General features: G+C 35.4%; 4 protein-coding genes across 4 annotated transcripts; 3 read left to right on the forward strand and 1 right to left on the reverse strand.

Moving 5' to 3' along the window:
* Window positions 1–2,255: 2,255 nt before the first annotated feature.
* Window positions 2,256–4,309, reverse strand: LOC126719395 (uncharacterized). The gene is made up of 2 exons (XM_050421952.1): window positions 3,384–4,309; window positions 2,256–2,688 (listed from the first exon to the last, which is right to left on the reverse strand). The coding sequence occupies exons 1-2, from the start codon at window positions 4,307–4,309 to the stop codon at window positions 2,256–2,258; spliced, it is 1,359 nt and encodes a 452-aa protein (XP_050277909.1).
* Window positions 4,310–18,272: 13,963 nt separating this feature from the next.
* On the forward strand, window positions 18,273–27,075 carry LOC126719396 (uncharacterized). Its single transcript, XM_050421954.1, has 3 exons — window positions 18,273–18,919; window positions 21,986–22,575; window positions 26,947–27,075. The coding sequence occupies exons 1-3, from the start codon at window positions 18,304–18,306 to the stop codon at window positions 27,073–27,075; spliced, it is 1,335 nt and encodes a 444-aa protein (XP_050277911.1). The 5' UTR covers window positions 18,273–18,303.
* Window positions 27,076–42,853: 15,778 nt separating this feature from the next.
* Window positions 42,854–43,330, forward strand: LOC126719397 (ankyrin repeat-containing protein At5g02620-like). Its single transcript, XM_050421955.1, has one exon. It carries the CDS (start codon window positions 42,854–42,856, stop codon window positions 43,328–43,330), a length of 477 nt encoding a protein of 158 aa, XP_050277912.1.
* A 7,324-nt stretch (window positions 43,331–50,654) lies between these two features.
* LOC126719398 (ankyrin repeat-containing protein ITN1-like) lies at window positions 50,655–59,585 on the forward strand. The gene is made up of 2 exons (XM_050421956.1): window positions 50,655–50,975; window positions 59,076–59,585. The coding sequence occupies exons 1-2, from the start codon at window positions 50,655–50,657 to the stop codon at window positions 59,583–59,585; spliced, it is 831 nt and encodes a 276-aa protein (XP_050277913.1).
* The last annotated feature ends 12,504 nt before the right edge of the window (window positions 59,586–72,089 follow it).

Below are 72,089 nucleotides of genomic sequence, written 5' to 3' on the forward strand. Positions count from 1 at the left end.
ATAATGTGAAGGACAAACCTCCAAAAGACAACACATCTCCAAAAGACACTACTCCTGGATGAGACACACCTATAGCCAACTTCAATATAACAGCAATGACAATATTTACAACTATCACCTTTCCAGCAGCATTTTAAGTTCTTGGTGGATACGAGGACAAAATGGGTTTGGCAATTTTATGCAAGAAAAAAACACTTAAGAACCTTTCTGATATTTGATTGTTTGGCCTTTGGTACCTCGGCCATGATAATGTGCATCCACTTTGCGTTTACAATTTTTCCAAAAATAAAATATCCCTGCGTCACCCACTATGTAGAAATATCAGAGATTTGATGAAATGGAAAATTGTAGAATCAATTAATTAGAAAAAGGATTACAAAGGGTATATATACAAGTTGTACAGAGGAAGCTATTCTCTAACTGCAAGAATAGAAAATAACTAACAGACGTGCCTATCTACAGCTGTAACTAACTAACACATGTGCTACCACTTACTGATGCTTAAACATTCTACTAAACTACAAGCCATATATACACTGTACAATTAGGAACTTCTGTCGTGTACTCCTTAACTAATTCTGCAGCTCCATCTCTATTTTCTGGTCAAGTCAGTGAGGCTTTACTGCTCTTGTTACTTGTTGCTACCTTCATTCGGATACTCCCCCTCAAGAGCAGCTGCTGTATGTATGTTTATCATTCCCATTTTGCAAAAAAGGTTAGAAAATTGATTGAACTTCAGTGACTTAGTGAGCATATCTGCTAATTGACAATGAGTTCTAACATGGTTTAGCTTAATAACCTTCTCCAAAACCTTATCCCTGACCACATGGCAATCAATTTCGATATGCTTTGTCCTCTCATGAAAAACTGGGTTAGAACCAATGTGCAATGCTGCCTGGCTGTCACAAAATAATAAAGCCCCTTTATTGTGCTCTACCCCAATGTCTCTAAGGAAGTACAAAATCCACACTATTTCACATGTTTCCACTGCCATGGACCTGTATTCAGCTTTTGCTGAAGACCTGGAGACTGGATTGCTTCTTTAACTTCCAAGACAACAAAGAATCTCCAATGAAGATGCTATACCCTATCACAGGCCTTCTAGTATTAGGGCATGAGGCCTAATCAGCATCTGCAATTCCCTTCAAGTGAATTTCTGTACTAGAAGAAAACAAGAGTCCCTTTTCCTGGTTCATTCTTCAAATACTGTAGAATTCTGTATGCTGCATCTAGGTGTGGTTTCCTTGGCTTAGACATATATTGACTAAGTTTATGGACAGCAAATGTGATGTCAGGCCTGGTGATTGTCAAATACAAAAGCTTGCCTATCAGTCTTCTATAGCTACTTGGATCCTTGAGCTCTTCACCCTCAAACTTGCTCAATCTAAGATTTTGCTCCATTGGTGTCTTGGCAGGTTTATAGCTAAGTAATCTAGCATCACTTAGGACTTCAAGTGTATATTTTCTTTGGCAAAGTGCTATTCCTTTGTCTGATCTAGCCACCTCCAAACCAAGAAAATATTTCAAATCACCTAAATCCTTTAACTTGAACATTTGATCCAATAGAACCTTGAACTTGTCTATCTCATCTTTGTCATTGCAAGATATTAAAACATCATCCACATATACTAAAAGAATCATAAAAGTATGTCCTTGCTGTCTTGTGAAAAGAGAGTAATTTGCCTTGGATTAAGTGAAGCCAAGCTAAATCAAAATGCTAGATCCTAGCTATGAAACCCCTATGGAAGAGCCATATAAACCTCTTCATTGAGATCACCATGCAAGAAGACATTGTTCACATTCAATTGACTTAAAAACCAGCCCTTGACTGCTGCCACAGTATGAAGAACCTTGATAGAGTTTTAATGTAGTCTATTCCTTCTTTTTGAGTAAACCTTTTAGCCCCTAGCCTTGCCTTGTATCTTTCAATTGAACCATCTGCTTTGTATTTGATTTTGCAAACCCATTTACACCTTATAGGTTTCTTATCAGCAAGTAGTGGGTGCTGCTATTTCAGCAGCCTTGGCCTCTTGCCATTTGGGTTTAGAAATAGCTTAATAATAGAAAGTAGGTTCAACAATGGAAGAAATGGAACAACAGAAACATTTGTAAGAAGGAGAAAGATGCTGATAAGAAAAATGAGAAGACAAAGGATGCGAGGTACTTGATTGGAGAGGTTGCGCAGTGGAAAGGGATGATACTTGATTGAAGTGGTATGCCTGGAGGTATGATGGCTATTTAACAGGTATGGAGGACTATCTAAGAGGAATATGATCAACAACAGGCTCAGGGGGTTCTTCTGGTACATCATCAAGAAATTCATCATCAAGTTCATGATGAACTTGAATAATTGAGTCTTGAGAAGTAATAGAAGAGTGAGGACTTGATAAAAGAGTGTCATCAAAGGTGGAAGAGATAGCAGGAACATAAGGCAAAGGCAATGAAGAACTTGATTTAGAATTGGATGATAGTGAAGCATAAGGAAAAATAGATTCATGGAAAACAACATCTTTTGAAATGAAAACAGTATGGGATTCAAGATAAAAAAGCTTATATCCTCTCACATTGAAAGGATAACCAATGAAACCACATTTTCTAGCTCTTGCAGAAATTTTATTCCTGGTTTGAGCAATGGTGGAGGCAAAATACAAATAGCCAAACACCTTGAGGTGACTATAATTTGGTGACCTTTTTAAAAGAAGATCAAAAGAAGTTTTGTTATTCAACAGAGGTGAAGGTAATCTATTGATTAGGTAAGCTGCTATTAAGCTACTATCAAAAGAACTGGATTGGAAGGTGAGATTGAATTTGTAAAGCTCTAGCTATGGATAGAAGGTGCTGATATTTCCTCTCCACAATAGAATTTTGTTGTGGTGTGCAAACACAGCTATGTTGATAAATAATACCATTAGAATGAAGAAAATCTGGCATATCAAATTATTTGGCATTTTCAGTTCTTATAGCTTTGATTTTGAGTGCAAATTGAGTGTGAACCATAATGTAAAAAGATTGAATTAACTGCCTAACTTCATATTTGGACTTTATTAAAAATAACCATGTTGCTCTGGTTGCATCATCAACCACAGTTAAGAAGTATTTGAAGCCATCTAAAGTAGGAGTAGAATAAGGTCCCCACACCATCCATATGAACCAAATCAAAAGGACAATCACTGATCTTATTATTGAAAGGAAAAAGCAATCTTTTTAGTTTTGCCATAGGACAAACTTGACATTCTTTATTAGAAGAAAATTGCAAAGAAGGGATTACATGACTCAAAGCATGAAGTTTAGGATCAGAAGGATGACCTAACCTTGCTTGCCAAAGAAAATAAGAATTACAATGAGAAATAGCTGTTGAAAAAGGATGAAACACAACATCTAACTTGTGAGCAACCAAGAAATCAGTAAGAGATGAACTGGGAGTATTTTGAAGACTCTCACACTGCAACAAGTACAATCCGTAAATTGCTTGCCCCACTCCAATCGTTTTCCAAGAGGTAAGGTCTTGAGCGATTGTACTAATAGATGAAAGGTTGAAAGTAAAAGATGGAACACAAAGAACATTCTTGATAATAAGGGAAGAAGATAAAACAACAGTTCCTATATGTGTTACTTGTGCTGATTCCCCATTAGGCAATTGTACCAAAGACTGTGTAGTAGCAGTTATTTTGGTTAACAAATGCATAGAACATACAAAGTGATTAGTGGCACCAGTATCCAAAACCCAAGTATTTCTACCATAAGCCCTTTTGTTAACCACTTGTGCAGAAAAGACACTATGAGAAAAATCAATACTTGTCATTGTAGTATTAGAAGAAATAGCCACATTAGCCATTGGAGCTTCTTTCACTTGGGGTGTTGATTTCAATGCTAACAACTGTTGATGTTGGCCAGGAATAAAACCAGGATGATTGTGAAATGGAGAAGCAAGGGGTAGTGATTGTTGAGCTTGACCTGAGGACACTTGATGTGCCATTGAAGGCTTGTTCTTGAACTTGAAACCAAGTGGAAATCCATGCAATTTATAACATTTATTAGCAGTATGACCTAGCTTGCCACAATGTGTACACCTTAACATATCCTTCCCTTTAGCATTGTGATTACTTGCAGAATTAGTGGTGAAGTTTTGACCTTTTGCTGCAAGAATAGTGGATTCAGCACGAGTACCTGCACCACCAGTCACAGTTCTTTGCACCTCTTCTTGAATTAACAAGGCATATACCTTATTAAGAGAGGGGAGAGGATCCATTAGGAACACCTGAGTTCTCACTTGGGAGAAAGAATCATTCACACCCATCAAGAACTTCATTACTGATTCTCTAACTTGTAACTGAGTCAGCCTCTTATTGACATTGCAGACACATTTTCCACAAGTACATGAAGGGAAAGGACTATAACTTTGCAAATGATCCTGAAGTACTTTAAGTTGAGTAAAGAAATCAGTAATAGAAACTTCACCATGGTGCAATTCTGCTATCTGCTTTTGCAGATTGAAGATTCTTGGGCCATTCTTCTGGGAAAACCTATCTCTCAAATCATTCCAGAATTCCAGGGCCGTGTCTTCATACACAATGCTAGCCTAGATCTTGGGAGACACTGAATTGGTCAACCATGTCCCAACCATGTTATCATACCTAATCCAAGCTTGAGTGGCTGAGTGAGTCGACACCAACGGAGATGACAAAGTCAGAATGCCATCATTGAATCCCAACTTGTTCTTTGTAAGCAAAGCTTTTCTAACAGATCAAGCCCAGGTTGGGTAATTCTCATTCCCTGTCAATGGTTGAGTCACGAGTAGTGCTGGTGCTTTCTCCATGATGCAAAAATAGATCATCCATTGGTGAATCTTGTGAGGAAGTAACAATTGCAGGAACAATTGTATCAATAGAAGCCATTGTTGAAAGGAAAAATTTATTTGAAAGAAAGGAAATAGGAAACAGATTAAAGATTGAAAAGAAATTTTGATGAACTGGAAGAACCCTAGATGGAAGAATTAGGGAAATCTAGAGCTTTAGCTTTGATACATTAACAGAGATTTGATGAAATGGAAAATTCCAGAATCAATTAATTAGAAAAGGATTACAAAGGGTATTTATACAAGCTGTACAAAGGAAGATAGTCTCTAATTGCAAGAACAGGAAATATCTAATACACATGTGCCTATCTACAACTGTAACTAACTAACACACTTGCTACCACTTACTGATGCTTAAACATTCTGCTTAACTACAAGTGGTAAATACACTGTACAATTAGGAACTTCTGTTGTTTACTCAACTAATTCTGCAGCTCCATCTCTATTTCTGGTCAAGTTAGTGAGGCTCTGCTGCTCTTGTTGCTTGTTGCTGCCTTCATTCTAATAAGAAATGATACAAGTGCCGTTAGTTGAATTTTCAATTTTTTGGATGATCGTAGCCTTTTATGGGGGCATACATGCAGTCTTGGATGAGGATGATCCTTCAAACCTTGCTTCTTGTGTTAAGCTTTATTTAGTGATTTCCATTCTATTCCCCTTATTTCTGATTTTTTTTTTTACAAATTATACAGTTAAGTTTTAGATTTTTGGCTACATTTATTTTGTCAAAACAAAATGTTTTAAGGGTTGTTTAAAATAGTTTCGTTTGTATTGATATGAACCAAGAAGCAAAATTTAATTAATCAAGCTTAGGAACAATCGCTAAAGCAAAATAATTTTCATTCAAAGAGAGAGTTAAGACAGAAAGTTCGTGTGACATTCGCTCAATACTGTGAAGCATAGTACCACTAAGTCTACTTTTGAGTCTAAACGACTTGTAGCAAGGCTATAGGAATAGCCTAAACCATATGTAGTTTAGGAGGCATGAAGCTAAGTGGAGTTTTTTTTTTTTTTTGAGAAATAGCTAAGTGGAATTACTTGTTGATTAGTTATTAAGTCAGTACGCGTGTCATTATCTGATTAGAGTTGTTATGTATCTATAAATATTCATCTTGTATCAAATTCTTCATGATCATCCTCACTTTGTCTTTCTCACTAGGACGATTAGGCATCTTGGAAGCTTTTCCTCTCCATCTCATCAGAGAATAAAAAAAAGACTCATTGTTCAACTGCTTTGTAGTTTCGAAGTCTCTAAGACTCACATCCAATTGAATATTGTATGAATATTATTGTGCACAAAGGCTTCAGTCATCTTGTTCCAATCATTCATCTTAGTGTTTGCCAATGAGAGATATTATTGTAGGGCTATACCACTAAGAGTTCGAGGGAAACACAAAATGATTTGCTCATTAATTAGACCTAGAGGTAGACATGGCAAAATGGGTCAGAATTTTCTGACCCGACTCAAAAAATATCCGACCTGAACCCGATTTTTTTGACCCAAAACAAAAACGGGTTGACCCGTGACTCGACCCGTGTTTTTTGCAGGTCAACCTGACTTGACCCGACCTGAACCCGAACCATTTTTTTTAAAAACTTAATTTTTTTTTGGGTAAAAAAATAGTAAAATTAAGACAATGTTGGTTTTATTGTTTATTGTGAGCTTTAAGGAAACAATTGATACATTTACATAACTGCATACAAATTAATTGAAAGATAAATGGTTGAGCATTTTGTAATGAGTAAAGATTTTTAGATATCAAATAGTAAAGTGCATGCCAATATAATCTGGTTATAGTAGAGTTAAAAACATAGATTTAAAATTGTAAATATGTGTGAGAAACATTCACAAATGTGAAAATGGTTAAGCCAAAGTATTAAATCAGCATAAATTATGAATGCTTAGATATATTTTTTAACAATTTATGTCCAAAATAAACGGCTTTTCAAAATAAATTATGATATTTCCTAGAGTGTGTGTTGCTTAACAATGATATGATATTCATAAAAGAAACCATGTATAAATAACTAAGCAATCAAACTTTAATGTATATCTCAATTGAAATAGAGTGTCAACCACAATTGATAATAAATTATAAAATTAATTTTCAAGATTGCAAATTTCTTATATGTTTTTACTGTTTATCAAATGAGTTATCTAATAAGTCATTTGTAATTTTGTTTTATATTTTGGAATGTTGATATTGTGTAGAAATAAAACTTGTGTATTTGTTTTACTTATCTTTGTGTTATTTTATTTTAGATAGCAATGTTAGGATTTGTATAATTTTAAAATTATTGAATAAGTATTGATAAGTTTAACTGAGTTCATTCTTGATATAAGTGGTGAATTCAAAATAATGCATTTTACATCAAGTAATTTGTTGCATAACTTTCCAAATGGCAATACATGTTGTTTTCTTTATAATTAAAAAAAAAAAAATTCATGTGAAAAATACGGGTCAACTCGACCTGACCCGTAACTTGATTGACCCAAACCCATTTTTAACCCGCTTAAAATGACCATTTTTTGACCCGTGACCTGTTTGACCCACAATCCGATTGACCTGACCCAACCCCGACCTGACCCGCTTTTTTTGCCATGTCTACCTAGAGGCTTCATGGCAAGAACATATTCCTTCAGATGATTCTTGGGATTTCTAGTACCATTAAAAGAATCCACCTTTGGTATCTTGAACTTTGGGAGGAGTTGGATATCGGGAAAGAGACACAATCCCTCCATACCTTGGGACCTCTTAAGCATACCTTTCATCTTCTCAATTTCTTGATTCATCTCTTTGGGTTATTTTGACTGTTTTTTCTTCTTAGGTTCCTTATTGATCTTAGCCTCTTTTTCCTCAAAAAAAAAAAAGAAAAAAAAAATCATCATCATCAAAGATAGAGTCTTCATCTTGGGTTTCTTCAATTGCTTTCTTTTTATTTCCTTGAGCCTTCTCAAGATGGTGAAGTCTCTCAATGATAGAAGTAGTCACCCTTGTCATCATTTCTTCCATCTTCTTCAAAGTATCTTGGTCACTTGATACCATTTGGTCAACACAAATAAGATCGGTTCTTATGAGGTGATTATTTAAGGTTCGAGACCAAGAGGGTTGTATAAGATTCTTTTTAGGAGCAATGATGGGTCACCTACAAGAGATTTATCCTTATGAGAGACATGTCATGAAGATCAACAACAATAAATTTTACATTCAATTCCCACTTGACCATGCCCCTAGAATGAGAACATAAAGATTAGACAAGACCCAACAAAGATAAGACCCAGAAGGATGAAACTTGAAGACGCAACAAGGAAGAAGCTAAAAAGTGACAAACCTTGACAAAACATGGACCTAATGCCCTTAGAAAAGACAAGAATGGACCCATGGCCTAAATGAAGGACAAGATAAGGTAACAATCCTAGACGACGCGACATGGGCCTAAGGCCCCAAAATGTAAACAAGGAAAACTCAAAGCCTAGACCAAATTGGGTCTTTTGGGCCACTTACTTATATGCATAGGTTTGCATACCAGATTATGGGTCCAAAGTTTGGGTATAGCTTGGGAAGGTGTTAGATACCTAAAACCATTCGACTTGTGGGCCGGCCTCCATTATGTGTTGATAGATTATATTTAATTAGTTTATTAAGAGAGCCATAATCTTTAACATAAACATATATCATGCTCTTAAGAAAATAACACACACGCAACATGTTAAATATCACACAATAACTAAAAAGGAAACACATTAAAATCACAATAAAATATATACTAAAAAGGAAAAGATAACAATTAAAAAAAAAAAAAGGAAAAATATCACAAATAAAGCAAACATAGCAAAAAATACTTTAAAAAAAAAAGGAAAAAAAAAAGCATGATTAATTTGCCAAAATAAAAAATCAAAGTCAAATAGATCTAAAAAACATGTGAAAAACAATTAATTAATTAAAATAAGAGAATTTTCCCAAATCTGGGTTCAGGATGCATACGCATACTTAACTAGGCGTATGCATGTTTGAAAACAAGCACACGCATACTCGAGACGCATCCTAACACAAAAACTGGAAGAAATCACATTTTAATTGAATCAATTACATACATGAGTCTAAATCAAAGAGAAAAATAAGATAAACAATAAATATACACAAATAACTACATCATAGTCATACTAATATCATATAAAAAAAAACATCACAATCATCAAACAAAGCACATGTGAAAACTTCTATATGTTAGAACATATTCACTTGAAATCTAGAAGCATGAACAAAAGAAAATACTAAACACAAAGCAAATTAAATCACAAGGTCAGATTTAACAACATCAAGAAAACATCAAAATCATTAAACTTAAACAAGAACAAACTTATAAATAAACTAAAACAAGAGATTCATGTGATTCCTAGTTAGCAAATTGAGAAATCATGGAAAGAAAACTCACCTTGTTTTAGAATCACAAATTTAGAGTTTTTTTTAACTGACCCCTTAGTGCCTACAACAAAAATATTAGATTGAGGAAACAAAGGAATTAATGAACACAATAGTTTAGGTTAATCACAACTCAAGAACAAATTATATCGAAGGAGTTTTGAAAACAATCTTGAAAACTAGTTTCTACCTAAGTAAACTACTAAAAAATTGTTTTGAATCATGTCAAGAAAACGTTCTAGCTGTTGTGTTTCAGTTTTGAAAATAGAGAATAGGGTTTAGAAAAGATGGAGGCACTCTTTCTAGATAGGGTTTGGATTGGAGACATAAGGTGAGTATTTATACGTTAAAATTAGGGTTTTCAGGGCTTTTTTAAGGCCTTTGAATGTTCCCAAGGGTCTAGGGGCTAGCCCCTATCAAAGAATTATGTTTTAGGGGTTCAAAACTCAAGTTTTGAACACCTGGGAACAAGCCTACATACGTAGGTTTCGTGCATGCGTACGCATGCTTTCCAAAAACCCTAATTTCAACTTTACTTTTGGTTCAATTTCAAACGGTCATAAATCACTCAATTTAAATCTAAATTAGGCAAAATTTGTGTTCATATTGGATCCCAGGATGTATACTCTCCAATGAAACAAACTTCGCTCAAACATTCTTTGTGGATCAAAAGTTATGGTCAAAAGAGTGAGAAAATGTCATTTTTTAGCATCGTTTTCAAAGCGATTTGACCACTTGTTAGTTGTGATTACTTCTAAACTATTGTGAATTCTTTAATTATCCTTGGTTAACATATGTCAAGCTCATCATTGGGGCCGGGGACCAAAGGTTTTTAACTGGTACAAAATGAGGTATCTACATGTGTCCCCATTTTATGCATCTACCTGTTTTAGGGATCGATCCATGCGATGCGTGATAATTGATAATTTTTTTGTAATTGTAATATAACGTATAATTGATTTTCTATAATTTGTTGAAGATAATTTTTTTTCCTAAAAATTAAACAATTTCTAAAATTATTTTTCATCTTTCCATCCCTACTAATATATCATTCTATTATTTTTGGTGTAGTGTTTGTTTGATATGCTTTCTTAATCAGCAGTTCCATATTATTTGAAATTATGTTATAGTGAGCTATGTTTCTCCTTTTTTTTTCTCTACAACTAAACAATAATAATAGAAATTACATAAGAAATCAAGTTAGAAATTTTTAAAATATCTTTTTTAACATTACATTTAACCTTATTTATTATGCAAATCATCAACCAGTAAATATAAGATAATGGTAACAAACGTTACAAATGAGATCATTAAAAAATGATAAAACTAATTAGCCACTACCTCGCATCTAAAGAAGTAGAATATATAGAGTTTAATTTAAGATATATGTAAAGATTCACATTAAAAAAAAAGTATATGTAAAGGAGAGAAAATATAAATAATCAATGGTAAAATCAAATAATTGATAGACACATTCAAATGCATAGCCAATATTGTGTTTTGATATAAATTCAAATTCTGACTTCCAAAATAGTTAAGTATTAACTCAAACAAAAATCAAACCAAAGTTATAAAGGGGAGAGAGACTACTTGTATTAGGGAACTAAAAAATACAACACCAAATTGTATTAATCTAAAATAGAGTTATAAAAAAAACACAATGTTTCATTGACCTAAGGTAGAGTTGCAAGAAATAATAAAAAATCAAGAAAGAGAATAATCATTTTTTCAAGAGAGAATGTGAGAGATTTTTGGGGTCAAATTTAATGCAATTGGCTAATCCTTTGACGAAATGCACTTTACTTATAATTGGGTAGATCTAAGTTGGGTTTAATACATAAAGAAATATGTTGTTCAAGCATATCAAGTGTTTGTATTAAAAGATATGAAGATTGATCCAAGAAACAAATGAAGAAAAGCTGTTCATTAAGTCTCGACAGATAACTCAACAGATGACTGCTATCGAGACTTAATATGAAGCTCGATAGATGGCTCAACATTCCTCAATTTATCGAGAATTACGATTTTAGAATTTCCAGTTCTAAAATTCGGCTCAAGCTTATGTATTTGTTTAGGGTTTCTTTTTTCACAACCCTAGATATGTATAAGGCTTATTTTAAGAGCCGTCACACACGGATACAGAGATCAAGAGATTTATTTTTGTCTATGAGAAGTTACTATGTTTGTACGCCGTAGGGTTTTGTAAGCAAGTGCTTCCTGATCTTCATTGTTGATGAAGTGAAGAACTTTGCAGCCAACAACATCATTCAAGTTGTTAGAGTTAGTCATGTACTAGGATCCGCGCAAAGGTTTAGTCACAGATTGGAGATTTATGCATCAAGGGAAAGAAGGCTACTCTAAGTTCAAGTTCAATTGGGTATTGAAGCAAAGGTTCAACTGTAGGTTGGTATTTTGGGATAGGCGTGGGTAGTGGTAAGATTCCTTATACTTGTAAACGCTTGATTGTTGATTAGTAGATTCTTGGGAATAGTGACCTTAAAATCACCCGGTGTGATTTTTTCTTTGCGAAAGGTTTTTCCTATTTGTCAACAAATCACCGTGTCAATTTAATTTTTGCTGCATTTAGTTTTATTGGTGATTTGTTGGTGCCTCCACAATTTGCATGCAATTTAACCAAATTAATCAACTTGGATAATTGAATTAATTAACCGGGGTCAAGCCATCTTAACCCAACAGAGATAATAAAAAATTTATAGAAATTAAATTAGATGAGAAGAAAAAGAGTTAAAAGATATGGTAATAAACACCAAATTATTATAGTCATGCTATGTAATAGAATAACACTATTGTAATAGAATAACACTATTGTAAAATACAAGGCAAACACCAAATTATTTTGTGTTGGCTTTAATTCTGTGCCAAATTTGATTGTAATTATGTTCAATCATGTTTACCCTGTATTTTATGTGGGATTTTATTGTAAGGGTTGTGTGTGAGAGAAAGTGTGAAGACTCAAGCTCTTATTGAAGACCAAGTGGATTTCACGAGAAGATTCACGAGAAGCTATATTGCGAAGTGAGCCATGTGCAGAGCATATGACTGGAATGCGAAGAGTCATGACAGCTGGTTTTCGCGAGTAATTCACAGTTAAGGCCTTCATGCGAAACATTTTGTTTTGCTATTTTGTAATATGTGCTCTACCATGTCTTCACCCACACTATTTATACTCTCATTACCCACATAATGTAAGGAGTGCTTTTCAGAGAGAAAACCCTAGAATTTATCCTTGAGAGATTGAGATTGTCGTACTCACAATCATCTACACAATCCTTTGTAGTTTTCCTTTACTCCTACCTCTTCATATCCATATCCTTAAGAGGTTGATAGCCTAAACACTTACCACACCCAATCTGAGTGTAAAGTGAGGTTTCGGTGCTGCTGGAAAGCATTGGAAGAAGCCAAGCATTGGCAGATGCAATTGGGCTAAATTGCGTGATCCGGAAAGCTAGAGAAGACAGTGCTTTGTCAAGTTAGTTGGTAGCAGGAGCGTACATGGGGTAGACTAGGCTTGGAAGGTATTTTGTTATTCGTGTACTCCAACTTATTCTCTAGTGGATCGATTTACCGCTTGGAGGGAGGCGAAGAGGGCTTTCGCTGAGTTCTTCGGTTTCCTCTTCGATAACACGTCTCGGTGTTATCTTGTGTTTGCATCCTTCTTCCCTACTCTTTTAGCTTTCATTTTATTGTTGATATTTGATGAATATGGCTTAGAGTAGTTTTATTGTTTGTCTGCTCGCATTTACTCTTATTCCGCACTTAATTTAAGTTAGAGTAAAAATAACCGAGCCGTAACTTTTAATTAGGGGTCTAAACAAGTTCTTGTGTTTTCACACAATTTCGAGCTTTCAACTATATTTGTATATACTAACTTTATAATGCAATAGGATAACATCTATGAAATAAAAGAAAAGAAAAAAGATAACAACTTAAAAAACACAAAACTAAATCACATCAACTCAAAGTAGAGTTCTAAAGAACACAAAATTTAATCAACCTAAAATAGAGATGCAAGATAAAAGAATCCACCAAAAAATGAAAAAAGAAAAAAAAAGAAAAAAAAGAACAGAGAGAGAGAGTATTTTCATAAGATTACAATTTTTATTTTATTCATGATGATAACAATTTAGTATGCGCGTTCATTTGGTCACCATTCAAGTTTACAAATTATGATTGCTGCTTGTTAAATTATCACAGAAGTTGTATTTTTCGTTTGTCTACTATGACCCGTATCATGAGATTCAACTCTGGCATTTTTGCAACTCTTTGTGGATAGGGGAAATAGCTCTAATCAGATATCATCACTTTTCTTGGCTTTATTGTTTTATTTATTTAAATGTTATGGTTCACGTCATGTTAACTAACTTTTTATAAAAAAAAAAAAAATCTAGTGCTTTATGTTAGATTAACATATGTGAAATATCCCATAAAAAAAAAAAAAACTAATATGAAATAATCATTAGATAATGTTGTTTAAGCATTATTTCATTAAAAGCATAAGATAGAAAGTTATTGAGGGTGCACAAAATTACATAAAAGTAACATTTTAAAAAACTGGAAGGATGGAAAAAGAATTTTTGGTATATTAGGGAGATGAAAACCAAACTTCCCACAAGAACGAAAATGATATTTTTGCCTAAACAATAGGATTATACTTTCATGATATCTCGTTTGATTCAATTCTAACCCTCAGGATCGAGCAATCATTTTAAAGAGAATTGAAATATCTAAATTGTGGTCCAATATTTACTTTGATTGGAGAGTTAGTTCTTCTCATTAAGTTGGTCAAACCTAGATAAAACTTAGTCAAACGCCAAATTTGCAATAAAATTTTCCTGGTTTTGCCTAATTTGTCCCATTCTCTCCGATTCAATACATTTGAACATAATTGGTTCCTTTGGTTGGCCTTCTATATAGAAATTAAATAGAGCCTAAGCACTACATTTCCAGACTTAAGCATGGATAAATCCATTGCCGAGCCTACTAACAATCCTCTGATGTAGTTTCTTTCTTTTCTCAAATGTCTATGGATCAAGGTACCCTTCTTTATTAGATTGGGTTACTCCGCTGGATTTATTAAAAGGCCGATACCTATAACCTACTTTTTAAAGTAGATAAATCCCTCTAGCGATTGACCCAATCATTTGAAACTGGGTTGAACCAGATCAGCTGGGTTGGTCATGTTTAAATGGTTAGGGACTAGGCCTATATCCTCTAATGACTAATGTACTTGATATCTTTAACATAAATAGGTTAGAGGCTTGACAAAAGCTCCTCACGAGTTAACCTAATGGCATGAAGAAGTCTCCCCCCCCCCCCCCCCCCCCCCCCCCCGCCGCCGCCGCCGCCGCCGCCGTCCTCTTAGGTCACTTCAATAGAACACTAATAAGTGTTGTCTTTTCCTTTTTAAAATTATATAGCATATAATTCATTTATTATATCCCTTACTTGAATTCCTTGATATAGAAATTTTCTTTTCCTTCTTCAATTTCTTTAGAATGTGATTCCTTTAGTATATCTCTTACTTGAATTGCTTAACACAATATGTTCCTAACTCTTGTACTTCCTTCTTACTATTTTAACTTTAAGTCACTTCCACTTTTTATTTTTTATTTTTATATTCTTTTGTAGATGTATACATTAATTGGAGAGATCACTAATAATAATTTTTCTTTTCCTTATTTAAATTCTTTAGTATACATAGTTCCTTTATTATATCCCCTTACTTGAATTTCTTGATATAAGATTTTTTTTTCTTTTTTAATTCTTTAGAACATAGTTGCTTTTAGTATATCCCTTACTTTACTTGAAAATAAAAAAGCATATCACTTACTTGAACTCCTTAACATAATGTGCCGGTTTGGTTTGGACGTTTTACTGCGTTCAGCATTTGCGTTTTGGGCATGGGACACACACTACAGTAAATGCGTCCTTCTTCCTTTTTTTTTTTTTTTTTTTGTTTGTTTGTTTGTTTGTTTGTTTGTTTTCACGCGTTTCAGAGTGATGCGGCTACTGTTCATGCACTGTTGCATGAATAGTAATCGTAAATGTTGACTTTTCTATGAAGAACAGTGATTTGTGCACTGTTCACGAACCCACAAATTTCACTTTTCAGCAATTTTTTTATTAAAAATGGGTCTCACGGTATTATTCATACATTTAAAAAATATTTTGTTACAGTGTTTTCAATTTCAGCAAAAATAAGCTCAATCCAAACAGACCCAATATGTTCCTAGCTTGTACTTCATTCTTACTATTTTAAGGTACTTTTACCTTTTGATTTTGATTTATATTCTTTAGAACACAACACACACACACACACACACACACACAACATTGATATTTGGTGGTGGGGAATTTGAATTTTGAACACTAGATGACTATTGAAAATATCACTAATAAAAAATTTTCATTTCCCTTATTAAATTCTTTAGTACATAGTTCCTTTATTATATCTCTTACTTGAATTCCTTGATATAAGAATTTTATTTTTATTTTTATATTGTTTAGAACATAGTTTTTAGTAGGTTCTAGACTTCTAGTTAGTTCAATCCGTAAAATCTCTTATCATCAAATAAAAGATCTAGTATTCAAACTCCGCATATACTACAAACTGATTGGTGTCTTGGCCTAATGATAAGGAACAATAATCATAGAGGGGACACTATAAGTTGAATTCTATCATATCTATTAAAAAAAAAAAACATTGCTCCTTTAGTATATTCCTTACTTGAATTCTTTAATATAATATATTCCTAGCTTATACTTCCTTCTTACTATTTTAGGTCATTTCTAATAAAGAAATCGATAATTAATAGTTCAATGATTTGAAGCATAAATGTCTCTATTAAAAGGACAAAACTTAGGTACAATACTTAGATGTTGTTTCTTAGGTTCCCCTTTTAAGATTTAGTCATGTGGCTTTTTTCTCATGGGATGGAAGTATATTTTTAGAAGTACAGCCACATAACTGAATATTAAGCGAGCAACTTAAAAAATAACACATAAATATTATACCTAAGTTTTTGCCTATATTAAAATATCAGAAGATACTAATTGAACTTTAAAGCTCTTGACATATTCTTTATTAGTACATAATTCCTTTATTACATCCCCTTACTTGAATTTCTTAATATAATAAGTTTCTTGCTTGTACGTTATTCGCATAAGTTACTTGATCATAACACTAACAAGAATTTTTCTTTTCCTTTCTCGATGCCTTAATATAGCATGATTCTAGCTTGTACTTCTTTATTACTAAACTATTGTCAATAAATTTAAACCGTTTCCTTAGATAATATACAGATGGTAAGGAAGGTTGGAATACCAACAAGCTTGCGCTAGCGGAACAAAATCATATTTATTCAAGTAAGAGCTCTTGTTCTTTTATTTTGTTTATCTTTATTCTTTTCTTGCATAGAGCTTTCAATTGGAGATAAACTGCAAAATACTGTTAGATTATTTATTTATTTATTTTTTTTTTCAATAGTAAAATTGGTTGTCAGCCTAGCAATTCTTCATGAGTCGTTTGTTCCGAACCCAATCAAATGTTTGATACCAAAGATGCCCACTACGCAAGTAGATGCCCATTTTAATTGCCTACTAGTTTGTAATGCCTATATGCTAATGGACACATAAAAAAACAATTAATATATACTCAATCATCGTTGTTATTTTTCTTCTTTTTAATTCGATTGTTGGAAGAACAAGTGTACTTGTTCGAACCCTAAGTGTCCCCATTAAAACTATCAATTGAGCTATAAGACTCTTGGCATTATTTTAGCTTTTGTGGAAATGAAAAAATAAAATTAAAAAGTAACATTTTATTGAAAAAGGAAATTCAGGTTCTTGGGTCAGATTGACTGTCAAGTGATTGTTGAATATTTTGTATATCCAAACTGGTTGTAATACAAATTTGATCCCAATTTAGAAGTGGAAGAATATTTTTTATTCCAACTATGTAAGTGAAAAAGTGTTATTATATCTTTAGTAGTTGAAGAAGGTGGGGACTGGGGAGAGTGTTCTACAAAAGAAATTTTTTTTCCATTAAATCAAATAAAAATAAAATAACATATGGCCAAAGTTGTGTGCATTCTTTTAGGTCCAATACATTAGGTTTTTTAATTAAATTTAAATATATTGTTGTATTAATTTTAATTATCCTTGAAAAATATAATATTGGTTGTACTTTATTGGTTAATGCAAACATATGTTTAATCAACAACAACAAAAGACAATAATGACGTTTTTTGAATTTAATTGGAAAACTTTTTTTTTTAGAAAGAACTTAATTGGGAAACCTAACATATAACGTTGAAGAAACTTTACCTACGTTTTGCCTATAAGTAATAAATAAGTTAAATATATGATTAATTCTATGCTCAGATTTGTCTAACTGCAACATAATTAAGTTCTCAAGTTATACAGGGATTAGTGATTACTAATCTAATTGGAATTTGAGAATTTGATTTGAACGCTTAATGATCACAGTTTCTATTCAGCGTCCAATGGTAAATTCCTGGCATGGCCTCAATAGTGCCAGAACGCTTTTGCAGTCTCAATAAGAGATGGGCCACGAGCAATATAGGTCTGAAGAGAACCATAAAGAAAGTAATTAAATACAAAACCCCTTGCATGCTAGTTTTATATGTTAGTCATTGACAAATCAATCCGCAAATTCATCGAGGCTTTGCATGCATGTTGGTTAACAGAAAGGCTGTTTATCGCAAAAAGATACTGGTTTCTATATAGTTTATAAGAAAATTAACTTCTAGGAAAGTCAAGGCTTTTTAAATTTTACTATTTAGTCTTTTTGCTAGCTGCCCACATAATTTGTGAACATGTCACATTAAATCCTAATAGAATCTAAATAATCTGACCAAGATATAAATCCATAATATGATATTATAAGATTTATTGATTAGCTGATTGCCATATATTTATTAATGTTAAAGTTATCTTTAGGAAAAGACGTCACTCTTGAGATTCAAGAATCAGCTTGCAGCAATGGACGCTGAACTTTTCAATTCTGCAATTTCTGGGAATGAAATTAGCTTTGCTTCAAATCCCGAGCAGTTGACAGCGGGGAGGAACTCTGTTCTTCACGTGGCAGCAAAATCTGGAAATGTGCACGTCATGGAGAAGGTCCTTGATTGGAAACCACCACTTTTGTATATGACAAATTCCAAAGGAAACACTGCACTACATATTACAGCAAGCTTAGGGCATTATAACTCGACAAAGCTGCTAATAACTTTTGCAAAAGGCCAAGAAGTTGAAATGAAAATGGAGCTACTAAGGAATCAAAATCTGGAGCAGAATACAGCACTGCATGAGGCTATAAGATATGATCATTACAACATTGTGGAGTTACTAATTCAGGAAGACCCAGGGTTGACTTTGATTACAAATAATGCTGGGGAATCCCCTCTCTTCCTAGCAGTGGATCGAAGATTTTATAAAATTGCTCTTCACATCATAGATACGCCAGGGGATCACCTCCCTTCCTATAAGGGAAGAAAAAGCAAGAATGTCTTGCATGCAGCTGTCATTAATCGCGCAAAAAGTGGTAATTATCTTGAACTAAATCTTTTGAAGTTTTCTATTCCTTTTTTGTTTTTTAGATGAGCTCTACTAAATTTAGCCAAAGAAGTTTAGGCTGATTATACTTATTATCTTATACAACATATATGACATACAAGCAGAATTTTCTGTGCTCAGCAATCCACTCTATGTTCTAACATTACTCCCTACCACTCAATATACAAATTTTGCATAGCATGAAATCTTCTATTGAATAAAGAAATGGAAATTATTCAACTGATTAGCTTAAGTGTAGCACTTTCTATATGTCCTATTGAGAACAATTTGGTATGCCTATGTTAGGTTTTAAATATTTAGTCTTAAATGTTTAGGTTCTAAATATGGGTATGTTGGCAAACCGAGAACAAAAACTTTTCTAGGATTAAATCTTAGGGTTTTTGAAGTGTTTTATACCTTGCTCAAGTTTATACAAGTCAAAATTCAAGAACATACAAGCTACAAAAAGGAGAATTCAAAAACTAAAGAGCTTGATCGATCGAAAGAGAGCTTCAACTGATTGAACTGCGATTTTGTAGATTTTTAAATTAGGCCTAACAGTTCGCGAAACGTTTAGGTTTTGAGTCCAACACTGCTAGATATAAAAGGAAAATCCTAATACACATTTTTCAAGTCTTAAGAGTTACTCCTGTGAAATATGTGAGGTTCTATAACCTTCTAACTCTACAAGCACCTACTAGAGATCAAATTCACATTGCTAGTACCCATCGCAGATAATTTTTTTAATATTTTTAATTATTTTTAATTTTAAATATCTACTGAAAATATCATTATGGATCAGATTTTTCCTTTTAAAAAAAATATAATAAAGAGATAGAAGAATAGAAAAATAAATTAAATATGATCAAATAGAGTCTCTTCTTAATTTCTTACTAGAAATATTAAAAATACAACAAAGTATTTAATTGGAAATATCACAAATGAACAAGAAATTCATCAAAAAGAGTTTGAAGATAATGAGATAATATAATAAATTCATAACAATGAATTATAACAATTTTGAAACATGTGGGGTAATTCTACTGTACCCCCTTACCCCCTTTTGGGGAATACGGTAGCCACTAGTAGGCAACCTGTCATACGAACACAAATGTAAATGATTATATTTGTACATTTAATTTCCATTCTCTTGGTGCCAGGATTCAACAGTGCAAGCTTTACCAATCACACCCAAGTTTCCAGAAATACTACCTACAATTTATTGTCCAGCCATGAAATAGATACTAAAAAAAAAATTCTGCTGATTTTCTAAAGTTTATCTACTAGTAGTAACTCAAAATCTACTTTGTCTATGATACCTCATCTCAAATGCATTCATATCAATTTGCACAAAATTTAGGTTGCAATTCATAATTGTAACATGTATCAATTGTGTTTGACAAATAACCCATATATAAATTAGTGACCACAGAGCTATTTCTACAGTACAGATGCAAAAAACAAAACCCAAATCAGCAAAAGAAACCAAAACCCAGAATTAAGCGATTACAACAGAAGATGAAAGGAACCCATATATGAAAATAAATAAATAAATAAAATAGAGTGAAAGAAGAGAGAGAACCTGGGCGAAGTCGATAATGAAGTGCCTGAAATTGGGATGCAAGCTAGCCTCCTTCTTAAGCCGATTGGCAATGGGTTTATAAATGGTTTTGAGAGCGAGGGTTCCCAACTTCACCACTGGGTTCTTTGGAAAACACCCAAAGAACCCACCATGGAATCCCACTGAAATTGAACCCACATGCAAACCCAAACAATACAAACATCAATAACAGAGAAGTGATAAAGAACTGGGGGGAGGAAAAAGAATCGGACAACGCGTAAGGAAAAAAACTGATAGAAGACCATCAGAATTTTATTTTATTTTGTTTATATACGCTGACTTGCTTTAACCAGTGACCGGTATCTAATAAAATTAAATTAACGGTCAAGATCATAACAACATTAAGTTGATGGTTCAGATTTAGTAGGGTTTTTTTTTTTGGAGTGAGACTCTGATAATAGCTTTTTATTATCAGACCAAGATACAAATTAGTTTTTGGTGTAGGCGAAGATTGAACTGCAGATCTCTTATACAACTATCAAGACTTTACCAGTTGAGTTAACTGGAACTCACAAGTTCAAATTTAGCTGGATACTTTACTAAAAAAAAAATATTACCGTAGAATGACCCTGAAACATGTATTATAACAAATCTTGATTACATAAAGAACATAGACCTTTTTTTTGTTGTTCAAATACATTTATTGCTTTTTGAACTTTACTCAGTACTTCTTATAGTTGTTTTAATATATGCTTTTTAAAGAAAAAAAAATTTAAAAATGAAAAAAATCATAATTGAGATTGATAGTGTCCCAAGAATTTAAGTGGATTAGTTATATTTTCAAATGAAAAGGAGATGGTAACAAAACCTAAATACAAAAAACAAATTTGAAAATTTGCATCTCAAAAGTAAGAAGAATGTAATTTTTAAATTAAAAATTATATTCAAGAAAGTTATATAAATTTTATTTAATTAAATTATTCTTTCACTTTCAAATTATAATTTTTTTTAAATTCTTTCTTATATTTATTGAATCGTTATAAAATTATATCCCGAATATATTTTGCCATGCACAATTTCAATTTTCATGTGCAGAATTATTTTTTTGATCAGTAATTGTATATCAATTTGTGTTCGTAGTATAAAAATAAGCTGGATTCTACAGAAAAGCAATTAATATCGTCTAGTGAAATTGACACCAAGGTTATATCCCTATCCTATCAATAAAAAGGGAATGTAAAATATAAAAAAGTTTTACCCTATGAAATCTGGTGTCTTGATGAATTGAAAAGATTCTAAAAAAAATCACCGCACATCCTTGGTGCGATGATCACTCCACAAGTATAAGTACTTGTGGGATGTGGGGGCAAGGGACGTGATTCAAGTCTCCAAGAGGGAGCTTCACACATATATACACTTAGACTAGGTTAGAGTAGAATTCTATTTGTTAAAAAAAAAAAAAAAAAAAAATATTTTCAACTATTCATCATCAACACATGCTATCTTTAACTAACTCGTAACAACATGATTTTTCCTCTCTCTTTATAGATTTTGTGCACAAGATGTTGGAAAATTTTCCAGATGCAAGTTTGGAAGCGGATGACTCTGGCTGGATTCCTCTTCATTATGCTGCACATTTTGGCAATGTAGATGTTGTCGAACAATTTTTGCAAAAAAATAATTCCATTGCTTACAAAAAGGACAATGAAGGGATGTGTGCTCTCCACATTTCGGCTAGGGAAGGAAATGAGGGTGTAATGAGAACAATCATTAAAATATGTCCAGATACTTGTGAATTGTTGGACGACAAACATAGGACAGCTCTTCATCTTGCTGTGGAAAGTGGAAGGATAAATGCGGTGAAACTTTTCCTAGAGACGGTAGCTTTTCAGGATCTCATAAATGAGCAAGATAAAAAAGGAAACACGCCTTTGCATCTTGCTGCTTTGCATCTAGATACTTATTCTCGAGTTCTTTTGTCTATTGTTCTTTTGAGTCCAGCTCCCAGCTATGTGCATTATAAAATATTAAAGATTCTTGCACACGACAGGAGAATTGACAAGTGGACTAGGAACGAGGAAGGGATGACCACCGCTCACATTATTCAATCAAATAACCAGCTTCTATGGTTTCAAAAGGTAAGCCTGGTAAAACTATTCCTAGTGAATATATATTGATTAAAAAAATATTTATATATTTTGAAAAAATAATATACTCATAGTTAGTTTAATTAATAAAGTCTTTTATCATTAAATAAAAAAGTAATATATACCGTATTAGTTTTTAAATTTGATTTTTTTTTCTTTTTTTTTTTTGAGTTTGTAAATTTGAAAACTATGGATTAATTTGTGATGGAGCTATATAAAAGAATGATTTTAATTAGAAATAAACTGATGATGCCGAAAATCGTCAGTAAGCCGCACAATCCTCCCGTGATCAAGATAACACCTGCACAACATAGAACAAGAAGACCTTAGGAGAGTACCAGTGTGGTACCGGCCAAAGACCCTCTGAAGGTTAAGTTAGAGAACTTCTCACAGCTCTAGAATGCCAGAACTGGGGTGAATTATGCGTACCTTTGCTTTCTGAGGGCTTTTGGTTTTTATAGTAGTCTAAAACCGACCTTTGTTTCTTGGCAAAGAATATGTTTCCTTGTGAGGAAGATCCTCATAAATATACATATTTTGTGAGATTCTTCCCATATAGGGATCTCGTTGACTAGGGTTAATCGTAGGGCGCAAGATATTTCCATTTAGGGTTGCTTGGGGACCTCCTAGCCATGTAGGTGACACGTGGCTTTTGTATCCATCCCCTCCTGCTTGCTAAGGTGGAATCCGTCCACCACAGAGGATCCATCTGTCATACCCTATCTCATACGTCAATTTCGGTTGGCCTTAGGAGAACAGATCCGTCTACTCTATTTTGGTCCTCTCCAGCTGGCCCCTCACTTTGAGAGTTTGTCACTTTATTTGGTAGACGGGTTCTTAGAGTGACGGTATGATTCAACCCTTGGGGAATGCATCTTGATTGACAGCCTAACCTAGTGTATTTCATGCACTAAGGACACGTGTCGCATTGATCAATGGCTAACTACTCGAATTGATGCATCCCTTTGTCTTCCATGCCATTTTCTCTATATATATATGCCATCTTCCCCTCTCATTTTTCACTTTTCATTGCGAATTTCTAACCAGAGCACTACCATCTTCTTATTGCTAGCACGTATACTGTCCACTTGGTGCGACCGTCTTCCAAGCTTTCTCCATCGGCTTTCTTTCATCATTAACTTGTAATGTGCCCTGCTTTTTATACTTTATTTTTTGCTTCCCTTTGCATGTCCATCCATTATGTAGATCCTGTAGAGTCTTAGGGTTTATCCATGACGTGTAGGTGATAGATGTCTAGTGTGGCGTCGAGTGACCAGTCGTGTGTCTGCGATAGGGCGGGCTACGATGAGGTGTACCTGTCAAGTCAAAACGACTCCGGCACCTCTTCTGATGAACGAAGTCCGTCATCCAATTCACCTTCCTCGGAAGTGGATGGGGACGTAGACATAGACGGGTCAAAGGATGACTCAAGCGACCAGATGGCTAGTGCTGAACCCCCAACTCAATCCGTCATAGGTCCTGATGGCCTTAGGGAATTCATTATCCTTCCATTGTGGATGATAAATGACTTTAGGTCCACAATCAAGCAAAAACATTTTGACACACTTAGAGAAAAATTCCAGATTCCCGTTAACATACCAATCTGTCTGTTAGGATTAGTGCCCTTAAATCCTATTGTATGATATTATGTATGACATTATGTATGACTTAATGTTGTGATTAATAAAGTTGCTTTATTATTATTTAAAATGATGGTAATATGAATATTTGGACATTATCATATAGTCCATGAGATGCATAGTATGTGATTTATGTGAAAAGTTACAGAAGATATAAATTACAGGTTCTTTGCAAACTCAAAATTTTAGTTCATAGTCGGTGATGAAATTGGGCATTTCATCTGTGAAGACTATAATATATCAATTAAGATGATTTGTCTTGATCATGGAAGTAGAGATTTCTAGTTGATATGTTTTAAGAGTTAAGACATATTGAATTGGACCACTGTGAGATTTATTATTCTCCTAACGACTGTCAAATGAATAATAAATCTCACGACTTCTTTTTACATGAATTCTTAATCCTGAGAGAATAATGGACCTGATCATGAAGTGTAGGTTGCTTTGATATATCATGAGTGAGATTTAAAGTTACGGTCAAAACCTCAGTATTTAGGTAGCCACATTTAGTGTTGATGGAATATATATTCTCAAGATGGAATTCATAGTCTCTTAACGGAGATATAAAATATTCCCTTGAGATAAGTTTAATGGGTTTGTTATTCAAAATGTTAGGCCTAACTACTTTAGTAAATATATATTCTCAAGATGGAATTCATAGTCTCTTAACGGAGATATAAAATATTCCCTTGAGATAAGTTTAATGGGTTTGTTATTCAAAATGTTAGGCCTAACTACTTTAGTAAATAGTTACTAAAGTATATATTTATGAAATTGGATTTCATAAATATGTGATGAATAATTTAAAGGATTAAACCGGGTACTCAAGGATTAAGATGTAGTAATTTACAAAGTGGCAGTCAATATTCATGACTTTGTATTACTACGAATATTTTATGAAGGGGTTGCATTTACAATAAAGTTTTGGGATATAATTTATTAATAAGATCTAGAGTGTAATTATATTTATTTAGTGGTATTAAATATAATTAATGGTAACTCTGGACTTGTCAAGAGTTGATAGAAAAGCCCAAAACCCGTTGGAGCTAGTGTCTTATTTGTTCCCTTTTGGTACCACTCCAACCCACATACTAAAGCCCAATTGGAAAGGCCCAAAAGGCTAGCCCAATTAGATAATCAGTTATAAGGAGAGCAATATACATAATTTTTGTAAGAACATGAAATGGTTTTGTATGTGAGGGTTAGACACTCTCTCATTCTCCCTTGAGCAAATTCATAGAAACTAATTGAGAGACCACACTTCTTAGGCATTAGTGGAATTAAAGTGAAGATTGAAAGTGTTGTCAAGAACTTTTGATCTTTGGTTTTGAAATTAACCATACCAAGGTACTCTCTTATTCTTGAATTCTGAAATTTACATAGTACATGTTATCAATTACGAATGAAGTAGATCCGTTAATTTTCCGCTGCATATATTTTGTATGTGATACAAACATGTATTTTTCCAACACCGTCTACCTCACAAGTCCGAAAAATGCTACTACAAGGGTGTGGATGACGTCGGGGTATACGAGCAAATGCTTAAGGTAGGGCTAAGGTTCCTATTAAGCGCTCTTCACCGTCACCTTCTCCAATATCTGGCATTGGCCATCACCCAGATCTCTCCTAATGCCTGAAAGGTCTTCCTCAGTGTAGAGGTCTTGTATGGAGTCCTTTCAAAGGGGGCGCGCAGGATGACGGTGGAGGATTTCTTTCACTGCTACTATCCGTCCGAGATCGTCCAGTCTAAGGGAATGTATAGCTTCTTGCCAAGGAAATCATCTCTTAGGCTAGTTTGTGAGATCCCTGACTCCAACAGGAATTGGAAGAGTCGAATTTTTTTCCTTGAAGGGGACAACTAGATGTGCCATCCTAACGACCAGGAGTTTATGCCAGTTGACAAGACTTGGGGAATAATGCCCTCGTTTGGTATGTGTTCGTCGGTCCTTCAATTTTTCTTTATCATTGCTTGTTTCACATAATGTTCTAACCGTCTCCTTTCGCAGCTCGAGACTGTCCAAAGGTTACTCTTGAGTGGTGGAGTTTTCTAGAACAGATCTTTAGGATCGAATTAAAGGAGAGAACTTGGGTGAAGCTTGTTACCTTGGATACTCTCCGCTGGTATTACGAGGGACCTAAGCCCACTGAAGCCGCCCGTCGCTATGATCGTTTAGCTCGCCAACGTAAGTCCATCACATCTTTTATTATTTTATTTATAGTAACTTTACCTAACTTCTATTTTGGTCCGTCTTAATCAAGAATGGAGGACGGGAAGAGGAGAGCCTACATTAAGCAGCAGGCAGTTGCAAGGAAGAGGGAAGGAATGGGTACATCCAACCTATCTAGCCATCTGATAAAAATGACCGTCCACCTAAAAAGTCCAAGGTGGTGAAAGAGCCTGTCGTGGCTATTCCTGCTGAAGGGAAGCTTCCTCCCCCACCCGTCCATAGGAAAGGCAAGGGCTTGATGACGGGTCAAGTTCCTGGTGATGAAATACGCCCGTCGTTCTTCATAAGGATCCCAAGTACGCTTTAAAGCAGCTCTCGTCCATCCTCACAAGTAAAGACTATGAGGACTTGGGCAACCATTCTATTGAGGCCATGGGGGAGACAAGCCTCTTTAGCTTGGCTCAAGTTCGTTTCCGTCTGCCATTTCTTTCCGTCATGCTGTTTGTTCATTAATTTATGATGTAGAAACTAACCTTGTTATTGGATGCCTGTAGGGGGTGCTCAGGATGAAGGGCCTGATGGACTGCTGCTTGTCCCAGGCGATGGTGGTGGATCGTGTGAGGGCTAGGGCAGAGGCGTTGGAGGACGAGCCCGGTGAGTTGAAGGCCTGGAAGGCCGTCTAGGAGAAGAAATTTTACCTGACGAAGAGGCTCCTAGAAGAGGCGGAGGAGCCAGCAGAGGCACTGAAAAAAGTTCTTTAGGACATGGAGGATGAAATCACCAAGTCCAAGAAGCTGCTCTATCAAGCTAAGGATGACACAATTAAGGAGTACCGTGACTCCGACGCCCTTCTATCCGAGCTAGGAGGTTTCTTCACTGACGGCTTGGACGATTGCCTCCGTCAGGTTAAGGCTTCCTTCCCAGACCTGGACCTATCTCATATCACCATTGACACCGAAGGCCAAACTTCAGCCCGTTCGATTGAATCAGAGGGAACCGAAGATCTTTTTGCTGATGATGTCAATCTTGACCCTCCAGTTGATGGGGAAGCCATTCTTGCTAACCATGAAAAATCCATTGAGGATGGTACCTGTCTGCTTAAAGATGTGTAGGTTGAAGACAAGAATGAAGAGCCCCCCCCCCCCCCCCCGGTCCAGTAGTTTTTTTTTTGTCCCCTCTGTTTGCTTTATAATATTTTGGTTATATGCTTGACAATGTATACTTGCAATATTTATCCATCCATTTTGGACTTACACATGTATGTTTTCTTTATGATGAGCCTATGCAAGTCTCAGTTATTGCTCTAGAATGAGCTTGTCCACTATTCTAGACTTTTAATGGAGATAAGTCATCCTTACAGGATGAGCTCGTCTGATTTTTTGGACTTAGTAAAATGAAAACAATCCCTTCAAGAATCTGTCCACTCTATAGACTTTGTAATACAAATCACCCCTTTAGGATGAATCCATCCACTTTGTGGACTTATAAATTTGTTCTCATCTCTTTTGGACGAACCCATCCATTCTATGTACTTAGTGAATACGAATCATCCTAGGGTGAATCCGTCCACTATTCTAGACTTTACAAATACAAATCATCCCTTCAGGATGAATTCGTCCACTCCGTGGACTTGGTAAATACAAATCATCCTTTAAGGATGAATCCGTCCACTCCGTGGACTTGGTAAGTACAAATCATCCCTTTAGGATGAATCCATCCACTTCGTGGACTTGGTAAGTACAAATCATCCTTTTAGGATGAATCCGTCCACTCCGTGGACTTGGTAACTACAAATCATCCCTTTAGGATGAACCCGTCCACTATGTGGACTTGGTAAGTACAAATCATCCCTTTAGGATGAAGTCATCCACTTTGTGGACTTGGTGAATACAAATCATCCTTTTAGGATGAGCCTGTCCACTTTTGATAATAATAATAATGTAGAAATGTAGATAACATACACACGGAATTTCTAAATAACTCCTCTTATTGTGAAAAATTCGCGGATAAAAATTGTCTTTTGAAAAAACAAAAAAATTGCCCTTCGGGCTTAAAAGAAACTGTAGATAATAGAAATTAAGCTAAAAGGAAATAAACTGGAAATGAGAAGTGTCGTCGCCCCTGCTACTGTCTACTGGTAGTACTTCTTAAGGTGCTCTGAGTTCCATGGGTGATGCAACTTTTGTCCATCCAGTGTCTCCAGGTGGTAGGTTCTTTTCCTATACCATGATGCTATTCTATATGGTCCTTCACAGTTAGGTCCTAGCTTCCCCTAGGAGGTGTCTTTTGTGGCGCCCATCACCTTTCTTAAGACGAGATCTCTAACCTGGAAGTCCATGTGTCTGACTTTGGATTTGTAGTGTTTGGCCATGAGGTTCTAGTACCATGCTATTCTTTGTTTAGCCGTTGTTCTGACTTCGTCCACCAGATCAAGCTGTATGCGTAAAGCTTCGTCATTCTTGCCCTCGTCATGGTTCTCTATTCTGTAGCTTGTAAGTCCAACTTCAGCCAGGATGACCGCCTCACTTCCATATGCTAGTCGAAATGGTGTCTTCCCTATAGGCGTTCTTGCTGTAGCCTGTATGCCCATAAAACACTTGGTAGTTCGTCCGGCCATATACCCTTTGCCCTCTTGAGCTAAGTCTTGATGATTTTGAGCAAAGATCAGTACGTGACCTCAACTTGTCCATTGGCTTGAGGGTGGGCGGGCGATGAGTAGTGTTTCTTAATCCTTAATTGCGAGCAAAAATTTCTGAATTCGTCGTTGTAGAACTACTTTCTGTTGTCTGAGACAAGCACTCTGGGTATACCGTACCTGTAAATGATGTTCTTCCATACGAAGCTTCATACATTCTTCTCCGTGATGGTGGCCAAGGATTCAGCTTCTATCCATTTGGTGAAGTAGTCAATACCACTACTAGGAATTTCAACTATCTAACCATTGTTGGGAAGGGGCCCATGATATCTGTGAGAGACCGTGCCCCTGGCCCCCTTTTTTAGGATGTTGGGCTAAACTCACGTGAATGGGTGAAATCATGTTATTGCCTCTCAAAATGGAGGTTCGACTAGTTATATTTTCCCTTTTAGATTAAGGGTTTTACAATGTAGTCGCCGCTTATTTAATTATTGGGATAAATAAGAAAACCAAAATTGAAAAATTTCTCATTTTATTAATTTTCAATTGAATATACATTGATCATAGGAAAATTACATGATTTTGGTCCTAGATACAATCTAAGAGAAAGTAAATAACTTTGTTTCCTAATTACAATTTAAAAATTAAAAATTACAAGGACAAACATTGGTCTATCAACCCTTGATCTAAGTTTGGAGGCTATGTTACAAGGTGGAAAGGTGTTAGGCACCCACCTTGCCCGGTGAAATCGGTCTTCTAGATTATGGTAGCCAACATTCATATCACATCATTCAATATGTTATCAATCAATTTGCATGTTGAATTTAAAGTGTGTGCATGTGATAAACCCTAATTCATTTTATTAAGCATTTCATTTGGGTTGAAAAATAAATTCTAGTGAATGTGTGTGGATTGTGATATCCTAGATTCAAGAATCTGAAAGAATTATTAAACAAACATGTTTTTCATATTTTTGATGTGGATTTAAGATTAAAACTAGTGTTATGCATGAACATGTGATGAACAACCAAGAACATGTGAAGAACATTTAAGAACAATTAAGAGCACTCAAACATATTCAAGGGAATTTAAATAATTGCTATCATGCTTTAATCTTAAACTCTCATCATGGTAACACAAAAACCAATTAGGGAAAAAGATTATACTTTCATGCAAGATCCATATGGTAGAGGAGGAGACTCTTGAAGGAAGTCCTAAGGGTGGAGGAAAAGAAGAGTTAGGAGAGGAAAAGTGAGTCTCACTTAATACCTTGAGTCTCAAGAAGACCAAGATATGACAAGACTACTCAACTTCTTAGAACTCAAGAGAGGAGAAGAGAGGGGGGTTTTTGTCTCGTGTCTTGGAATGAAGAAGATGAGGGGTTTATATAGTAGTGGTGGAGGAATTATGAATGGAAGGCCATTTAATGAGGGTTGACAAAGAAGCAGACCTCATTTTAGCTTTTGGGGAAATTTGGTGCATTAAATGTGGAGATTGGTGAGAGTGAGGAGCAAGCGAAATTCAGTTTTCTCGTAGATACTGTAACAGCCTATAGAGCCAACTTCAAAAATCCATCTTACTCAATTCTGATCGGAATTGTCTCATTCTTGAGTCCTGGATGTTTAGTTTCTGGGAAAATTAACCTTATTCACAGATTCAAAATATTCTGAGAGATATCGATGAAATGGTGAGCAAAGGTCATTTGTTAGAAAATTATTTCAGCACAATTAACATTAATAGGTCCCAAATTAGCTCCCAATTAACACTAAATGGCTCAAATCACTCTCATTTTAGACTTAATTGGTTCCAAATTTACCCTAATTAAAAGATAATTGCACAAATTACTCATTGAATAATTAACGTTTATCTATCTAATTAATTAGGTGTATGCAACCTCAGCATAAAATGTAGTCCTAACCAATCAAATTATGACACATCATTAATCTAAAATTAATTATAATTATAACAAATTGGAATCAATTGTTCATAATCACATATAGTCGGACTCAATTTGTGATAGTGCATCTCAGCCATTAAAACTTGATTTGATGATAACTTTCAATTTGATGGTCCAATTAGGGCTTATGACCAGTCGATTTGGTCGTTATAACATCAGAATCATTTTGGTGAAGTGAGAATAAGGGCTAGTGACTAGAATCAAGATACATATTTCCAAGGCGAAATTACTCTTTTACCCTCCATGTGAGGTTAAATGAGGGTTGCAAAATGAGGTGTCAACAATATCTAACCCCCATTGAGCGAATGGCCATAGGGCAGTTATTGGGGTGAGCTCCTCTGTCGGTTGCCTGATGAGGTTGCCAAATCTCTGACACTTGTCTCAAGTTTTGACGTATGCATAGGCATCCTTCTACATGGTTGGCCAGTAGTATTCTGCCCGGATTAATTTATGCACCAACGATCGTGATCCAGAGTGGTTTCCGCAGACTCCTTCGTGGACTTCTCTCATGACATAGTCTGCCTCTTCAGGGATAAGGCACCTTAGGTACGGTTGAGAGAAGCCTCTCTTATATAGAACGTCTTTAATCAGAACGAAGCGTGCTACTTGAACCTTCAATCTCCTTGCAACCTCCTTGTCGTCAGGTAGCACGCTGTCCTTTAGGTAGGAGGTTATTAGTGTCGTCCAATAGTACCCAGAACCTATCTCCTACACACCGAAGCCGTCTATTACTGGTGAAATTTGAACAAAGGATAATACCTGACCGGGGGTGAGCATGTGCTCCGTTGAAGCAGCTTTAGTAAATCAGTCGACATGCTCGTTCTCCTCCCTTAGGATTTGAACAATCTTTACTTGGAGATTGCTAACTTGATCCTTCACCTGTTAGAGGTACTTCCTCATCCATTCGTTCTTGCATTTATAGTCACCATTAACTTGACTGGTTACTACTTGGGAATCGCAGTATACGACCATATTTTCAACTCCTGCCGCTTGGCAAGGTCCAGCTCCGCTATCAAGGCTTCGTATTCTGCTTTGTTATTGGTTGTAGGGAATTCAAGACGGACCATGCTTTCAAACTTATCTCCTATGGGCTGTGGAGTACCACACCAACTCCACCTGCTTGCCTATTAGAGGATCCGTCTATGTGGATGCTCCATGGTAGGCTTTCTTCTGCCCCCTAGCCTTCCACGAGAGTGAATTCTGCGATGAAGTCAGCGACTACTTGCCCCTTTATAGTTGTGTGCGGTCGATACTATATGTTGAATTCGCTTAACTCGACTACCTATAGTGCCATTCGTCCTGCGGCTTCAGGGTTGCTCATTACTCTACGCAAGGGCTTATCCGTCAGGACGACCATAGTGTGTGCCTGGAAATACGACTTGAGCTTTCGTGTTGCAGTTACTAACACGAAAGCAAGCTTTTCCATCAGGGGGTATTTCTCTTCTGCTCTTCAAAATACTCGGCTTGTGAAGTACATGGGCTTTTGCACCCTATCCTCTTCTCTGATCAAAGTCGCATTGACAGCGGCTAGGGAGACGGCTAGATATAGGAATAGTTCTTCCCTTGGCTTAGACAGCTTAGTAATGGCGAAGAAGAAAGATATGCTTTCAGATCTTCAAATGCTTGCTGGCACTCGGTCGCCCATTCAAATGACTTCTTCAATGTGCGGAAGAAAGGTAGGCACTTATCCGTTGCTCTTGAGACAAACCTGTTTAATGCAGCTACTTTGCTGTTCAAGCTCTGTACCTCCTTGACCGTCTTTGGCGGAGCTAACTCCATTATGGCCTATATCTTTTCCGGGTTGACCTCAATACCCATATGGGATACCATGAATCCCAGAAACTTTCTTACCATCACCCCGAATGCACACTTGCTTGGATTTAGTTTCATGTTGTAAGACCAAAGGGTGTCGAAGGTCTCTTGGAGGTCACTCAAGTGGTCATCCTCTCGTATGCTTTTTACCAGCATGTAGTCCAAGTAAATTACACATTCCTTCCAATCTGATGAGCGAACATTCTATTCATCAGCCTTTGGTATGTGGCGCCCGCGTTCTTGAGTTCGAACGACATTACTTTGTAGCAAAAGAGACCCTGGCTAGTAAAAAATGAAGTCTTCTCTTGATCAGCCTCATTCAGTTTGATTTGGTTGTAGCCAAAGAATGCATCCATGAAGCTTAGCAACTGGTGTCTTGCAGTTGAGTCTACCAAGATGTCAATCCGCAGGAGAGGATAGCTGCCCTTAGGGTAGGCCTTATTTAGGTCCATGAAATCTACATACATCCTCCACTTTCCGTTGGCTTTCTTGACCATCACCACATTGGCCAGCCAGTCGGGGTAGTACACTTCTCGTATAAAGTTGGCTTCTTGTAATTTGCGAACCTCTTCTGCGATGGCTTTGTCTCACTCCTATGCGAACACCCGTTTTTTCTGCCGGATGGGAGAGAAAGAGGGCAATACATTCAACTTATGGACTATGATTGATGGATCAATTCCGAGCATGTCCTCATGGCTCCAGGTGAATATATCCTGGTTTTCCCTTAGAAACGTTGTGAGTACTTGACGCATTGGTTGGCTAGCCAAAGTGCCTATCCTGGTTGTTCGTTCAGGCCTAGAATCATCAAGGAGTACTTCTTCCAATCCTTCCACTGGTTTTGCTATTATTCGTTGTTCTTCTATACACATAGTCTGCAAATGATCATCCATTTCTAGCATGGCAATGTAGCGTTCGCGTGCCGCCACTTATTCCCCCCATACTTCTCCTACTCCATACTCTGTGGGAAACTTGATCATCAAATGGTAGGTTGAGGTTACGACCTTCCATGAATTCAAAGTATGGCGACCCAATATGGCATTGTACGCGGATGAACAATCAATAGCCAGGAATGTGACATCCTTGGTGATCTGCTGAGGGTAATCACTGATTGTGACTGGCAGGGTGGCCGCTCTTAGGGGATGCACCTTTGTTCCTCCGAATTCTACGAGTGGTACGTTGGTTGGAATCAAACGTTCTCTCCTTATCCTCATCTGTTGGAATGTCGGATAGTATAGGATATTGGCAAAGCTCCCGTTGTCCACAAAGACTTGGTGTGTGTTGTAATCCCCTACACGTATGCTGACTACAAGTGCATCGTCGTGTGGGTGATGAAGACGTTGTGCATCTTCCTCCGTGAACCCAATTACGGGGTTGTCGATTCGTGCTATCTTTGGGATGTATCCTATCAGCTGGATGTTTTAAACCATTCGTAGGTAGGTCTTGCATGCCTTCTTGGAAGAATTGGAAGTTGCACTGCCCCCTATAATCATACTTATGTCTCCCATCTTTGAGACGTATACTATCAGCTGAATGTTTTGAACCATCCGTAGGTAGGTCTTGCGTGTCTACTTGGAAGAACTGGAAGTTGCACTACCCCCTATAATCATCCTTATGTCTCCCAAAGGTGGCCTAAGGCACTCGTTTTCTCTTCGAGCAGGCTGTTCTTGGGGCCGTTCTATCCCTTCCTTACTGATGAATGTTTGCAACTTCTCTTGCCTGATGAGAGAGTCTATCTGCTGCTTTAAGTCATAACACTCGAACGTATTGTGCCCGTGATTGTGGTGGAAACGGCAGTACTTGTCTCTAGATCTTGCTAGGGTCTCCCTTCAACTTATCAGGGAATGTCAGGGCTCCTTCGTCCTTGATCTACATCAGGACTTGATCAATCGGGGTGTTCAGAGGGGTAAAGCTTGTGAATCTTCCGGTGGGAGGCTTGGAGCATCTATCTTCCCTTCTATCTCCTGTCCTTGCTACCTTTCGCCCCTTGTCCTGTCGTGCTTCCTCCTATCTCTCTCTCTCTTTTTGGACTTCTCTTCCTGAGCTAGCTACGTGTCTTCCACATTTATGTACTTAGTAGCCCTGTAGAGCACATCTGACATGGTTTTTAGGTCATTCTTATACAAGGAAAATAGAAACTTACCCTTCCGTAGCCTATTTGTGAATGTGGCCACGAGTATCTTGTCATCAGCTTCATTAATTGAGAGTGCTTCCTTGTTAAAACGGGCTATGTAACCTCAGCGTCTCATCCTCTCGTTGCTTAATGCTCATGAGGAATGCAGTGGACTTCTTATACCTGTGCCCTTCGATAAAGTGTGAGGCAAACTGGGCGCTTAACTCCTTAAAGGTACCAATGGAATTGGGCGTCAACTTGTTGAACCAAATCCTTACAGGGCCTTTCAGCGTAGTGGGGAAGGCCCTGCACATAATCTCGTTTGCCATTCCTTGCAGGTGCATCAAAGTCTTGAAGGACTCCAAGTGATCTAGAGGGTCCTTAGATCCGTCGTAGCTTTCCACCTAAGGCATATGGAATTTTGGTGGAAGGGGGAACGACGTAACGGATGCGGTGAATGGAGAATCAGTTCGATGGACCAAGTCATTGAGGTCGCTAGACACCCGTCCTTTGAGGGCATTCATCATGAAGTCCATCCGTTCCTTCATCATCTACATCTCCGCAACTATGTGAGGTGGAGCCGTATCTGTGGCGGATGGGCAGCTTGTATCCTATCACTCTTGTCTGCTTGGGGCGTTGCTGCCTTCCGGCCCCTCTTGGTTCCTTCTTTCACTGCTGGTTCCTCCCTGGTCCTTTTCCTGGGTGTTTAGCGTTGCATTCTTCTGGTGCAGCTACTCCTCTAGGTCATGATTCTGCTTGGTGAGGCGTTCCACTGCTGTTGTGAGGGTTTGAACCTGTCTCTCCAAGGTAGTGGTGCGTGGTTCGTCACCTTGATTGTTAATGGTTGTTGCCATCGAACGAGTAAGTACCATGCAACTTTTTTGTCCAAGAAGCGGTAAGTATGGCCAAATTTCTTTCCCACGGACGGTGCCAACTGATGATGACAAAAATCGTCAGTAAGTCGCACAGTCCTTGCGTGATCAAGACAATACTTGCACAACACAGAACAAGAAGACCTTAGGAGAGTACCGGTGTGGTACCGGCCAAAGACCCTCCGAAGGTAAGTTAGAGAACTTCTCACAACTCTAGAATGCTAGAACTGGGGTGAATTATGCGTACCTTTGCTTTCTGAGGGCTTTTGGTTTTTATAGTAGTCTAAAACCGACCTTTGTTTCTTGGTGAAGAAGATGTTTCCTTGTGAGGAAGATCCTCATAAATATACATATTTTGTGATATTCTTCCCATATAGAGATCTCGTTGACTAGGGTTAATCGTAGGGCGTAAGATATTACCATTTAGGGTTGTTTGGAGACCTCCTAACCATGTAGGCGACACATGACTTCTGTATCTGTCCTCTCCTGCTTGCTAAGGTGGAATCCGTCCACCATAGAGGATCCGTCTGTCATACCCTATCTCATCCGTTGATTCCGGTTGGCCTTAGGAGAAGAGATCCGTCTACTCTATTCTAGTCCTCTCCATAAACATATAACACAAAATGTAAAATATATAAGATAAGGATTTAGTCCAATGTAGTGGGCTTGTTGAGATGTGAATACATGAAAGATATTTGACACATGTCAACATCTAAATAGATCCAATCTAATGCATAAAAGCACTAGACTTCAAAAATATATATTCTAATATATACATTAATATTTGGCTTGGTAAATGAAATCTATATAAATATTTATTTATGAATTATATATATTTTTTGTTTATTTATTTTGCTTACAAATAATTGGGAGAGTCTGATTGGAATCAATATTGTCTTCAGGGAGAGAATCAAGCATGTCATTGAACTGCATGACCTTGTCCATATGGACTGAAATCTTTTGACTTTAAATATTCTTTCGTGCAAGAAAACATCTGAACCTGATAATAAAAATAAGGCGGGGTTGACCGCTTGAGGGATCCCACTCCCAACCATGCATGTCCCAGGACTACAATAAAAAAAAATTGCAATTTCAGGTATTAGTCAGTGACATTTCCTTCTCAACGCTTGCAGAAAATAATTATGAAAACGTGTAATTTGGAAGGAGTAGATGACGGCCAGACTCCGAAAGAAGTGCAGACTCTCGAGAACAAAGGCGCGTCTATGGCTACAGATGACCAGGAGAACATTTACAAATTCAGTTTAACGTCAATAACAATCATTACAACTGTCACCTACGCAGCAGCCTTCCAACTGCCTGGCGGATACGACAGTAATACGGGCATGCCAGTTTTAAGAAATCACCCAGCCTTTTGGTTCTTTCTGGTATTTAATTCACTCTCCTTTGCTTGCTCAGCTGCCGTAATGTTCATCCACTACCTAAAGAATTCGGAAACAAATAAGAAGACCAGACCAAGATTTGAAATTTTGCTAAAATATTTAACTTATTTGTCCATTTACTTTATGCTCATTGCCTATATTGGGAGCATGTTAGAAATCGTGATCGGATCCAAAGTTCATTCGCAGTCAAGTGCCCCTCCCCCAAAATAATGAAAGCCAAATTGATTTATTCACCATTATGAAAATTTGTATACAAACAATATAATTTGGAAATAAATTAGTGTATCTAATTGTTGAATTATTTCTTTTATTTATCCGTGAATTTTAACTTTAGAAAAAAAAAAAAATCCAAAAATCGTTTATTCATGTAATTAGGGGTGTCCTCGGGTCGGGTTTGTGTCTAACCCAGAACCGACCCGCTCACATCAGGTGGGACGTTGAACGACCCGCCGCTGACCGCTGACAACCTCGGTTCAAGCCGGATCGGGCTTCGGTGGACAACGGTCGAGTCGGTCGAAGTTAGAGTGAGTTTTAACCTCCAGATCTTCGCCGGAAATAGCCAAATCTTCGCCGGATCTTGCCGAATCTTCTCTGGATCTTCGTTGGATCTGCTGATTTTTCTTTAGATCTGTGCGACAACCACGGGATCGAAGCAAGAAAGACCACCTCAAGCCCAGATTTGAACGAGAACTTCCATCTCATCGCCGGATCTTCACCGTATCTTCACTGGATCTTCGTCGGATCTGTTGATTTTTCTTCGGATCTGTGTGACAACCATGGGATCGAAGCAAAAAACACCACCTTAAGCCCAGATTTGAGCAAAAACTTCCATCTCATCGCCGGATCCAACCAAAAACTACCAAATCTTCATTGGATCTGAGTGGATCTAGGTAGATCCGGTCTTCTTTCACGGGATTCGTCGGTCGGACCGGGTTCATCGGGTTTTGGAGAAGAAAACCCGCCATCCAACCCGTCGGAATCGGTTTTTCGTGGCGAAGACCTGCTGCCGACCGTCATTGGTGTCGGGTCGGTTGGTTTTTGGAACGGCCCGAGCGGTTTGGGTGGGTGGGTCGGTTTTCGGTTTCTGGTGGACAGCCCTACATGTAATGAAAATCCTTAATATATATTATAATGATTATGTTATCTTCTTATGAGTTATTTATATTAAATATCTCTTAGTATATATTTACGCAAATTTTAGGTTAAAATACATATTATAATCATTTTTGCATCCTTAGGTTTCATTTTATTATGCCAAATGGCTTGTAGTTGAATTGACACATCCTCATGTATAAAGTGCTTGGGGGTTTAGGGGGGAAAGAGTTTGAGCTGTGGGGTTAGTAGCATATTGTAATTATCTCTCAAAAAAAAAGTTTCTTTTTATTATTTTAGTCTTTGAAGTCCTTCCAAGTACTCTAATAACTGTTCAAAAAAATATTATCTTATAATGCAAATTTGTTTAATATGTTCAAAATTTAGTTTACAGAAAACTAGCCTTGCCCAGTAACAACACCCTTCCCCATAAAGAAAATCCGCAATAGCTCGTGAGTATTCCAAAAGTATTGTGTTTGTAGCTCTATTTTATCAATAATGAGTTTGTTGATAACCTTTCAACGCCTTCTTAATTGGGACAGAGCTACTTAAAGATCGAGGGGCGCCATGGCCCCCCAAGAAATTTTTTTTATAAAGCAAATTTAATAGTCTATATATTTTGTAATGGTTTTGAATTTGAACCCAATAAAATCCATCTTGCCCCTAACATAATTCTCAGCGTCTTAAACAATAAATTATCCCAATCACACTATAAAAAACGCGGGCTATAGCCGCATTTGAAAGTGTCTTTAGTTGCGTTTTTGTGATAGGGCCTATAGCCACGTTTAAAAAACGCAGCTATAGGTCCAGCTGAATAATTTTTTTTAAAAGGATGACCTATAGCTACGTTTTTTAAAACGCGGCAATAGGTGAAGTCTATAGCCGTGATTGTAAGTATCTTTAGCTGCGTTTTTGTGATAGGGCCCATGGCCGCATTTAAAAAACGCAGCTATAGTTCTAGCCGAATAAATTTTTTTGGAGGACAAAACGCAGCTATAGGTACCACAAAAAAAAAAAAAAAAAAAAAAAAAAAAAAAAAAAAAAAAAAGAAAAAGAAGAAAAGGATGGCCTGAGATATATAGCCATATTGAATTTTTTTCTAGGAGGACCTATAGCCGTGTTTTTAAAAACGCGGCTAGAGGTACCACACAAAAAGGATGGCCCGAGATATGTAGTCGTATAGAATTTCTTTTAGGAGGACCTATAAAAATGTGGCTATAGGTAATATATTTTTTAAAAGAAGGACCTATAGCCGCGTTTTTAAAAACGCGGCTATAGGTAACACACAAAAATGGTGGCCTGAGATATTTTTTATGGGGACCTATAGCCTTGTTTTCAGGGGACCTATAGGTAACAACCAAAAAAAAAAAAAAAAAAGGATGGCCTGACCCCCCACCTACCGCATTTGCTCCCAGCCACTCAATTCAAAATATCTCTTTTCACTCTTTGGTTGGCCACACATCTCTCTTTTATCTTCTTTTCTTTTCTTTTTCTCTCAACACAATGCACACACTCATCCTCTACCTCACTGTTCCGCCGGTACACTCCGCACCACCATATACTTCATTTTTCTAGCAAGGATCATTGAAAACTTCATAGGAAAAGCTAAGGCTCACTCATTTCTACTATTTGAGGTAAAAAATTTCTAATCTTTTTATGGGTATTATACTTTTGCTAGAGGTTATTTTTTATCAAAGCTTTAATAACAAAACCTATGTGATTTATGAGCATTGGGAGTAATATTTGTGTTTATATGTATGGGTTTTACATTAGTGTAATTATTTGATTTTGAATTTTTTGGATCTATGCTTGAATTTGTGCTATTGTGTTGTTGATATTATGCTTATGTTTAAATGGGTTTGTGTTCTTGAGCTTGTTCTTTTGTGTTTCTAAGCTTGTGCTTTTGTGTTCCTTGAACGGATTTAGTGTTAAATTTGGGTTGGTTTTGTTGAATGAGAGGAGATTCATGGATTTGTGTTCTTATATTTTGGAGCACGTTGTGTTTGTATTGTGTGTATGTTGTGTTTGATTTTGAATTTTCTGGGTGTGTTTTTATTGTGAGTATTTTGTGTTTGATTTTGAATTTTCTGGGTGTGTTTGTATTGTGAGTATGTTGTGTTCGATTTTGAATTTTCTGGGTTTGTGTTTGATTTTGAATTTTTTGGATTTGTGTTCAATTTTGAATTTTCTGGGGAAAAAAAAAAACTAGAATTAAAAAAAAAAAAAAAACTATAGTCGCGTTTTAAAAAACGCGGCTATAGGTCCGAAGCTATAACCACGGTTATAAACGCGGCTCAAAGCTGGTCTGTAGCCACGTTTTTTAGAAACGTGGCTATAGGTCTGACCTTTAGCTGCGGTTACAAAAACCCGGCTATAGGCCTATTGCCGCGCTGTTTAGGCTGGGTTTGTAAACGCGGCTATAGACCCCTTTTTTTTGTAGTGTCAACCGAATAAGATATTAGCTCAAACAACAAAATAAATACCCTTAAAAAAATTTCTTTAGTAATTCATAATTTCTCTAAACTCTAATTCCCACTCATTTCTTTTTAAGTTTGTTTGCTCTCTCTCTCTCTCTATTTTGTTTGAGCTCTCTAACTAAGCTATCTAAATTTTTTTACTTAAAATAATTGAAGTTGTGCTTTTAAAAAGTTACGGAGCAAGGTGGGGGTTGCTTTGTTGAAGAACAATTCATAAATTCAAGATTTTTTTGTCTTTTAATTTAGAATATCAAAGTGACAGTTTGAATATATACACTGTTTTAACTTAGACTTAGTTAGTGGTATACTTAGCAATTAGATAATAAAATTAAAAAGCAACACCCCACTAGTCATAACACACTATACATTGTTCAATGGTTGCTGCGCATAGCACACTCCACCTTCTCATCAACAATAGTGGTTATAAAAACCATATGCCGTCGACCTTCACCCTCATACTCACTTTACAAAAAAGACGAGTTATAGCAGTGGTTTTTTTTTTTTTTTTTTTTTTTTTTTTTTTTTTTTTTTTGTAATGCTTACAAAAAACGCTATTAAAGAGGGTTTATTGTAGTGAATTTTCAAATGCTACTATAAGTCTCTTTGTAATAGTGGTTTTTTGGTAACCACTAAAATATACTCTCCTTTTCTTTTCTTTTTGTTCTCTTTTTTTTTTTTTTTTTTTTGGTAGCGGTTTCCCAGTCACCACTATAAAAATCATTGCTATAAAACAATACTGCTGCCAAAAAAGATTTTTTTTTTTTTGTAGTAATTATTTTAAATTGCTTCTATAAGTTTGTGTTTATTTATTATTGATTTTTATTCTCACTTCTCTCTCCTCTCTCCTCTCTCCTCTCTCCTCTTTGACTCTCTCTCTATTATTTTATATTATTTTATTATGTGGTATGTAAAATTAAGAAATGAGACATTGGATGTATTTTTAAATGAGTTATAGTAAAATAGATAAAATAGCTTTTTAGAGTATTGTAAGGACTCAATTTGTAACGATCCCAAACTCGTATTGGGTTCGAACGCTAAATGCCCAAACAATAAGTTTGTAGAGCGTGGATATAAAAGAACTAGATTAACTTCAAAAGAAAAACGATTAAACTTAACGTTTCTAGATGGATTAATACAAATATTACGATCAATTTATCCTTGAAACAAGCTAAGTTCTTTATTTCATAAGATTTTCTTCTAAGTCTCACTTGTTTAGAAGTTCCCATCCCCCCTCTCAATGCATTCTTCTATATTATATACTGCCATCTTGGTGTCATCTTCACCACACACGTGTAGGTTGGATTTGGGGGATCCATTCCTATCCCATCCAACACTTCCTGGAACCTTCAACCAGCAGCTGTAAGGCTGCTTCATCACTGTTTAGGCATCACCTCCACATTAATGTAGCCAGAGAGTTGGTTGAAAGGCAATTAATGCGGAGGCAGCAGTTGTTAAAGATATTTTTTTATCTTTTCTTTCTTACCCTTGGCCCCAAGTCCCACCTTTAGTGGTAATGCAATTTCGAAGTGCGTTTGTGACAATACGACATTCAAGTTGTCCTCGGACACATATTGCCGAGAAGGATTTTGTCCTCGGACGAATACTGGACCCATCTCATATGATATCTACCTCTCTTTTCATTTGGTTCCCCTTATAACCTTATGTGGGCCTCCTCGGATAATTTAACATCCTCGGATGGGCCACAGGCCCAGTTAACACGGTTTTAATAATTATTGATTAACTGGCCCCCACAAGTATAAAATATGTATTTTTTTTAAAAACTCATATGTGAATGCTCTTAACAAGAAGGTTGTTTGACACAAAAGATACTGATTCTTGAATTAGTTATGATCAGAAAATTGACTTCGAGGAAAGTGAAGGAATTTTAAATTTTACTATTTTTTTTTCCCTGGCTACCCATTTCATTTGTGAACATGTCGCATTAAATCCTTATATCCTTATAGAATTTAAATGGTTTAACCAAGATATAAACTCATCATATGATATTATAAGATTCATTGATTTGCTGATTACCGTATATTTATAAACTTTAAGTTATCTTTGGAAACATGGTCACTGTTAAGATTCAGGAGGAAGCTAGAAACAATGGATGAACTGTTCAATGCCGCAATTCCTGGGAATGTTAGTTTCTTTGAAGAACCTACGGGTAAGGATTTCATTCTCGAGCAGGAGACAGAGAGGGGGAACTCTATTCTTCACTTGGCAGCGAAATCTAGAAAGGTGCAGTTCATGAAAAAAGTCCTCGATTTGCAGCGTTCACTTTTGCTTCTGACAAATTGCAATGGCAACACTGCACTACATATTGCAGCAAGATTAGGGCATTTGGACATGATAGAGCTGTTAATAACTACTTGTGCAGAAGAACAAGAAGCTGCAGAGAAATTCTTGCTACTAAGAAAGAGAAATTTGGAGGAAAATACTGCACTGCATGAGGCTATAAGAAATAATTATTATGACATTGTGAAGTTACTAATTTGGGAAGACCCAGAGTTGGCTTCGTTTACAAATAAAGCAGGGGAATCCCCTCTCTTTTTAGCAGTGGATCAAGAATTTTTCATGTAAGGTTGAATTTATTCAACCATCTAATTGGCTTTATTCCGTGCCAAATTTGCTTGTATTTCAGCATTTAGTAACCCTGTATTTAGGTGGGTTTGTTGTAAGGGTAGTGAGTGAGATAGAGTGAAGTTTGCTCAAGAGTGTGCAAGAAAACAGAGACTCGCGGCTTGGCCTCGCGGCTGCAAGCCGCCAAACGCAGCACACGTGCCACGCATGCCGGAAGGTGAACAGTCATGCCAGCTGGAGCACTATAGGACAAAACAGGACAACTGGCCATACGATTATCTCGCGACTGGATCTCGCGACTCAGTTAAGTCGCGAGGTCAAGCCGCGAGCGACCCCTGTTTTGTAAAACCTGACGTTTCACATTCCTCTCACACTCTAATATAAATACCCCTTTTACCCACGATTGTAAGAGAGCTTCCAGAGAGAATTTTGAGAGAGAAACCCTAAAGAAAAACAAGATTGATTCACCAACAATCTATACATTAGAGTCTCTTCAAATTCCTCAACTCTCTTTCTCTCCATTGTCAAATCCTTGAGAGACATTTTACCAAACCTTGTTCTCACCATATTCATCACTGTGAGTGGGCTGTTTGGATTTCTGGGAAGCAGTTAGGAAGGAACCAATCTACATTGGTTGATGTTATGGTCTAGTAGCGGAATCCGGGAAGCTAGAAAAGAAAAAGGTTCGGCGCAACCTCGTTGGAGCAAGAAGCTTGGAGGGCTTAGGTGCACTGGGTAGACTAGGCTTGGAGGGTCTTTTGCTGTCCATGTATCCCAACTACATTTTCTAGTGGATTGATTACCGCTTGGAGGGCGGCGGAGAGGTTTTACGCCGAGGGCTTTGGTTTCCTCTTCGATAACACATCGCGTGTTGTTTTTGTGTTTGCATCTTCCTTCCCTTTTATCTTTGCCTTATTTTCTGCTGTGGATGTCATTTATAATTGGCTTAGATTGATTTCCAATTCTGTTTATAGCTTATGTTAATTTTCCGCACACTAGTTGTTTGACATAATGCTTGAATTGGTTAAGTTGTAATTTGGGGGTCTAAACGTTCAAGGGTGTTTATACACATATTTGAACTTTCATTTCAAAATTGCTCATCACATTATAGATACCGTTCCAAAATGCTTCTATGGGGGAAGGAACAACATGAATGTCTCGCATGCAGCTGTCATTCGCTACCAAACTAGTAAGTAAATTCAACTATTATACCTCCAAAAGTAAGTTCGTTTGTTTTTTGGTTTTTTGTTATTATAATTTTTTTTAAAAAAATTTATTTGGATGAGTTCTATACTTTTATTGAGCCAAAGAAGTAGGCTGATAATAATTACACAACAGACAACAAACAATCAGAAATTGTTGTTCTAAAAAATCCACTCTAGCATTACTTCCAATTTATCTTATACAAATCTGCATAGCATGAAATCTTCTATTGACTAAAGGGAAATGGGACTATTCTTGAGCTGGCTATTCTAAGTATATCATCTTCTATTATAGCATGTGTAAGGTTGAATTTTATCAACCATCTTGTTGGCTTTATTTCGTGCCAAATTTGCTTGTATTTTAGCAATTAGTAACCCTGTATTTAGGTGGGTATCATATAAGGGTAGCGAGTGAGAAAGTGTGAAGAAATGCTCAAGATTGTGCAAGGATGCAGAGACTCGCGACTGGACTCGTGACTAGCAAGCCGCCAAAGTTGGCACACGTGTGGAGCATGCAGGGGAGCTGAAGATTCATGCCAGTTGTTGCACTACAGGACAAAAGTCCCAGGCTGGCCAGGCTGTTAGCTCGTGACTTGAACTTATGACTTAGCCCAGTTGCGAGGTCAAGTTGCCAGACCACCTATTTTGTAAAAACTGACTTTTCACATTCCTTCTCACCCTACTATATATATATATATATCCTTATATCCACGATATTCAAAGAGCTTCCAGAGAGAATTTTGAGAGAGAAACTTTAGAGAAAAACAAGATTGATTCATCCACAATCTTTACATAGAGACTCTTCAAATTCCTCTACTCTCTTCATCTCCATTGTCAAATCCTTGAGAGGTACATTACCAAAACCTTTTTTCACCATACTCATATATGTGAGAAGACCATTTGGTGTTTGAGAAGCAGTTAAGAAGGGACCAATTTCATATTGGTTGATGCTATGGTCAAGTAGCGAAATCTAGCAAGCTAAAGAAGAAATATGTTCGGCATAATCTCGTTAGAGTAGGAGCTTGGAGGGTTTAGGTACATTGGGTAAATTAGACTTGGAGGGTCTTCTGTTGTTCATATATCCCAACTATATTCTTTAGTGGATTGTTTACTGCTTGGAGGGTAGCGGAGAGGTTTTACGCCGAGGGCTTCGGTTTCCTCTTCGATAACACATCGAGTGTTGTCCTTGTGTTTGCAACTCTCTTCCCTTAATCTTTTCCATTTAAGTTTTGCTATGTATGTGATTTTATTTGGTTTAGATTGTTTATCAATTCTGTATTAAGCTTATATTCATATTCCGCACATTAATTGTTTGATATTAAGCTTGAATTGATAATTTGTATAATGGGGGTCTAAACGTTCAAGGTGTTTTACACACTGACTGAACTTTCAGCATGGAATCTCTAACTATCATGTAACTTATTCTCAGTCCAGCCTAGCTAGAGAAAATTCTAGCTCTCATTTGACTTGTATATAGGGACCAAGCTAGGGTTTCGTATTATAGGAGAATGAGATTTATAGAAATATTTAAGAATAAATTAATACTTTTTTTTTTTTTTTTTTACAAGATAGAAATTCTACTCTACCATAATCTAAGTGTACATGTATGTGAAACTCCTTCTTGGAGACTTGAACCCCAACCTTAACCCTTATAAGCCACAAACACTTATACTTGTGGAGTGACCATCGCACCAAGGGTGTGCGCTAGTAGAATAAATTAATACTTAAAAAATAAAACCAACATCAATTTATTGTTAAAAACAATATATAAATAGAATAAAAGACACAACAATTATATTTTAACACATTTCAAAAGCTAGAAGATGGTTAACTTCTTCAATTAGGTATCACCACTTAAGTTTAGGTATTACTTAATTAACTAAACAAAATAAAATAATTAAGAGGGGGCTGTAAGTGAGCATTAGTTGGCCATTTAAGAATCTCTTTGTACTAACTTAATTCTTGAGAGGGAATTATGTATATTTGAAAGTATAAACATTTAATTTTAACTATACATACTTATAAAACAAATATTTAAATATACATTTTTTTAATACAAAATAAAAATTCTACTCTAAGTTAATCTAAATATATATGTGTGTGAAATTCTCTTTTGGTGTCCACCACGTGATAAATATACAACTTAATATATGAAAATTATATATATATATATTTATATTGTTAGGTTCTAAATATTTAGATTAAATGTTTAGAATCATGTTTGTGTTGTGTTGGCAAACCGAGAGCAAAACATGTCTAGTCTAAGTGTTTAGGCAATGCTTAAATAAGTGTGTTTCAAGATTTGAAGTCCAGCTGATCGCAAAAAATGAAAAGTCATGTTTTGCCTTTCTCAACTGATCGAGAATTAGACCCGATCGATCAAAAATCATAGACATAGTTTTTCTGCAAATTTTTAAAGAGGCCCAAGCCCGTATAAATGTTTAGGGTTTCACTTAAACTTCTCTACATATAAAAGGAAAACCCTAATCACGTTTTTGTAGAGAGAAGAAGACTTTTGTGTTACTTTTTATGAGATTTGAGAGGTTCTGTACCTTCTAACTACACAAGATTCTACTGAAGCTTAAACTTCATTCAAGGATTGGTAGAACTAGTTGTTGCATCAAGATCAACAAGAAAAGGTGATCTGAAACCTTTGAGTGGAGTCTTAAAGTCACAAGCAAGGGTGTGCTTGTGTTGCTGTTAATCCAAGAAGAGAAGGAGTCCGTGAATTCGGATCTTGCACGTGGTCGTGTCAGTAAGTTATTACATGAGGTAACATTAGATTTAGGGTTAAATCTTTTGTAAAAGTTTCGATTATCTTATAGTGGATTTGGTTTACCTTGAGGATAGTTAGGTTAAATTCTCCCAAGGTTTTTACTTTGAAACGGTTAGTTTCATTGGTTTTCCTAGGTAATCATATTGTGGTGTTATTTATTTTTTTGCATATTTGCATGATATGATTTATCTGTGTTTAACCTAGAACTGAAATTTAATCTAAGTAATCACTTGGTTAATATATTAGATTAAACAATTTGTTTAAAGAGTCTAAACGTACTCTCATATATATATATATATAAACTTAGGGGCCATTGGCCGCCCGTGGGCGCAAAGAACTCTCAGTCTAAATGTGGCTGTCTCTGCTTGTATATTCGCGTAATATTCAACTTCCTGCTTTTGGATATCACGTTCAGTTTTCTTTTGAGCCTGTCAAGCAGACATGTCCTAATGTGGGCCATTCTTGGTTGACTAGACTACAGAAAATGTTTTGAATTTGTCTATTGCATGGTAATTACCTTCACACAACATATATATATATATATATATATATATATATAAATATAAATAAAAAAATAAAAAAAACCCACAATTATTATAATAGTAAGAGAAGGAATAGAAAATAAAAAAAGATATATGAAAGAAAAAGCCAAATTTATTGATAACAAAAGCTGTTATTTGATGGGTAGCGTGAGAAAATTTTCAATATTATTCTCACAAAAACTGTTATTTGTTAACTGTTAATTACTTGGTTGTTTTGTTTCGGGCAGGATTCGTTACTAGACTTTTATTCGTTGAGGAGCATCTGTTTTTTCCCATTTGCAAAGATGTATTTTTCTGGCTGAATAAACACGAATATCGCCAGAAAAATAAGATGTATTTGTATACTTCTTCTCATTGTTTTTTAGAGTATCTATTTGTTAGAATATAGGCTGAGATCTGGGCTAGGCCCATTATAAGTTTTTTTTTTTTTTTGGGTCGAGACTCCTACTTTACTTGCACAATCAAAGGGCAACTCTATACTAATAAGGAATAAGATGAAAAATATGAGTGAAATTTTTGTTATTGGTAGCCCTGCACTCATAATGTGTGTATCAATAGGCCACTCCACTAAAATTTCACACCATTTAAATTATAATACTACCCTCCATCCCATTTTATGTGGCATGTTTAGAAAATTCAACTATTTAAATTGTTTTTTACATAAAAGGCAAAATGTAGGTATAGTATTTAGGTACTATTCTTTGGGTTTTTCTTTTAAATTTAAGTACATGGCTATTTAACTAAAAATACACTTCCATTACATTAAAAAAGAAAAAAAAAGCAACATAGCAGAATTTTAAGAAATGAATTTAATTAAAGAACAGCACCTATAGTACTATATCTAAGTTTTGTCTTTATATAGAATGGTATAAGTTTTCAAAACTACCATCCTTAATATAAATTTTAGTGAGAGAAGAGTATTGACCTCTAAATAAAGTGGAGAAAATGTTAGGAAATTTTTTCATTGACTTTTCAAAAAGGAATTTAGTTTTGGGACATTCCAAAATGGAATAAAAACCAAATAATTTGGGATGAAGGAAGTATGATTCTTTCATAGCATCATAGTTAGGGTTTAGATGTGTGTGTGTGTGCAGTGCCACCATCCAATAACGTCAATATTGTTGTTGTTAACAATGTTCATTCCACATCTCATCTTCTAATGTTTGTTTCAAGTCTCCACCTACAGTATATTACTCAAACAAGTTAATGCCAATCTAGAAATTGTTGTAAAAAATAGCGCAACACTTTTTCCAAAATGGTACACTCGAATCGAATTGAGTTTTCACTCGGACTAGTGTTGACAAGGTGTTTCGTACGTAGGTTTTGGAGTTTAGTCTAAACTTTTGGTATGCGTTCGTAATTGGCATCTCTACAGGGCTTAAAATGAAGTTTCTCATCCTAATTGAGTTGTTCAAGATGGCTCGAATTACACTTTTTAGGCCCAATGTATAAGCCCTTTAAATAACTTGGGTTATGCATTACGCAAAAAAAAAAAAGTTTGTTAAATAACCCACCGAGTTTTTTTTATTATTTTTTATATGAAAAAGAAAAACCCACCGAGTTAGGAGTTTAAATTTTCTTTCATACTTTTTCTGCTTTACTATATACTCCACAGATAAAACATACCACATGTTCATCTATTTTATTAAATGTTAAATTTATGTCTTCTATTATTTCAATTACTTAAATATGACTCCCGAGTTAGACAATAAGATACAAAATTGTCTCATTGATTGGCATAGCAATAATTATTAATACCTATGCCAAAACTTGAGAGAGAGAGAGAGAGTGCAAATTGAGAGAGAGAAAGCTCTCATTAAATTGAATTTGTAATCTTACAACTTTGTTTTATACAACAAACCTACAGTTGGATCGGGAAAACAAACAATGAAGCATAAATTGAGGTTTGAATTACAAAACTATTGTGCACTTTTTGTGTGACGGTCACTCCATAAATATAAGTACTTGTAGGTTATGGGAGGCAAGGACTAGGGTTCAAGTTTTCAGGAGAAACTTTACACACATATATACTTAGATTAGGCTAAAATAAAATTTATATCTTGTATTAAAAAAAAAAAAAATTACAACCACGTCCACTATAACAAAGAGAACCAATAAAATAATGACGTGTATATATAAATTAAGAAACAAAACGACATCGTTGCACTGTTTTTTGCTATCTTTCTCCGTTCTCTTGAATTCTCATTGCAGACACTCTACAGACAGCAACTAGGACCACAAATGCTTCCAATCTTTTGTAATAACCTAGTTTTGCAATACATTGATTCCCAAATATATATTCCCTGTATAATTTCAATTTGCATGTGCATAGTATTTTGATCAGTAATTATATATCAATTTGCGCTCGTAGTAAAAAGTAGTGTTGATTTTGCAAAACATCGAATGTTGTCTAGTGAAAAACTAGGCTGTATCGTTTCATAAAAATAAGGAATGTAAAATATACAATTTGTTTACCTGATGAAGTCTTGATTAATCGAAATGTGAAACCAAAGAACCCAACAATATTTGAACGTATTCATCATCAACACATGCTAACTTTAGCTAACCTATAATATGTTTCTCCCTCTCTTTGCAGATTTCCTGCGCAAGATATTTGACAAATTTCCAAAACCAATTATGGAATCTGATAAAAATGGCTGGACTCCTCTTCATTATGCTGCATATTTTGGCAATACAGAAGAAGTCAAAATGTTTTTGGAAAATAATATTTCCCTTGATTACAAAATGGACAAAGAAGGCATGTCTTCCCTTCACATTTCAGCTACGGAGGACATGGTGGTGTGATGACAGCACTCATTACAAAATGTCCAAATACTTGTGAATTGTTGGACAACAAAGGTAGGACAGCTCTTCACCTTGCCGTGGAACATGGAAAGAAAAATGCAGTCAAAGTATTGCTCCAGACATTAACATTTCAGGATCACATAAATGAGCAAGATAAAGAAGGCAACACGCCTTTACATGTAGCTGCCATCAATGACCGTTTTAAAATATCAATGATGCTTACAGATGACAGGAGAGTTGAAAAACTGGCTGTGAACAAGGAGGGGATGAGCGCTGCTGATATTATTGAATCACGGAAGAAGCTTTCGTGGTCTGAAAATGTAAGCCTTGGTAAACCATATGTAGTAAGTAAATATCGATGAAATTTACTTAAAGGAAACCTCTATCCGAGGTAAATATATTTTGCTTGATAACCTATAGGAAATGCGTTCATATTTGGTTTGGTAAATGAAATAATTATAAATATTTGGATACGGATATATTAGAATTATCATATGTTGGGGAGAATATTATATAAAAACGAGTAGATTAGTTTATACACTATTTCAGATTAGATCTCATATTCTTAATTTTGAAAATTAAAGTCTTCAACTTATGAAATTGTTTCAATTTCAAGCCTATGTCCAATCCTGTTTGACGGATTTTAGACCCCTTAAACAATTGATTAAACCTAGGTAATTAGCCAAGTTGTTACTTAGTCCAATTAAACAAGTCTAGGTTATCACAATAATAAAGATCAAATCATGCAAAGCAGCGGAAAATAAATAACACACGATATGATCACCCAGGAAACCAAACCGGTAAAAACCTGGGGAGGATTTGACTTAGCTATCCTCAAGGTAAACTTGAATCCACTATCAGAAAGAATCGAAGTTCATACAAAAGGACTTACAAGCACCCCCGCTCGACTTCCTAATGCTACCAACCAGTAAAACTTACTGACACGACCACGTGCAAGCTCCGAATCCACGAACTCCTTCTTTCTTTGGATTCCCACCAGCTACAAGCACCCTCGCTTGTGTATTCTTTAAGCTTTAATGGCAGCAACTGTTTTGATCATCAAGGTTTAGAGAATATCTCCTCCTTGAAAACCCTAAGTTTGTGTAAAGGAAAACTCATCTAGATCTCACAAGAGATTTACACAAATCGCAATATGAGCAACCTTAGAGAACTCTTTGGGTACAAAACCCTAAATACAAAAAGAGGCACAAGACACACTCTAATCTCTCTAAAACAACTCTGAAAAACGTTCTAGGGTTTCCCTTATATATAGGAGAGTTTTACTTGAACCCTAATACGTTTAAGTAGAGTTTGGGCTGAACTGGAACTCTGTAGAAAAATAAATTTGCACGTGGTTCGATCGATCGAGTCTAATTTTTGATCGATCGAGCCTTGCAGATTTAGTCCAATAAATTCAGCAATCACTCGATTCCAATTTTACAAATAAACATACTTTGAGCAAGCCTAAACCTAGACTCTATGTTTTGATCATGGTTTGCCAACATAATACAAATTGAAATTCTAATACATTAGTTCCTAATTTCTTAGAACCTATCAATCTCCCCCTTTGGCAATCCGTGACAAAACGCATCACAAACATGAAATGCTCAAAGTTACATATAGCCCAAAAATAATTCAACCTAACTACTATCTATTAGTTGCAAGTGTAGACAGCAGCATGACTGAATCAACCTGTATATTTCCTGAAACACTCAACAAACGCATAAACGCATGTGTGACAGAAAAACAAAAACAGTAAATCAACAAATATACAATCTAACTCTTCCCCTAAGTTAAATACATCAAAAACAATGTTAACTCAATGTTAACTCCCCCTAAAAAGAACATTCTTGTATTTTCCACACATTTCATCTAAATCTCTCCCCCTTTTTGTCACGCATTGACAAAGACAACTCAAACAAAGAGTTGACAGAAAACATACGCAACAGAGTAAGAGAAAATAGAGAAAGAAGGGAACACAAAACAATTCAACTCTATAGGAAATAGAGACAACTCCCCCTATGAACAACAAAGGTTAAAAACAAGTTTTTCCCCCTATAAAAATAGGAAAAACAAAACAAGTTTTGGGAAAAACAGTTTTAGGGAAAAATAAAGGGGTGGGGATAAATAAAAAGACACAAACCAAGTTTTTAAAAAAACAAAGTTGAGGATACACATGAAGAAAAAATATTCTCTCTTTCAATAAATGCAAACATGACATTATGTGACCCATAAATAGTTGCATGGGTAGAAAAAATATTTGCACATTGATTATCCATCATAACTCTTAAGAAAAATATTTTCTGCAGTTCACACATAAAAATAGGCATATACTAGAAAGTACATAGCTCAAAAATTAATCAATCAATTTTTTTATCAAGTTGAGTACCCAATGTAGCAAAGTGTATGCATGTTATGTGTGAAAACAATGAGAGATATGATTGCAAAACTGCAAGATAGATACAAAAACAATGCAATACATGTGAATCCTAAACATAAATGATGCATGGAAAATCAAATTTTTGAAAAACAGAGCAATTTAATGCAGAAACTCCTCAAAGCACAATATTTCATGATTAAAATGCATGAGTATGAGATTAAAAGTTTTTCAAAAACACTAGAGTTTAACCCAGATCTTCCAATAACAAGTTTTTCAACCAATTTGTCTCCAAAACTCAAACATTAAAGACAATTTGCATCAAAATCCAGGAACATGTAATCTTGGATGGCCACAATAAGATCACACACAATATAATGTACCAAGTTTAGCAAAGAGTAACTTGTGTAGTGTGTGCAACTAGCAAAAACTTGAGATACATGTGAGGTGATATGTGAATAGCAATCAATCACAAAGTCTACAAAATTCATCACATAGAATTTAAAAGAGACTATCACCTAAAGAGTTATATCATATAACTCCCACATCTCCTAGAAAACAAGCTTGCAATCATGTAAGTTTCTTAATTTGCCTCATAATATACACACCAATTTTAATTATGTGATTTGGCATTAAGCCTAATAGTACACACCAATTTTAAACATTAAGCAATTAAACCGAGGCTACACCTTATGTTCTTTTTGTGCATGTGCTACACTTTCTCGAGCATAAAATCTTACGATATGCACTAAGGTGTTCATGATTGGCTAGTGAACAGTGGTGAGATGGTTATTTATGCATTTCTCTAAAAGTTCAAGTCCAACATTTAAAAACATGTGACTTCAAGATTAAGACATAGTAATCAAAAACCATACACATCTTTCCCACACAACATGCACTACAAATCTTCAACTAGTAGAGTGCAATAAATAAGCTCATCAAAGCTAAACAAGGTACAAAAGACATGTTATGTGAAAATAAATTGACCAACCTTGTTCTCAAAAACCAAGAAGAATAGTGCAAGAACAAAATGTGCTTCCTTTTTCTTTTTCTTTTTTTTTTTTTTATTTTTTAAAAATAAAAACACTTAGAATGAAATGCATGAATGTAATGCTATGCAAATCCTAGAGACAAAAAAAAAAAAAAAACAATGGTCACAAAGGGTAGAGCAATGAAGCACAAGGACCATGTCAGAAAGACTCAGTTAGGACGAGTCTTTGCATCCAAAACTTTTTAGATGCACCACGAGCATTGGAGTTCTTATTCACTTGAGAATGATTTCCAACTCCAGGATTAGAATAAAGGTTTAAAGCCTTTACCAAATCACCAATAAGTACCATAGGATCAAGTGCTTGAGGCACAGGTACTTTTAGTTTGTTTGCTCTCTTTACAGCTTGCAGCTTGTAGCAATTTGGACGTATGTGTCCAGTCTTTCCACAAAAATGACAAACCCATGCAGGTTTATCATGTGTCTTGTCCTTAGATAGGGTAGGCTTCTTAGGCTTAGACTCTTTCAGATCAACCCTAATCTTCCTAGATGGTGAACCTTCTAAGGGTTTAGCAACCTCACTCACAGGGGGTTTGACAGTTTCACTCACTATCTCACTCGCAGAAGGTTCAGAAGAAGAAGATGAAGGAACAAACTTAGTGGAATGGGGAGCGGACACATAGATGCTATCAACATAACCTAAACCAGTTTTGTCAGAAGATGACTTTTGAACACTCAGCATTTGATCAAGTTTAGAACTAGCAGATCTAGCAACAGATAAATCAAGTTCTAAAGATTTAACTTTATCAAGCAACAGCATGTTTTCAGTTTTCACATTGTTCAAAAGGTCATTAGCATCAAACAATTTAACAAGTAAATTTTTCTTTTCAAGCTCAAGAGATTCAATTTTCTTTAGGCCAAGTTCAACATTCATAGCATCGTTTGCAGCAACTTTGCAAAGTTTGTTATAGGCCTCTTGAAGATCTGCATCTTCAAAGAGTTCCCCATCAGAGGGGTTCTCTTCAACAGATATGCTCTCATCAACTACAGCAGTAGCAGTGAAAGTAATGAAGTTTCCATCCTCATTACAATCAGAATCATGATCAGAAACTTCACCATCACTAAGGGTTACAGCCATAGCCTTACCCATAGACTTCAAATAGGTTGGACATTCAGATTTCAAGTGTCCATACCCTTGACATCCAAAACATTGAGAGCCTAAAGAATTATTGGAAGATTGACCTACTCTTTCTCTAGGTTTATCATTGTTATTAACCTTAGTGGGATCATACTTCCTAAAATTTCTAGGTTCAGTAGTGTTTGTGCCTCTTGCCTTTCTATTGTTATTCCTGAGAAAATTTCTAAAATTCTTGGCAAGATAGGCAATCTCTGTAGCAGAGAGCTCATCATCAAATCCACCACTATTAACATCATCAACTGACTTAAGAGCCATTGATTTGGATTTGGAAGTTTTGAGTAGATCCAACTCATAGGATTGAAGAGATCCTACAAGCTCATCAACAGGGATGGAGTCCACATCCTTGCTTTCAGTAATGGCAGTCACCTTGGGTCTAAAGTCTTCAGTCAAAGATCTAAGAATCTTCCTAACAATTTTAGGTTGATCATAGATTTCACCCAAGTTAAAAGCAGAATTAACAATATCATTCAGTTTAGCATAAAATTCATCAAAAGATTCATCATCAGACATCCTAATGCTTTCAAATTTAGAAGTCAATTGCTGCAATTTATTTATTTTGACAGCCTTTGTGCCTTCATGCACAGTCTGGAGGATATTCCAAGCAGTATGAGCGATCTTAACATTCGAGATTCTCTTAAATTCCTCCATAGAAACAGCATTAAAAATCGCATTCATAGCCTTACTATTAAACGAAGCTGCTTCTTTCTGAGAAGTTTGCCACTCACTAACAGGAGTAGTGGGCTTCTCCCATCAGTATTCTACGGAATTCCACACCCTCTCATCAATGGATTTCAGGAAGGCTTTCATCCTTACTTTCCAGTAAGCATAATTATTCCCATCAAAGTGAGGAGGAATAACTAGAGAGTGTCCGTGTTCCATGACAACAGGGGTCAAGGATCAGCTCAAAGATCAAAGGATCAAAAACAAAAGAGCTACCTGCTCTGATACCACTTGATCAATTTTTTAAAAAAATTGACGAATTGATCATTGCACATGATAGAATAACAATAATAATGACCAATTACATCAATTGGAGAAGCTAATTTCATCAATTTAAGCCAATTTGACAAAATCCCCAATTTGGATCAAATTCAAAACCCTAGAATTTTCAATTTTTCAAAAACCACCAAATTGATCAAATTAAACTATGTGGAACATCAATATAACATCATGGCACAAAAACCCATTGATCAATTACACAAGAATTGGCTTGAATCATCAAAAACCCCAATAATTTTGAAGATGGCGAAAATACCCATGAGAATGCATGAAAACAAGAAATAAACTTGAAAAAGAAGGGCAAAAGGGTCTTACCGGCTTCTAGGGACAAAAACCTTGCAAAACTCTTGAAGGAAAACGACAAAAATTGATGGTGGAGCCAAGAGCCAACACGGAGAGAGAGAGGAACTTGAAAAAGTTTGAATAGTGACTTTGAAAAAATCCTATTTTGCCTTTTTTAAAAAACCAGATACACGAGTTTCGATCGGTCGAAAATCAGTCTCGACCGGTCGAAACAGACAGAGGCTCCCTCTCTCAAAAAATTAAAAATTTTAAGAATTTCGATCAGTCGAAAAACAGGATGGACCGATCGAATCAGGCAGAGGCTCACCAAATTTTTCTGGAAAAACACAATTTTTGAAAAACAAAAAGATTTAACTCAAAGCATTGAAATTTAAGACCAAAAATGCATGAGCATGAGATGATATGATTTTCCAAACAAGAATTTTAAGCCCAATATTCCCAAGAACAAAATTTTGCATTCTCCACAAATTTTCAAGCAACAAATTTAGTTTGCACATAATTCAAGGTGATTGCAAAAACTTGGTTGGTCAGACCATAAACACACACAAAAACTTGGTTGCTTTGATACCATTTGACGGTTTTTAGACCCCTTAAACAATTGATTAAACCTAGGTAATTAGCCAAGTTGTTACTTAGTCCAATTAAACAAGTCTAGGTTATCACAATAATAAAGATCAAATCATGCAAAGCAGCGGAAAATAAATAACACACGATATGATCACCCAGGAAACCAAACCGGTAAAAACCTGGGGAGGATTTGACTTAGCTATCCTCAAGGTAAACTTGAATCCACTATCAGAAAGAATCGAAGTTCATACAAAAGGACTTACAAGCACCCCCGCTCGACTTCCTAATGCTACCAACCAGTAAAACTTACTGACACGACCACGTGCAAGCTCCGAATCCACGAACTCCTTCTTTCTTTGGATTCCCACCAGCTACAAGCACCCCCGCTTGTGTATTCTTTAAGCTTTAATGGCAGTAACTGTTTTGATCATCAAGGTTTAGAGAATATCTCCTCCTTGAAAACCCTAAGTTTGTGTAAAGAAAAACTCCTCTAGATCTCACAAGAGATTTACACAAACCGCAATATGAGCAACCTTAGAGAACTCTTTGGGTATAAAACCCTAAATACAAAAAGAGGCACAAGAGGCACTCTAATCTCTCTAAAACAACTCTGAAAAACGTTCTAGGGTTTCCCTTATATATAGGAGAGTTTTACTTGAACCCTAATACGTTTAAGTAAAGTTTGGGCTGAACTGGAACTCTGCAGAAAAATAAATCTGCACGTGGTTCGATCGATTAAGTCTAATTTTCGATCGATCGAGCCTTGCAGATTTAGTCCAATAAATTCTGCAATCACTCGATTCCAATTTTACAAATAAACATACTTTGAGCAAGCCTAAACCTAGACTCTATGTTTTGATCATGGTTTGCCAACATAATACAAATTGAAATTCTAATACATTAGTTCCTAATTTCTTAGAACCTAACACTGTTATTCATTTTTGTTATTATAGGAAGTAATGAAATAGGTGAAAGTTAGAGTTAGATCAATGGTTTTTTTTTTTTTTTTTTTTTTTTGTGTATTAGTAAGATAGGGTCCGTTTGTTTTGGCTTCAAACCATTTCAGGAAATCATTTTCCGTAAAACCATGTGTTTGGTTGGCTTTAAAAATAGAATTTTCCAGATTTACATTTCCTTTAATCGTAAAAAAGAAGCCTTTGACCCGGAAATGTTTTTACATTCCTATTTTCACTTCAATTCATTTCCAGACCAAGCTTGCACACACACACACACACACACACACACAGCCTTTTAGCTCATGATCGGTCGCACCACAAGGAAAGCCGAGATCGCTGAGATCGTCTTGCCGAGATTGTCGAGATCGTCCACCGAGATCGCCGAGAAATTGATGGCTTCCTCTCTTCCTCCAAAGCTTCGATCTTTACCTTCTCTTCCGACGAAATTGATGGCTCTGATCACTCCGATTTGAAGAGAATGGATCGTTGGGTTGTGGCCTGTGAGTCAGTGGTGGTGGGGATCGGTGGTGTGGGTCCTTGGGTTGTGGGCTGTGGCCGGTTGTGTGGGTTTTTATTGGGTTGTGGTGGGTTTGTTGATAGCCATTGTTGATGTGGGTGGGTTGTTGAGGTGGGTTTGTGGTGGTGGTTTTTTTTTTTTAATCAGAGTTATGGTGGTGGCGGGTGGTTGTTTGTTGATGTGGGTAGGTTGTTGAGGTGAGTTTGTGGTGGTGGTTTTTTCTGGTATAAAATTTGTTTGGAAGCTGAGAAAATAGATGAGAAAATGTGAAAAACTAGAATTTTCAAAACACAACCAAACACTAGAAAATATTTTCCAAAGCAATTTTTGAAATGCATTCAAACACTTGAAAATATTTTCCTTTCCCGAAAATAGCATTTCCGGAAAATATTTATTTTCCGAAAAATATTTTACATGAACCAAACACAGCTTAGATTTCCCTCTTTGCAGGAAAAAAAAAAAATAATAATAAAAAAAATTAAATTAAAGTGACATTTCTCTCTAAACTCCTGCAGAAAGCAATCATGTCAAGCAGGCTTAGACGCGAACGTCTACTGACTAATAGTTTGGAACGAGTGGTTGGCAGTCACATACAGGCTGCCAAAAAGGAGCCTGTAGTGTCAAAAATGGGTGAAGACAATAACACAGAAGACCCAGAAACTGATCTAAAAATTAGAAGTATGTCCAATTTCCAAATGACGGCAATCACAATCATTACAACTCTCTCCTTCGCAGCAGTCTTGCAATTGCCTGGTGGACTCGACACAAATGGCAAGGCAGTTCTAAGAGACAACGACGACTTTAAGGGATTTCTGATGTTTGTTTCGGTGGCCTTTGTTACCTCAGCTTCGGCAATGTTTATCCACTTCCTTAGGGCTTCGTTTCCGAAATATCACGGCATCGAGTACGCAACAGTGCGACTATTATCGCTTTTAATTGAAATGTCCATTTTCTTTGCGGCCGGTGCCTTTGGTTGCGGCATATCAGCAGTCATTCTGTTTATAATATTTCTGAATGGGCTTTGAATTCCTTTTTTATAATCGTCATTCTGTGTTTTTGTTTTCTGATATCCCACATGGGTTACCCTCGACTCAGAAAACTACTGGGGTACATGTGATCTCAGTCTTTGCTGAAGGTCATCATTTCATCGTCTAATTATAAAGCTTGTAGTTGTAGCACCAAATCCTGTCCTGGTCTTCCTCCCTCGTCTAAGCAACCCATCTCCAACCAATGTGCTCAGAGCAGCAGTTCCTCTTTAATTTTTTTTTTTTTACTTTTTATCCGGCTTGAAATATGTGAGTGCAATAAGAATTGGTGTTTCGGGCTCTACTGTCAGTCTTTCTATATCTCTTTGTACACGAAAATAAATGATATATTGGATTCTATGTAATAATTTTATATTTTATTTTGGATGGAATATATGTAACTGATTGTGTGAACAACTGATCATTTTCTTTGATATGTATACACACTAGCCTCTTCCCATGCATGTCGAGCATGCTTAGAGGCTTTTTGTTTTTAACATCACTTTCTATTTATCGAAATTTGGAGTTTATGCATTTATCATTGAAATTTATGCATTTTCTAATCATCAAAATTTTTTTGAGTGTGATGAAGATTAATGCATTTGTGGGTGTATTAAATTTCTTTGTTATATCTCAATACACTAATAGGTTTTCGATGATTGAAAAATGCATAGATCTTACTGACAAATGCATAAATCTTGAATTGTAATAAATGGAAAGTAATATTAAAAATAAATAAAGAGCAGACCACTGTTTTGAAATTCAGGCTTTTTTCCTTTTCAGTTTAAGAAGTAGAAATCATTAATTTAAAAGACGTCTAATAGAGGAATCGCAGGAAAGACGGACAAAGATGTCAATCTTCTTCCTTTTCCATCACCTTGTTAGCAATAATAATGATCTCTATTATTCAGGGGAAAAGGCATTGGTTTTCTTTGAAAGAACAAATTTCATTCAATAGCAAACCCAACTCTTACGCATAGAAAGGTTACTGGATATGGCTTTGAACAACAGGTGGTTCCTCTTTTATAACAACTCGATGCACATAAAGAACAGACATTGCAGCAACCATTGTTATGCACATATGTCCTGTCTCATTTTTTGCCTACTCTGTGTATCCATTTTTATCAAAAACTACCCGTCACATACCCAGTTATGTTTTCCTTGGTATTGTAAAAGTGCTAAGACTAAAAGGGTAGATGCACCAGATAAACAAGATGGAAGCAGCATTAAGATGAGAAAGTTGAAGAAGCTACAGTATCTTAAGCTACAGTGTATTTCTACTGTACATTTATAAACTACATCTAGTTTTAGTATCAGATGATTAGTTAGTGGATGAAAGTTGTTAGTTCAGCTGTTAAGCTTTGCAACCTATGTTGATGATGTAGAATAAGGTTTAATATCTAATTTTTGTAAATAATTAAATTAATGTAATTTTTGTTATTTTAGGTTTAGGTTATTTATTTCCTTCTTTTTAGGTGCTTTAATGTTGTTTAGTTAAATTAGGGTTTTATATATTTTCGTAGCTGCCTTAGTGTTTTTAGTTTCCCTAGATTTTGTTTTTACTATTTAAACACATCGTAACCTCCAAAGACAATTCATTTTTCAGATTATTACCAATAAAATTGTAGAGTTTTTCTCAAACTTTTCTATGATGGATTCTAGTTTATCACCTTCTGGATTCAAGAAACCACTTGTGAATTCGAGGTTTACTGCTAGAAACTAACAGTTTAGTTTCTGTTCCATCAAAGAGAGTATCATGTGTGTTTTCTTCAAGCTTCCATGACATCAATACATATTAGAACCTTGACACACCCTGGTCTAATGGCTAATTGGCGAGATGGTGACCACCACAACAATGACGGTAGTAATGACATCGACAACAGAGTCCTCACTAGTGCTGAGTTCCCCAAGTTTCGTGAAGAGGCTATATTTCCAACATTTTTACAATAAGTCCTATGTGGTAAGTTGTTATTGATTTTAAATTTTAATTTGAACATACCACTAAAATTACCTTTTGGCCTACTAGTAAAACAAAGAGATTAATTTCCTTTCCCTTGGAATAATTTTGAATAAGAATTAAGAAGTCTATTTACAAATCAAATTTTCTATGATAAATGTTTTGTCCTACAGACTGGTTATTAAGTGTATAGCTTCTCATTGTTCCTTTACTCTCTCTCTCTCTCTGTCTCCTCAGGTCATGGAAAAATCATAAATTATAATTTTTATAATATTTTCATGGTGGACTTTTATCTACCATTCCACTAAAAGACTTCCACCTATTTAAAATTCCTGAGTTAAGAATTTACAAAAAAAAAAAATAGAAACTAACTACTAACTCAGTAATTTTAACTAGGTGATAGTTTTTTTAGTAAAATAGTGGACAAGTGACGTAATCCATCATGAGGACTGTATAATTTCTCCAGGTCATGTCATTGTCATGCTTTGGTCATTTGACACTTTATAAAAGAAAAATCATTAAAATTATAATTATAGTTTGACCCAAGTGAGTCTTTTTTCCCTAGTTATTAATTATTATCAATCATATTTTATTTATTTCATAATAAAGGCGATGTGTTACATTTTGCTAAAGGCTTAAAAATAGTATCCCCTTAAAATTTAATTACCTAATTTATTTAAATATTTGAAAAAAGGTTCTGTTACTTATTAATTTAATTATTATCAGTCGTAGGTTTTTTGTTTTTTTAATAATAAATTATAAATATTATGTTTTACATGTGTTTAGTATATGTTGTTTAACGTCAGTGCTACACATTGTATGATGTATTAGAAAACACACGATAACTAAAATTATCAATATAGTTTGTGTTTAAAATACTTCTATGATCGATTATAATTCAATTAACAAAAATTTTTAAGACTTTATTATTTAAATATTCATTATTTATTTTAAATAAATTTAATAAATTGTTATAACTTTATGTTTTAATAAATTTCAATCTTATACGGTATGCTTAAAGTAATTTCTTTAAAAAAAAAAAGTAACTTAAAGTAATTTTGTTATTTTATTTTTTACTATATATTTGTTGTTTAATTTTTTACTTCAATTTATATGTGATTTTTGAATATATGTATATTACTTAACACTAGTATTTTTTAAATTAAATAAGAATGTATCATATAATATGACGTTGATATACAACTATACCAAATTGTTTTGATAATATGAAATCTCCTGCAAGTGCACATAAATGTGAGTCTTATCACTTATGTATATATAGAAGTAGAACCCACATATGAGGTCTATCTTTAACATAAAAGAAAAGTGTAATATATTTGGTATAAAGAATAATTTCTTTAGGGAGAGATTTTGACATATAGATTGACGAGAAGCAAAGAGTTTTGTAACTCATTCAACACTTCTTTGATATTTTTATTAGAGATATGCAGGTTTCAAATCTTTTATATATATATATATATATATATATATATATATATATATTGAAGAGAAGATGATGGTGTTCATAAAAATGTTGGAAAAATAGTATGGTACGAGAATGCAAACCAATACTGTGAACTATAATTTCACTTTTAATTTTTTAATAAAAAAATTCTTTTTCAAATTACGAATTTTTCTTCGCCTCAAAAGAGTCTGGTGACTTTGGTCATATCAAGTATTTCACTCATGTTTCTAAAAAAGGAAAAAAGTATTTCAGTCACGAGTTTATTATTTTATTATTAAAAGACTATTTTTTTTTTAATACCTACATATAACGATGGCAAGAGTACCAAAAAGAATTGACAAAAGAAAAAATATAAGAAAAAGTGAAGGAAAAGAATGGACATGCAAGAGTGAAAGGCATCCAATCGATCCTTGTGATTTGATTTTACTTAGGGGTGTCAATGTTTGACCCAACCCGCGAACACGATACAAACTCGACATGGGTTTTTGCGGGTTAAGGTTAGGCCTTAGTGGGTTTGGGTCATAAACAGGTTGACCTGAAACCAACACGATAAGAAACGGATCATAAGAGAGTCAACTCACATGACTTGCAATAAACACGTTAAGCAAGCCAATTTATTTGTGTCACTAAAATGACCCATTCAACACAACTTGTTTAACTTGTATCACAAATAAATATTCATTTTATTTTGAATTTGTCAAATACCTTTTATATCCAATCTATATTTTAAACTTAAAATGAAAAGTGAGTAATTACAAAAAACTTACAAGTATAATTGGAAATTGGAACTTTACAAATTTTACGTATCCCAATATAATTAGAAATTGAACCATATTATTTTGAATGTGGGTTGAAGACTTGAAGCGTATGCAATACTCTTGGAATGTAAAAAATATTTATTTCTACATGTATATTATATTTAATATTCAGCAAGTTGAAATGGGTTGTGTCATATTCTTGTCAAACCAATATGACTTGTTTATTAAGCATGTTAAGTGGGATGGGTTAGGTCAACCCGCCTTATTATAGGTCGGGTTAGGGCTGAAGGATCATGACGTGATTATCAAATGGGTTGGGTTGGGGTTAAGCTATTTAGTCGAATACCCCTATCTCAACATGACACGAACCCAACATGGTAATCCGAATTGACACCCCTAATTTTACTTCGACATTTCACGTAATTTTATATTATTTTTTGTACGCTTTTAGACCCTTTAAAACACAAGTTGATTAACCTAGTTATTTAGCTAAGTGATTACTTAGATAAATTATTCAAGTTTAGGTTAACACAAGTAAATAATGCGAAAAATAAAGAATACAACGATATGATAACCCAAGAAGACCAAACAGGTAAAACAGATCCACTATGAAAGAATTGAAGTTTTACAATAGCGACTTAGACCACTAACATCCTATTGCTACCTCGAGTAGAAAACTTATTACTACAACCACGTGATAGCTCCGAGTCCATGGACTACTTCTTTCTTGGATTCACAGCAACCAAAAGTACTCCCACTTGTATTTTCTTTAAGCTCTTTATGTAGCAACTGAAGCAATCACCAAGCTCTCGACATCAATCTTGGTCTTGATAACCCTAAGTATATATGAAGGCAAACACCTCTAGATCTCACAAGAGATTCATACACATAGCATGTCAATAACCTCTAAAACGTGGCTAGGGTTTTTCTTTTTATACTTGAAGCAAAACATAAAACCCTACACGTTATATGGGCTTGGGCTTAGGCTTGAGTTGGAAAATTCTGTAGAAAAACAATCTACACAAGCTTCAATTGATTGAGCCTAATTTTCGATCAATCAAGCTTTGTAGATTTACACAATAAATCCTGCAGTACACTCGATTCCAACTTTACACATAAAAACACTTTGAGCAGCCTAAATCTAGACTAAATGTTTTGATCATGGTTTGCCAACATATACATATTGAAGTTCTAATACATTAGTTCCTAATTTCTTAAAACCTAACAAACTCCCCCTTTGGAAATTCGTGACAAAACACATAACAAAAATAAATGCTCAAAGTTACAAAACAAAATGCTCAAAGTTACAAAACAGCCCATTACAATAAAATTGCCCAACCAAAAAAAATTCAACCTAACTACTATCTATCAGTTGCAAGTGTAGACAGCAGCACAACTAAATCAACCTGTATATTCCTGTAATACTTAACAAACACATAAACGCATGTGTGGAAAATAAAAGTAAAACAAAATAAATTCTTGATTTCTCATAATAGAAAATAAAAGACATATATCATAAATAACCTTATAATATAAATCAATAATCAATGTAGAACATGTGAAACAAGAAATAGAAATAATAATAATAATAATAATAATAATAATAATGTAACATATACATCACATAAAAATAAATACATCAAGATAACTACATCATGAGCCAAAAAAAAAAAATCATGAAGCACCTAGATACAATCTAAAGCTCCAAAGCTCCCAAAAAAAAAAAAAAACAAAAAACAAAATCTCCCCCTATCTCCATCTATATGTACTCCCCTTTTTTGTGACGAATTGCCAAAGGGCAGTTAAGACTCATCATCAAAAGGAGGTGGTGGAGAACGTCTCAAACTCACCAAATCAGCACGCAAGGCCAGAAACTCCGGGAGCACATCCACCAAAATCTGTCCCTGCACTGCCTGAATGGTCATGACAGTCTCCAGCATACTCAGTAAAGAAGCATCGCTTGAAGAAGAAGTCGGTGGAGGATCAACAGCGGCTGTGGGATCGACATACTCCTCAACTGTAGGGTCACCTGAAGAAGGAGGAGGAGGAGGTGCACTATAGGAAGACTCTACTCTAGGGTGTTTAGAGCTAGCTCTCTGCCGAAGGAAGTTGGCACCTATGGGAGCTATAATGTGTACGAGCTCGGATGCAGGAAACTCATTTAATCCTAGATGCAACAAAATCCGATGAATAAAAACAGGGAAGAAAAGACCATGTGATTTAGAACTACTCTTATGAACCTCAACCAAAGAACGAATAAAAAGGGTAGGAAAACTCATAAGAGCATCAATCACAAGGACATACAAAAATGCACACCTTTCAATAGGAATGTTGTGCAAGTGAGAGATGGGCCAAAGAGAATGACAAGCAATCCGAAAAAATAGATAGTTGAGCTCAGTAAGCTCATGAGTAGTGATACGAGGATTGGAACCTCATCTAATGGAAGTACCTGTAATGTGAGACATGATCTCATCAAGGGGAGGGTCTTCATCATAAGGACAGACAGGCTGTTGTACCAAAGGTACACCAAAAGCAAGGGCCACTACTTGAGGAGTAATGACATACTCTTCTCCCTTTATCCAACTCTTCACAAACCGAATGTTGGATGAAGTGGAGTGGACAGAGAGGTTCGAGTAAAACTCTTTAATCAAAACAGCCGGAGGGGGGGGGGGGTGAGAAATGTCCAAAAGAGGTAACCAACCCCAACTCTCAAAGTTTGTACGTATCTCAGGATCTAACTCATGAAGGATCACTTTACACTCAGCCCATACCGATCTAAAGATATAAATTTTCTCATAATTCTCTTGGTGTTTCTCAGTTCTAAACCTATTGCTCTCAAAGGCAGAAGAAGAGGAAGATGAGGTTTTCTTGTTGGCTCTAGTTTTCTTAATCATGATGCTAGAGGGTTAAAAGAAAACAAAAACAGAGACCAAAGAAAGAAAAACAAAGAAAACCAAGGGCAGACTGCATCAGACAGAGTTAGAGCACAAAAAAATATAGAAAAGAACAATCTATATGATGCATGAATAGAATGTACAAATGATGCATGCACTAATGCATTGAGAACAGTTCAATTACCCTTTAGAAACCAACAATTGACTTGAACATAGAGTTTTAGTACAAAAACCCCAAATTTGAAATACCCAATTTCAAAAATCCAACCAAATTGACCAATTAATCATTATACTAGTTAGATAACAATACATAATGACATAATTAATCAATTACACAAGTCAATTTTATCAAATTAAGCCCAATTGAACAAAATCCCCAATTTCATGTAGTTTCAAGCCCTAGAATTTCAAAATTTTCCCAAATCACAAATTTAATCAAATTAAAGCATGAGATTCATGTTTACATCATCTAAGCACAAAAACCTAGTGATTAAATTTGAAAGAAAACAACCTAAATATCAAAAACCCCAAAATCCAATAGGTTCGAAAATTACACCTAAAATGCATGAAATATGTGAATAAAAAGAAAAAGAAGGGGTAAAAAGGACATACCAGCAATTGAAGACAAAAACCTTTGAGAAAAATTAGGAAGAAAACGACAAAAATTGGCTTGAGGTGGATCGGTTGAAGAGAGAGCAAAAAGCTTTTTGAAAAGTTGAATAAAGTGAAGAATACGTGAGAGAAAAAGCTTTTTAAAAAACCTTCAGACCGAATTTTGATCGGTCGAAAATTAGGTTCAATCGATTGAAAATCAATTTTGATCGATCCAGCACCAATTGAGCATCGATTGAGCCAAGCAGATTGTAACCAAAATTTTTATCGCATTTTCGATCGGTTAAGCAATAGGTTCAATTGATCGAAAATCTGGAAAAAGAAGTTTTTTGAAAAACAAAGCATTTTAATGCGGAAACTCCTCAAAACACATTATTTTATGAATGAAATGCATGAGTATGAGATGAATAGTTTTTTCAAAAACCCTTGAATTCAACCTAGATCTTCCACAAATAAGATTTTCAATCAATTTGTCCTCAAAGCTCAAAAAATAAAACATATTTTGCATCAAAATCAAGGAAATTTTAATCTTGGATGGCCACAACAAGTTCACACACAATATAGTGTACTAAGTTTAGTAAAGAATAACTTGTGTAGTGTGTGCAGCTAGAATAGCTTGAGATACATGTGAGGTGATAAGTAAATAGTGATCAATCATAATTTCTACAAAATTCATCACATAAGTTTGAATGTGACTATCACTTAAAGAGTTACATCATATAACTCTCACATCTCCTAGAAAACAAGCTTGCAATCATATAAGTTTCTTGATTTGCCTCATAATGTACACAACAATTTTATTTCAATTTTAAATTTATTATAACCCAATAATGTACACACCAATTTTATTATTTAAACTGAGGCTACCCCTTATATTCTTTTTGTGTATGTGCTACACTTTCTCGAGCACTAAATCTTATGATATGCACTAAGGTGTTCATAATTGGCTAGTAAACAGTGGTGAGATAGTTATTTATGCATTTCTCATAGGATTTTTTAGTCCTTACAATCAAAAGCATATGACTTCAAGATCAAGATCATGTGATTAAAAACTATAAACAACTCCCATACAACATGCACTACAAAGCTAAAACTAGCAAGGTGCAATAAAATAAGCTTATCCAAGCTAAACAGGGTACATAAAAATGTTATGTAAAGATAATATGGCCAACCTTGATTTCAAATCCAAGAAAAAATAATGCAAAACACATTTTTCTTTCCTTTTCCTCTTTTTTTTTTTTTTTGTTTTTTTGTTTTTTTTTTTTTGTTTTTTTTTTTTGTTTTGTCTTTTAAAAAAAAATAACAAAAACAACCTAGTATGAAATGCATGAATGTTATGCAATGCAAATCCTAGAAACAAAGAAAACAAAAACAACAAATAAGAATGGTCACAAAGAATAGAGAGATGAAGTACAAGGACCATGTTAGAAAGACTCAATTATATTGAGCCTTTCACATCCAAAACTTTTTAGATGAAACTCTTGCATTGGAGTTATTATTCATATTAGAATGATGAGTAACTCCAGGATTGGAATAAAGGTTTAAAGCCTTTACCAACTCACCAATAAGTACCATGGGATCTTGTGCTTGAGGCATAGGTACTTTTGGCTTATTTGCTCGCTTAGTAACTTACAACTTGAAACAGTTTGGATGAATGCGCCCAGACTTTCCACAAAAATGACAAATCCACACAGGTCTATCATGCAACTTGTCGTTAAGAGGGTTAGGAGTCTTTGGTTTAGTCTCTTTGAGATCAACCTTAATCTTTCTAGGAGGTGTAACTTCGGCTGGTTTGACAATCTCACTCACGAGAGGTTCAGAAGAAGAAACAAAGTTTCTGGAATGATTCTTAGGCACAGAGATGCTATCTTCAAAACCTAGACCAGTTTTGTCTAAGGGAGACTTCTGAATACTCAACATGTGTTCAAGTTTAGAACTAGCAGTCCTATCTATTTGTTCTCTAGTAACAGATAATTCAAGTTCCAAATTCTTAACTTTATCAAGCAACAACATGTTCTCAGTCTTCACCTTATCAAGCAATTCATTAGCATCAAACAATTTCAAGAGCAATTTTTTCTTATCAAGTTTAAGAGAAGCAATTTTCTGTAAACCTAAATCAACATTCATAGCATCCTTTGCAGCAACCTTGCAAAGCTTATTATAGGCTTCTTGTAAATCAACATTCTCAGAGAGTTCCCCATCAGAAGGGTTCTCATCAACCACAACACTTTTATTAATTACAGCAGTAGCTGTGAAAGCAATGAAGTTTCCATCCTCATCACTACCGGACTCATGATCAGAAACTTTATCATCACTAAGGGTTATAGCCATAGCTTTACCTTTTGATCTCAAAAATGTAGGACATTCTGATTTCACATGACCATACTCTTGACAACTAAAACATTGTTGACCCATAGAATTATTAGAGGTTTGACCTACTTTCTCTTTAGGTTTTTTCAGTATTGTTTACTTTAGTGGGATCATTCCTCCTAAAATTTCTAGGTTCAGCATTGTTTTTACCTCTTGCCCTTCTGTTGTTGTTCTTAAGAAAATTTCTAAAATTCTTGGCAAGATATGCAATCTCTGTAGCAGAGAGTTCATCATCAAATCCATTCCCATCAACATCATTAACTGACTTAAGAGCCATTGATTTGGATTTGTTCGTCTTAGGTAGGTCTAACTTATAGGACTGGAGAGATTCTACAAGTTCATCAATAAGGATGGAGTCCATATCCTTGCTTTCAGTAATGACAGTCACTTTGGGTCTAAAGTCCTCAGTTAAGGATCTAAGTATCTTCCTAACAATCTTAGGTTGATCATAGATTTCACCCAAATTATAAGCAGAATTAACAATATCATTAAGCTTAACATAGAATTCATCAAAACTTTCATCATCAGACATTCTAATACTTTCAAATCTAGTTGTTAATTGCCGCAGTTTGTTGATCTTAATTGTCTTTGTGCTTTCATGCACAGTTTGGAGAATATTCCATATAGTATGAGCAACCTCAACATTAGAGATCCTCTTGAATTCCTCCATAGAAACAACATTAAAAATAGCATTCATGATTTTGTTATTAAAAGCGGCTGCTTCTTTCTGAGAAGTTTGCCACTCGCTTACAGGAGTAGTTGGCTTCTCCCATCCGTATTCAATGGAATTCCAAACTCTCTCATCAATAGATTTCAGGAATGCTTTCATCCTTACTTTCTAGTAGGCATAGTTATTCCCAGCAAAGTGCGGTGGAATCACAAGACAGTGATCGTGTTCCTTGACAACAGAAGTCAAGGATCAACTCATAGATCAAAAGATCTAAATGCTAGAGCTAACCCGCTCTGATACCACTTGTACATTTTTAGATCCTTTAAAACACAAGTTGAGTAATCTAGTTATTTAGCCAAGTGATTACTTAGATAAATTATTCAAGTCTAGGTTAACACAAGTAAATCATATCAAGTAAATAATGCAGAAAATAAAGAACACAACGATACAATAACCCAGGAAAACCAAACCGTAAAAAACTTAGGGAGGATTTAACCTAGCTATCCTCAAGATAAAATAGAACCACTATGAAAGAATTGAAGTTTTACAATAGTGACTTAGACCACTAATATCCTATTGCTACCTCGAGTAGAAAACTTACTACCACGACCACGTGACAGCTCCGAGTTCACGGACTACTTCTTTCTTGGATTCACAGCAACCACAAGTACTCCCACTTGTGTTTTCTTTGAGCTCTTTATGTAGTAACTGAAGCGATCACCAAGCTCTCGACATCAATCTTGATCTTGATAACCCTAAATATGTATGAAGGCAAACACCTCTAGATCTCACAAGAGATTCATACACAGTATATCAACAATCTCTAAAACATGGCTAAGGTTTTTCTTTTTATACTTGAAGCAAAACATAAAACTCTACACGTCATATGGGCTTGGGCTTGAGTTGGAAAATTCTAAAGAAAAACAATCTGCACGAGCTTCGATCAATCGAGCCTAATTTTTGATCGATCGAGCTTTGCAAATTTACACAATAAATCCTGCAGTACACTCGATTCCAACTTTACACATAAACACACTTTAAGTAGCCTAAATCTAGACTAAATATTTTGATCATGGTTTGCCAACATATACATATTAAAGTTCTAATACATTAGTTCCTAATTTCTTAGAACCTAATATTTTTCAATGAAGTTTATTTGTTAGGTTTTCTTAATTTTCTTTTGTAGTTAATTAATTGGAGAGTCTATATTAGAGGCAACAATATCCATAGTTGAATCTCCATTTGAGATTCATTACTGGGGGGTTTTTTCTTTTACTAGTTGGAAAAGAAAATATATGGTCCTCTTTGGATGCGGTTCTCATAGTATATCCCAAGGCTCCTTCATATAAAAGAAGGATATGTTGTAGAGTTGAGACTTATTCCCCTCTAAATTTGCAAAAGATGAGATTGTCATCCTTGAAGAACAAATTGGTGATTTTTAGGGCTCTTTAAGAAATATCAATCCTGTGAATACTGTTAGAATTCAATCACAGACACCTTCAACAATGGTGGAACTTAAGGAAACAGATACGACTTAAATAATGTTCCCAAGTGCAGGATTGTCACGAAGTAATAACTCAGTAAGTTCGAGGTCGAATCCACAGGAAAAAGGGAATTAATTAGCAAACCATAAGAGAATAAAACCAAAATAATAAAGTTTAATTGAAGAGATTTTTGATGATTTAGTAAAATTTATACAAATTGAGAGAAAATAACAATATATTAAGGCGCTAAGGTTTAGGGATCCACACACAAAACATCTATTGGTAGTCTTAACA

This window comes from Quercus robur, chromosome 3 (assembly GCF_932294415.1).
Source record: "Quercus robur chromosome 3, dhQueRobu3.1, whole genome shotgun sequence".
Taxonomy (NCBI): Eukaryota; Viridiplantae; Streptophyta; class Magnoliopsida; order Fagales; family Fagaceae; genus Quercus; species Quercus robur.

Bases quoted from the DNA above. Each gene is read 5' to 3' on its own strand.
- LOC126719397 (XM_050421955.1), top strand. From the start codon at position 42,854: ATGGATGAACTGTTCAATGCCGCAATTCCTGGGAATGTTAGTTTCTTT.
- LOC126719398 (XM_050421956.1), top strand. From the start codon at position 50,655: ATGACAGCACTCATTACAAAATGTCCAAATACTTGTGAATTGTTGGAC. The intron at 50,976-59,075 runs GTAAGCCTTGGT...AAACTCCTGCAG, and splicing joins AGCTTTCGTGGTCTGAAAAT to AAAGCAATCATGTCAAGCAG.
- LOC126719396 (XM_050421954.1), top strand. From the start codon at position 18,304: ATGGACGCTGAACTTTTCAATTCTGCAATTTCTGGGAATGAAATTAGC. The intron at 18,920-21,985 runs GATGAGCTCTAC...CTCTCTTTATAG, and splicing joins TATTCCTTTTTTGTTTTTTA to ATTTTGTGCACAAGATGTTG. The intron at 22,576-26,946 runs GTAAGCCTGGTA...GGATGCCTGTAG, and splicing joins AGCTTCTATGGTTTCAAAAG to GGGGTGCTCAGGATGAAGGG.
- LOC126719395 (XM_050421952.1), bottom strand. From the start codon at position 4,309: ATGAAGTTCTTGATGGGTGTGAATGATTCTTTCTCCCAAGTGAGAACT. The intron at 2,689-3,383 runs GTTAGATGTTGT...TCTTTTAAAAAG, and splicing joins GATTTCTTGGTTGCTCACAA to GTCACCAAATTATAGTCACC.